Here is a 63,790-nt window from a genome sequence, read left to right as displayed (position 1 = left end):
TCCCTACAGTGAATTTGCATGTAAAAGACCTGGTAATAATTCAAATGGTTTCCTATTGCAAAGTCAAAATTTTCCTTTTATTTCAGTTGCAGGACCTTTACGTTCCCAGTTCCCTTATTATTTCCTTAGCCAATGCCACCTATCTACAAGTACGATGGCAAGCATTCGATACAGATTCTCATTCGCTAATCAAAAGTACGTACTCTTGACCCTTGCAGATGTGGTAACAACTTGGGTTTGAAGGCAAAGAAATTAGCAGCAGCAAGTAAGGAAAGCAAACAGAAGAACAAGTAATGTCCTCAATGAGTCTGTAAAACACTAAGACTCTTTGTTTTCTCCATTTAAGGAGAAAAGGTGTGTATATAAAAACCAAATGTAAAATTTGCAGCAGAATAACTATTATTCTAACTTCTAAGTAGTGAAAACTCCAAAATTATAGCAAGAACAGAGCACTGATCTCAGTGGTGAACATAAGATTAGGATAAAGCCAACAAAATGAGAGAATCCATGATGAGGACCCTAATTACTAGGAAAACTTGTTCATGTTGCTACAAGCTAACCCCGCTTATTCAGATAAAAGCTTAATCCAGCAAGCTGAGAGTAGTAGAAGAAGTGTGTTTGGCCATTGAAACGGAGTATTTTGCTGTAAACATTAACTCTAAAGTCTAAATCATTCAAAAAATTCTCAACGATTCACTCCCATTAATACAAAGTTTTTCACACGAAAGATTCTCTAAACCATCAAAAACACAACACCTACAACCTAAAGAACATTAAAGTAGCTAAACATATTCTCAAACCTTTCATAAACAAATTCAGCAACACTGTGCTGAATCCAGCACAATTAGTTTCCACATTCTCATGGCTCAACAATTATAGCAAAATACAAATTCTAAAAAGAATAGGTATGACATGAGTACAGCTCATAGAACCAGCAGTGAAGTCGTTTTTTCATGACCAACATAGTAAAATTAACTGTGAACCTTCAAAAATTTCTCAAAGATCTCATTCCATTCTAAGTGTTATAGAGTAAAGTTTCAAGAAGCATCAGAAAACAGCATCTAGACTCTAGAGACAAATAAAATAGTTGAAATATTCTAAAATAATCCAAAAAAACCGCCATATTGTGTCAAATTCATCGTTATGAATGGCATAGGTATCTTGTATTCATTTCCACACCTTCATGGTTTAGAAGAATAACAATTTTTCTATAAATCTTCCTCAAATAGTACATACTCCAAAAAATACATTAACTAAAAACTAACCATTGATTATACATTAAATACTAAAAGCTAGATAATATCAAAAGTCGAAACAAAACGTGCAATTAATCGCATCGGTACGATCAATTTAAGAATCCAAGTCCATTATTTCTGACTTTTCTACACTAAATATTCGCTAATTATAAGAAAACACCTAGACTCGTAGATAACACTGAAGTAACACAAAAATCCTTAAAATGTCCACACAAAAAAAATCATACCGCGTCGAATTCAACAAAATTTCATTCCAAACAAGTTTTATACTAAATACAAACCTAGTTCAAGCAAGTGAAAATTGAAAAACCTAGTTCTGAATCGAAAAGGCACGAAAATCGAAATTGAGAAGAGAAAACTTACCCATACCGTTCGCCGCTGAGGTGGGTTCTGCTGCTTCCATGGCGGAGGAGGAGGTGGTGGTTGTTTGCTTAACGGGAAGCTTAGGAGCGTTCATGGCGGCTTCAAGGGCGGCGAGCTTGGCGGCGTCTTTGTTCTCGTAGAAAGGCTCAACCATATCTCTCCTAATGGCCCTCAGCCGCTTCTCTCTCTTGCACCTCATGGATTTCGCCATTGTTGGAGCTCGAGAAGACCTTACGAGTGTCTTCTAGGGTTTTTGTGGCAAGTGAAAAAGAGGGTTTATTAAGAAGTCCAGCGTCGGTCATATTAGGTTAAGCTCCCACCATCTTTAGTCCTTTACGAGTGTGAAGCGTCTTGGGCTGTTTGGCTGCGGTTGAATTGGTATTCCTCTTCTGGATTGTAATTTTATTTATTTATTCATCTATTTATTTCAAATTTTGGTATTTTTTACTGGTGAAATTTACGTATTTTAAAGCTTAATAATTATCTCACACTTTTAATTGATTTTAGAACAAAATTTACTCTCTCCCTTATCCTATATGGCCGGCCGCCATAGGCAAATTCCTCCTTTTGGTAGGCGTAAATAGCAAGATGTGAATGAGGCAAAATTATGTTTTTATCCTACAGTCAAATTTTAACTTAAATTCAAATTCTAATTTAAGTCAAACTTAATTTAATTTAAATTTTAATTAGACAATTTATTAAATAAATTAATTAGATAACTTAGAGAGTAAGTAACTGAATCTCAGAGAGATTCACACTGTGTTGGGTGTGTACTCCATGTGGACACCTCCACATGTGTGTTCCAAAATTTAAATTTAAATAATTATATTATTTAATTTATAATTAATTCTCAATTAATTATTCTTGAGCATTTTATTTTAGAATTATATAATTTTAAAATTTCCATTTTGCCCTTAGTGTCTTGTAGGATTACAAGAATGACGCGGAGACTCATGAACTTATAATTCTGAGCTCCAATAAAATTAATAATTAATTAAAATTCTATAATTAATTAATTAATTCTATAATTCTAAAAAGTTACACCACTATAAACTTAGAATTTCACTATCGTTATTATATATATAAATTACTTTTAAATTGTGAAGTGTCCATTTAATATAGTCATTACATATAGATCAATCCTCCATAAATAATTTATAATTAGAGCTAGGTGAAATTTTTGTTAACCTCTCTAATTACATCTTTATTCTTGAGTGCCATTGATTTTTTAATGAACAATGATTCATAAAACAAATTCATGAATCAAAGTTGCTACTAGTCCAAGTACTGAATCAATCCTCAAGAAAATTATTTATCTACTTCTTTCTCAAAAAGGAATGGATTATATCTCGTATAATAATATTCTCGGCTACTTATTTCACCATATCTCTAAAATACAAGGAATAGGACTCAACATCTCAAAATCTGTACCGAGTAAATCAAAAGACACAAATCCATAAATATGAGTATGCTAATAACTCAGGAGTGAGATCGTTCTATATATGACTATCAGTAGACTCAAATAGAATTTTTATACTTAACGAAAATTATCAAAAATTCATATTGCATCTATGTCCCGACTCCACACAATCTCATTATGTGTAATACACTCATTTAATATCTCGTTATATAAATAGTGTTGATAATATCATTCCATTTTAAATGAGAATGACATGTATTACTAATGTTTCAATTAAAGTCACATAAATAATCATGAAACTTTCAGTGATATTCATAAAATATTCGATAATATATGCACATAAAATAATGAATAAACTCTTTTATTAAATAAATATTAAATATCCTATTACATCTCATGTTTCTAGGACATCATTCTCAACAATCTCCCACTTGTCCTAAAGCAGGTGTGACATGTCTCTTATCCCGGATCCTTCTAAGTGTCTATCAAATACATTCAGTGGCAATGTCTTCATGAACGGGTTAGCAATGTTGTTCTCTGATGCGATCTTCAGAATCACTACATCGCCTCTCTCTACTATGTCTCTGATCAGGTAATATTTTCTTTCTATATGCTTAGCACTCTTATGATTTCTAGGTTCTTTTGAATTAGCCCCCGCCGCACTGTTGTCAACAGTCTCATCGCTTTTAAGTTAAAAATGTTAGTTTTTGGAGAAATTGTAGGAAAGTTATTATCAATGAAGATTATAATCACATTTATTCAACCAAATTAGATTAGGTTAGGATAGGCGTCAAAGTGAGCCTACAATTGGAAACAGTATTGGAATCGAGTAGGGATCGCCTTTGGGGTTTGACAGGTCATTAGTCTGACCTCAACAAGAGTGATTGATATGTTTGTTAGGATAGAGTGCTTTGGGCTAATTTGGCATTGTTGGGTTGTTAAAATTTTTTACTGTTGTTGTGTTGTTAGTGAGAAGCTTCTATAACCAAAAACATGCAGATATTTGGTTTTTTTTTTTCAAAGCTGCTGTCAATACCAGAAACAGAAATTTAGGTGTTTGGTAAACTATGCACAAAATTACTATGAAGATGTATAATGACTAAAATAGACATACTTTAGAACACATATTTATAGTTAGTTTTATTTCTATTTTTATGGTCAATATTCATAATATTTTTACACCGAAATGCTAAAAATATAAGTTTAATTTTATTAATTAAAACATCTCTAAAAAAATAAATTTCTTTTATTGAAAGAGATAAATTATAAGAGGGTAAAATATTTTTCAAACTTGCAACAATTTATTGTTCAAACTATCCATTTCATGACAATCGTTAAAAATATTAAAATTTAACATAAGATATTACTAAAGATTTTTAATTTTCAAATAAACATTTAAAATAAAATATTTTAATTTTATATGGAAGTGAAAAATGGATAGATTGTTCCTGAAAAAAGAAAAAGGTAGATTGAGAATTAAGTTTTATTATTAAGGTTATTTTAATAAACTTGGACAATGAAAGCAAAAGTTGCTCATGCACAAAAATTTTGCCGAAATTTTAGATTTTTGAGGGTCTCGAAATTTTTTTTCACTATAATATCGATATCGGTAAAATATCGAGAAAATATTAGAAATATCAGTAAATATTGGTTGAAATATCAATATCAGTTTGCATATAAAGTAATTGGGGATGAACATCGGGAAATTTAGGGTAATTTCGGTGGTATCGAAAATGGAAATTTTAAAAGGTTATATTTTGTTTCTTTTTTAATTTGCTTTATAATATATGTTTTCTTGCATTATTTCTTTTGTTATCGTGCTATGAGAGCGAGGAATATCAAGAATGTAAACATTTTATGAAGATAATCTTTTCATGAGTTTACAATCGATGAATTTGACTTCTAATTATTGCAACTCTTCTAAGAGACTCTAACGTTCATTATCCATACAATCATAATTTTAGAAACTATGATAGGTATGGAATTTTGAATTATCCTCATCCGAACAACACCACTATCTAAGGCAAATGATTGGTGGAATTCACAGTTTTCAATTCATAAAAATACAATGTGAAGGGATCAACAAACCTTCACGTGACACGTTCATAATTATGTTCGATATTATTCAAATAACATGTCATAATACCAATATTATTTGAATCAAGATCTGATCCCGACCACGTTTGAGCTTCATGAAACTTTCTTTTGGTATTAAGAAATGTTATGTGTATGAAGTTTTTTTTTTATATGTAAATCTTGTTTATTTATGTATCTTTTTAATGTTGATGCTATAAGAAAGTATTAAAGATATTTTCTAACGTAAATTTTCGTTATTTTCGTAAATTTTTCTAATATTTCCACCGATATCGATATTCTCTGATATTTTCGTAAAATTAGAGTACTGATATTACTACCGATACTAATATTTTCATCCTTGAAGATGCTGTGCAAATACAACCCTAATCTACTTCTCAAAATCTACTGTGGCGCAACAATTTTTGAAAATTGTTGGACAAAAGGAAGCTTTGCCAGACACCATGACTTGCTCCAGCTTCTTAAAAAAAGTTAAAAGTAAGTCTAAAAGCAATGTCAAATGGGCCCTTTATGAAACAATTTTTATTTTGAAATAATAAAGTATTTATCGTGTATTCTTTTAATAAATGCATGTTATTTGTTATGATTAATTGTTTAAAGATACATTACGATCTAGTGCTTGTAGACACACATTTGGTTATGTATTTGTTTAAAACAATATATGAGAAGATAGACTCCTAAGGATCAAAGCACGAAACAAGTCGTTTATCAACCGGTGAACAAAGCATATTAATTTTATTAATTTGATATGTGATGCGAAGAAAACATTGCATCTGCTGGCTCTTATAAAGAAAAAACAATATCTCAAAATAAAAGAGATATAATGCTTATGCCTTTTTTTTTTTTTTTTTTTCTTTTTCTATCACCAACAGACAAATTGCTCAAAAAAGAGCAGTGGCAAAAATGAGTTGGATTTGAGGATGTATCTGCTGGCTCTGTGGCCACACTCATGCCTTGCCAATGAACTCTACATCAAACAGAAGAACTGAATTTGGAGGAATTATGCATGAACCTGTGTCACATGAAAAGAAATCAATAAGAAATTAGCCCAAAAAACTTGCCCTTTCATTTGGTTTTCATAAACTAATTAGAGGATCCTCAAGACTCATTTAGGTCTGCCAAAGGAGCTCCAGGTTTTGCAGCTTGCGGAGGCATCTTTAGGACACATTGATAGTGATGCAACTATGAGCTTGTGGACCGGCCTAGGCCCATCCTAATACAGCATCGGGCCACATGCCTCGGTCATGGGCAAGCCCGACCCATCCCGTCAAAAATCACAGAGCACGTCAACCCGTTGATTGGCTGGTGAACAGAATGAGCTTACTTTTTTTTTTTCCCCCGTGTATCTAGCGAAGCTAACAGTTGTGTTGATAAGTTGGCTGGTTATGTAGTTTTCTATAGGTATAAATATTAGGGTTCTTCTCCCTGCTTTCTTTTTCAGGTCTTCTTACTATAGGTTTAGTCGCATTTTGCAATGGTTGTTTTTTCTTCTACTAATATTCTAATCCTGTAAGTGAAGGTCTTAACAATATTCTAGTCCTACTGGGAAAGGTAGTTCATTCAAAAGAACTAATTAGAATACACGAAGGATATATGACAGACACATTGGTTAACTAATAAGGCTGATAGACAAGACTGCTTACCTCCTCTACACCCAGCCCCTCTCACTCCATACCCGAGTTCTGGAGGAAGCTTTAAGACTCGCTTTCCCCCTACATTTGAGTTCAAAAATTTCAATTTAGATGTATGAAATGTAAAGGAGAAGGAAAAGGCAAAATGATCTGCGGAAGTTCACGTTTACCGGCAAGCATAGGAGGAATTCCATCGCCGCCTAGAATGCCTTCGTCCCAGCCTTTGATGACCTACAATGCGAGGTCATCAAATTACAAACTCTCCCAGATAGTTCTTCCTTGTTCACTAAATTGGAAATCTCTGAAGTAACAACAGTCGAGTTGCCTAAAACTCATTTATCTAAGAATGGGGCATTATCCTTTTAGAACTCGACTAGCAATTAGCATGTTGAAAAGGGCAACATGTTTTTCAAAAGCTGCTTAATAAATTTGTCATCATTTTCGCTTTGTTTTTGTGTTCAAAGGCAAAGCATGAACAAGAACTATGTCTTGGCACAAATCATAATGTCAGTAACGCTGAACCAACAAGTGATTTCTGGATTTTAGCAGCCAAGCTAAGAACACTCTCAAGCTTTACTAAGAAATGCTCAGAAGCAAGTTAATTACCACTCAAGAGACTCGCAAAGTAATCTCCGAATTAAGGTTTTCAAAGATGGTAAACCGTCTAACATACAGAGACGTTCCATATCATAAAGAGCCGCAATTCCTTTTCTAATTGTTTTTTCCTAAGCAAGCACCGTAGAAACAATCTAGAACATCCTCAGTTACTATAAAATTTTAGACAGTGCATACCTCACCAACACCAATTCGGAACGTAAGAGGCTTCCCGCGGTTATAGCTGCTGTCAAAGACCTTCCCATTTTCCAATTTCCCAACGTAGTGTGCCTGTAGGAATGTTTGTTCACGAAAAAGATTTAATTCTCACAGGACGACTTAATTTAGCTAAAGTATTTATAAAGCAAAAGTAGCATACATGAATCCTACCCCTTAATTTATATCAGTTCCTGGTATTTTTACACCCACTCAATCACAAATACAGACTTGTATACAAGAAACTCTGCAGTTTCATTCCACAAATCCATTTAATTGCTCTTTATTATCAAAATTCACCTTGAAGAGTAAACACATTAAGAACTCTTAAGCAAACAAATAAAAGGTTGCGAGCAAACTGACTTAATAATTACAGGACCCAGATCCATTAGCTCTCAACTTATTTCAGTTTTCTGCTATTTCTCACGCAACACGCAGCGATTTCTCTAACAACAAACTGTAAAAAAATAATAATAATAATAAAAGAAGTTGTTTGCAATTATAATAACTTAATTAGACTAAGAAGTAAGAATTACAGTACCCAGATACACATTCCAATTTCTAATATTTTCGACACAACAAAATGTCCTTTTAATTATGCATTTCTTTTGTAATTGTAAACCCCCGAGAAAAATGTTGCCCACAAATTAAAATGACTTAATACGGCTAAGAAATAGCAGTATCCGGATACAATATAAGCCCTTAAGCCTTAAAACATATTCCAGCTTCTGTAATAACAAGCTATAGAACATCTCTTATATTGTTATTTCACTACTAAGCATTGAAAAAATAAATAAATAATTTTTTCGACAATCGGCTTTAAATGTCAAATTGACAGAGAAATCTTCAGCTCACCTTAATGAGCTGACCTTTGACAGGCTCAGCGCCGTATCCCACAACTTTGTCACAGAAAGCAAGGCCAGATGGGGCCACACTGAACTCACAGGGCCCACCACCTCCTTCAATTGGTGCTGCTTCACAGTGAGAGGGATGAAGAAGTAATTCCAAAATGCCAAATGAGAGCCCAAAACCACCACCACCGCCAATAATGGCCAAGGCTTCTCTCCTCCCAAACAAACCTCCTGGCTTTACCTTTTCTTTTAGTTGCAGTTGTTTCTGTTTGTAGCTGCTCAAGGCTTTGACATCATGAGTTGATGTTACGATCATAAGACTACTTGTTGTTGTTGTGTTTTGACTAATTTGAGTGTAGAAGTTGTTGGTGACGCTTCTGCTGGGTTTGCAATTGCATGTAGTGCCAACTGAAGATGCCAAATATGAAATTGATGAACTCATCTCCACCAAGGACTACTCACTATCTGTGTGTGTCACTAGAAACAACTAGGTTTCTTTCTTTCTTTTATGTGGATCACTGATAACTGATTATAGTTGGGATACACCATATCCAAATTCAAAGTGGGATTTTCTTATATGGGCTCAGTCTTAAGATAACTAGGCCCAGATAAATGATTTTATTTGAAATGAACCCACCATGTCCATGGCCAATATCAGGCTACCAATATTCCATAATTTTTTCATTTTCGTCCATTAGTTTTTGTGTTTTTTTCTTCATGATTCTGCCCATAAATTTGAAACTAAGCGTAACAATTAACTAATCCAATTGCAAACGGGAGTTTAGTCTTAAGCAATTTCAAGACTAAATTAGGATGAAAGTTATTCTCTGATATGTCCTGAAAAAATAAACTACCGAAAATTTCTTGTTTTTAAGTATTAAATTTGTATCAAAAACAGTTTATTTTGTATATTTTTTCAATCTGATATAATTTTAACTAGGTCAAACGGTTAGAAACTAATCTTACCGATACGAAGGTTCTCCCAGAAAACTTTCAAAAAGTTAAAATTGCTAAGAAAAGGATAAATTTTTTGCAGATTTAAGTGTCGAACTATAAAATAATTTTAAGAAAACAAATATTACAAACCTATACTTATTATGGTTACAAGCATAATCTAACGATAATATTACGCTAACACCACCACACTAATTCCACCGCAAGTTCAAATAAATAAATAAACAAATCTAACCGTCTAATATAGTTACCAATTACGGTGAATTGCCACTATTTTGTAAATCCAAAGACTAAATTGTATGCTTTTTTAAAATAATAATAATAATAATGACAGTGTCTTTTATTTCATAACATCCATTAGAAAATTATTAATTGATATAAATAAATAAATAAATAAATCTGTTGATTCAGATTTCCAAGAATCAAGTCAAAGCAACAAGTCCACTTGTACTAACAAAAATTTAGAGCACCTAAACTAGTTCTCATGTTGGGTGATCTCTCAAAATTAGTTTCCTCACCCTTTCTGCACCATCCAAATTCCCACCCAAAGCATACAACTCACAAATAAGACTACAAATCCCGTCACCATGCTCTAGCTTCACATCATTCAAGACTTTCTCAGTCACTTTCTCAGCCATCTCGAACTTTCTATTCTCCTTACAAGCAGACAAGAAGGAAGTCCAAACGACATTATTAGGTTTGAGTTTCATTTCCTTTATGACATCATAAGCTTCCTCTACCATCCCCACTTTCCCATACAAATCAACCATGCATCCATAATGCTGAATCCTAAGCTCCAACCCACATTCTTCAATCATCTTGAAGAACCTATGACCTTCTTCGACAAGTCCTGCATCCACGCAGGCATGAAGAATCCTGGTAAATGTCACCTCATTCGGTCTAATACCTTCTTTTCGCATCGTCTCAAACCTAGACAATGCTTCCGTACCATACCCAAGTCGTGCCATGCCGCAAATAAGCGCGGTCCATGTCATGATGTTCCTCTCTGGCATTGAATCAAACACTCGAGTGGCGCTTTCAATTGACCTGCACTTAGCATACATGTCAACTAAAATCGTCCCGAGTTGGACACTCAATTGCCATCCATTCTTGGCAACAAACCCGTGAACCGATTTCCCTTTCAACAATCCGTCAGAACTCCTCCTGCGGCGACCTCGTCGGCGTTTAGGCCCTTGTTGATCACCATGTCTCGAAACAAAGATAAACCTCGCTTGTAATTATGACGGCTGACATAAGCCGCTATCATTGTGGACCATGAAGTGAGATCTCCCTCGGGCATCTCCCTGAAAACAAAATTCGCCTTCTCAACATCCCTCAACCTCGAATACCTTGCGATCATCGTGTTCCACGTGACCGTGTTTCTCTCGGGCATTTCATCGAACAGTTTGCAGGCATCGCCAAACGAAGCACCGACGTATGCATTGAGAAGAGAAGTGGCCACGTAAACGTTAGAATTGAATCCAAGTTTGATGATGTGGGCATGGAGGTGTTTGTTCAGTACAACATTGTGTAACTTAAAACAGGATTTCAATGTGTAGATGATTGAGAAAGTGTCAAAGGAATCGGATTTTTTGTGCATTAGTGAATAAATAGAGAGAGCTTTTTGAGGGGAAGAGGCATTTTTTATGGCCAAAGCGAAGGTTGTAAGGCTTTTGGACAAGTAAGAGAGGTTTGTAAATTTAGTTAAGAGTCATTTTGTGGCAAATTAGTGTTTGATGTTGAACTTGTCCCGTGTCTGATTGGCGAGTTAGGACACTGGCATAGTGGCATTTGACCAGCGTTTGCGTCACTGTTCACGAGAATGGAGACCTCTCGCTCAATGGATTCCATTGGATCGTTTTAAAGTTTTTTTTTTTTTTTTTGGACAAAATTTATAAATTCCTCCTAAACTTTATCAAACTTATTAACATGTCCCTTAAATTTTAAAATGTATCATGTTATATTCTTTAAACTCTGTCACTTGTATCAATATATTTCTGAGTTTAACTCCGTCAAGTTTTTTAATAGAAATACTTATAAACACTCCATAAATTTTGTCACGTGTGTCAATATGTCCTCTAAACTTTAAAATATACCTATTGTGCCCTCGAACTATGATATGCCTCTAATTTTTCTCAATTTATCTTGAATTGTTAATTATCTATGATATTTGAAGTTTATTGAATGTCTTCTTCTCTAAAAATATTAGTTAGGCATCAATTCTCAAAACATTAGTTTATTAGAGGCGATAAAGATGGAAAAAAAGAAAAGTAAATTTATGTAATGTAATGAATTTTGTTATTTTTTTTCTTAACATTTAACTTAGATAGAAGTGTTCGACATAAAACATGTACATTTTAAAATTCAGAAGACGTGTTAATACATGTGATAAAGTTCATGAAAAATTTATAAAATTTGTCGTAATTCTTTTTTTTTTTGAAATTTTTCTCATTTTATTTAAGTGTCACACTCAATAATATAAAGTCTACTATTCCTAAAAAAATAATATACAGTCTACTATCACATTACCTTAAAGTTGTTTTATTGTTACCATAGTGTTATATCAAAAAGTTGCAAGTCGTGAAAAAGGTCACGAGTCTTGATTTAATGCTACAAGTTTCTTATCATATGGCCGTTGGACTAAACACTTCAGCTATTATTATTAGGGAGTTTTTGCTGTAGGATCAAAAAAATAAAATTAACAGTAATTATATTTTTTTAATTATTTTTAGCTGTTAAATTTATATTAAATATTATCTATTTTGTATATTTTTTTAATCTTATTTAACTTTATCTAAATTTAAGAGTCAGAAAATTACTCTTACCAATTAGACGGCCTACCGCAAACAGTCTCTTATTATTATGATGATCATCCACCATCGAATTTTGATATTAGACAACCACTCCAATCAAAATTTAGTTTAACGGAAGCAACCTGTCATTAATATATTGGCTTAAGACCAATTGTAAGTTGTTTTTTTAATCTTATCTTATATGTTATATTTTTAAAGTGCAAAATATTTTTTGTATTTCTCAAATCACATAGAGAAGCCAACTCTACGAGTCTACAACATGTTTTGGTAAAAAGAGTTGTGAAAAAAGACAATATTAACCTTGATTAAAATGGTTCCCTTTCCCTAATATTAACCCGTGGAGATCCATTTAGAATTAGCTCAAAATCACAATAGAGTAAAAACCAAACACAACCCTTGAATTGGATGATTTAGAAAAAAAATACAAAATCGGAAAAAGAAAAACGGCAACAACTCATAAAAAAGTTGTTTTTCTTTTTCGAATGTCCTAATTAGTTGATTATTAGAAAACATTTCTCCTACATCTTCTTTTCGTATCAATTTGTTTTCCTTTTCAGAAAAAAGAATCTCATATCCAATTAATTAAGGGCTTTTTGGATGCTAATTATCATATATATATATATATATATATATATATTAACTGTTCCTCAGTCCCTCTTTTTATACAATATATGTTGTCTTTCAATTAACCATTTAACAAAGAAGGGTTAAGTAGAAAAGCTTCCATATAATGTTTTATTAAATATGAAATTTCCTCCTATGATTTTAGATCTACTTAAAAAAAACTTGCACGTGTTTTGGAAATCATATTAATCCTTAGTGAATCAACATGCTAAGGCTAGTCATTTCTTGAACAGATCAAATTAACCAATATTAATCCATTTAATTTCTTCACGGTGAAGACTAATTGCAATGTCTATTTTAGACGTATACTTGTTTATTTACTTCAACACTTCATTATCTCTTAATCACTTATACATAATGCTGCAGCAAAGCGTTGCTTTGCTAGCTGGAAATTTATTACTTATTTATTTTTTGTCCTTTGGTAGTTGTATCTGCCGGGCCTAGATATATGATCAATTAATATTTATAATTTACGTAAATCTCATTGGTTCAAAGCATACGTTTATGACATGGTTATCTAACAACATAAAAAAATTTATGACAACTTAATTGCAATTACTAATTCCTATATACATTAACATATATCCCTTAAAAAAAATAAAATTCCAATATACTAATGGGGAAAAGTACCTCTAACCGGTGAAGATGGGAAATATATAGTCCCAATATGAGTGAGTTTGACAAGAAATTTGCTCCAAAAGTCTTCATCACGTGTAAACAGAAGAGGTGACGATGGGTCACTGTGACGGATACCTCCACTACAACCAAAGAAATCAGCTGGACTACCATTAAAGAGAATGGAAAAACCCAGAAATAATAGTAAAAAAATATTATTTATATTACTCCACTCAAAAATAAAAAATTGACATTCAACTAATAATAAAAATATAAAAAGTCATGATAACACTCAATTATTTAGAATAACATAAATAATTGATATGTACAAAACTACATCAAACAATGTATTTTTTTTAAATGAGAACTAAAATATGAGTCGAAGTTAGAATTCTCTGATTAAAGTAATACAAAAATATTGTTTAAAAGATGTTATTTTTATATTTACGCCATTTAATGACATAAATTAACATCCGTGTCCCTCAATATATTAGAAAATATTTAAAATCCTACAAACAAAAAAAAATTTCTCCTCTATAGAGATGAGCAGACATCTCCTATTCTGGTATTTGAAGAGCATTTTAATATAATATTAAAATCAACAAAGATAATGAGAGACAGGATGATATAATTGTAAATCCATTTATAAATTTTGATATCATACTACGTAATTCTCTCATTGTCTAATCCATCAAACTAATTACTTATGGGGCCAATGCTTGACAAAATAATATTACTCCCAAATGAAATTAAAAACATATAATATATGTATAAACGTTGATTAAGATGACATGATTCTTAACCACTTCTCATGATGACTTTTGCTCGGCAGGCATCAGAGCTAAAAGAAAACGAAAAATAAAAAGATTTAATTTGATAATTATGGACATTTCACAATTTTGGTACGATGTCCGTACAACCCTATAAAAGAGGTAATATTTAGGCATGAATATTAGATCAGCAAAAGTTTGGCACTACAATGAGTTATATATGTGAGCGGGGGATATATAAACAATTACTAGCATTTTTTTTATAGCGGATTATAATATATTTAATTCAAATGTGCATGAGTAACCAATTAAAGATGTTTGGTTCATGAATTAGACCTATGAGATTAGAATAATTTTTAATTTATGTGTGTTTTTTATGAGAAAAAATACTGTAACAAATCACGAATCATAATTCGAATTAGACTACGAATCCTCTAACCAAACATGCTCATAATGACGCCATAGAAGTAAACTTATAATTAATGGCGTGTCAACAAAAGCCTTATAGAATAAATGGATCATCATACATCGTTATAAAAAATAAACATACATATGTACCCTGTCATATGAATAATAAAATTACCTTATTATAAAAGGTAAAAACGAAAAAGCAAATTGATAAAAAAAAAAAAGAAAAAAAAAAGAAGAGGGTTGGGAGGTGGGAAACCAAAAAAAGAAGAGAGAGAGAGAGAGAGAGAGAATAAAAAGAGACCTATGTACAGCAACAGACAAGTGGAGATAATCAAGTTTGTCTGGCTTTTGAATAAATAAAAGTAAACATATGAGATATAATCATGATACTGTCGGTAAGATTACTATATACGGAAAAACGTATAATGGGGTGGTGGTCCATTATTATCTTTCGTTATCACATCTTTTGAATTCATTTAGTTTAAATTTTAACCGTACGCACAAAAATATGAATGGTTGCCCATTCCCTCAGACATGGGAAAATGCTCACATTGACTCGCCAACTCCTAAGAATCATGCTACTTCTTAACAAGCTATATATATAATATATTATATATATGCATATATATATATATATATAGTCTTTAGAGGAAAAGAAAATTCTTTTTACCTGTTTTTGACCGTCGATGGTTAAAATCACATAAAAAAAAGGTATAATAAACAATTCTTTATACACATTTGACGTTTAAAAATAAATAATTACTAATAATTTAATATATAATATACACATATATGTATACGATAAGATGTTTGAAAATAAAAAATTTAAGTGGGAGCTTATGCCCCAACTAGGGCTCCGTCCGTGGTTGGTTTCCAAATCAAATAAAAACTACAGAAGAGTGACTCTTATGTACGCGACACGTGGCATTCATATGTCCAACAGGGGAAGACAATTTATATATGCATATAATTACGCTTCATAGAAAACAGAGAGAAATTATGTAAAAGGGGGGACAAATTTGACGTTTGAAAAAGGTTTGAGGATAGGCTTATTCGAGACTGCTTTCTTTAAATCTCCTTTATGATTTGCTTTTGAACGTGATTTTCTCGACAAAAAATTATCCCTCAAAAGTCTTCTAAAAGAAAAGGCAACAAAGAGAGCAATTACACGCGTGTTAATAAGATACTCTCTAAATTTATCCTTTAGATGGCATGAACTGAATTCGAGTCGATTTATCTAAAGGTCAGATTTCAATAATCGAGACACTTGCGACTGTTTACAAACATAGAGCTAAAAGTTGTAGAGAATATTGAATTGAGAAATCATGAAAGCATATGAGTATCATCATTATCTTTGTTGACACCAAGAAATGTGATAGACACACAGGATATGCCGCCTATTCTCTAGTTTAATGCATCTTTAGAACAATATAAAATAACATATTATATGGAGAAAGAGGAAATGCAAAATTTGGGGATACAAGAAATGATGTGCTTATCTTTAAATCATTAGGTCTTCCCCAAGTTGGCCATATTATCAATCATCCTCACTTTAACACTCATAATCTTCTTTTTCCTTATATGGTTTAATGAAATTATTTATACGTTAATTAATTTTACATATGATTGCACGGCCGTATAATTTTATAATACATATAGAGATCAGAGAACGCATGAGGCACTAGTACTCAAGTAAGATTATTATTATTATTATTATTTTGGTTAATTTCCTTATAGAGTAACAATTAATTAAACAAACTCTCTCGATATTTTTTTCCCCTAAGAAAAAGAGATAGGAGTAACGTAGATACTTTTCTTTTAAAACAATAAATTGTGGAAAAAAAATTTTTTTTTTTTTTTTTTTTTTTTTTTTTTTGGCTAATGGTGAAAGAGAATAGCTGATGTCTGAGTTAACATCGACGTTATAGTGGTAGAGGTTTATCATACGTATATATCGATCACAATATATCCCTTGTTAATGGAAAGTACTTTTCACACTTTAACTAATTATAGATAATAGCTTCTTAAGGGATTAACGTTTTGTGAGTGTACACAATAGAACCTTATTAACAAGTAAAGTTAAGTAGTTTTTTTCAACGTATTAGTTGGTTAGAGAAAAGTATTAAACGATCCAATTAAGAGCGAGTAGAAAACAAAATCTTGGAAGCTATGACTAGCTTAGTGGTGTGTGTGTGTATTTACTAATATGAGTAAACCCCACGTTAGATTTTCTGCTCTCTCTCTCTCTCTCTCTCCCACTTTCTTCTTTACATTATCTGCTTCATACACACGTATAGTTTAACCAAATTAAGAGAATTAGCCGCATATTATATTTCATTATAAGATAATGCCTGCTTTTTTCCAAGTTCTGAAGCAAATATAAAGATGTGCTAGCTATGGCAGCTGAAGAGCAAGTGGGCTTGTGTAGTAATATTAGGGATAATATGGGACATCATTGTTGCAGCAAACAGAAAATCAAGAGAGGGCTTTGGTCTCCTGAGGAAGATGACAAGTTAATCAAATACATAACCACTCATGGTCATGGTTCTTGGAGTACTATCCCTAAACTAGCAGGTAATAATCCTTATATATATATATATATATATATCTACACACACACACACACACACATATATATGTTAGTTCTTATTTTCTTTTTTTCCTATAATGAGAAGATTTGAACTAGCTATATAGAGACTTCAATATATGGTCTATACTGATTATGATTTATATGTGTAATCAGAAATTTTTAATCCTTAATTAGTTACCATTATTAATTCAGTTATCATCTATAATGTTGGACTAATTGATTGTGATGCTTATCTTTTAATTATCTCTGAAATAAATGGGTTTTCTCCCTGCTTTATTAATGATATACATATATATGTAGGGCTTCAGAGGTGTGGGAAGAGTTGCAGATTAAGATGGATAAACTATTTGAGGCCTGATCTGAAGAAGGGTCATTTCTCTGAACAAGAGGAAAGAACCATAATTGATGTTCATAGGATTTTAGGCAACAGATGGGCTCAAATAGCAAAACATTTGCCAGGTAGAACAGACAATGAGGTCAAGAACTTTTGGAATTCATGCATCAAGAAGAAGCTCATTGCCCAAGGCTTAGATCCCAACACTCACAATCTTCTCACCCCTAATTCTTCCAAACCTAACAACATTAATACTGTTAATAATAATAATTTTTTTAGTATTCATAACAACAAAGCAAGTACAGTTTATAACTTCTCTCTTGATCATCCCAAACGCAAAACTACTTGTTCTACTAGTGCTAATCATACTTCTGTTTTTACGGTCAATTCGAACGCGAATGTTTCTCGTGGCGGTCATGGTACTGCTTCCATGAATTATGCGATCATGAAAGAGGATTTTTTCAAATTAGCTGATAATAGTTATTCAGTTTCCATTCCTCAACTTAATCCTGGAAACCCTAGTGATGATCATTTGTTGCAAGAAAGCTCGTCAATGATATCAAGCTCCGAATACCAAAACCCTAACACGGTTTGGACCGATCTCCGAGAGCAAAATCCAACTTCTTTAATGGAGTCAACGAGCCAACCTTCAAAGGTAATGTTTAATATTCAAACTTCTCCACAAAATCCATCAGGGCATGAGAGATTAATAGAAGAGAATTGCTTGTGGGATATTGGTACCTCTGAACTTGGAAAAGGAAGTACAAAGCAACATGAGGAAAATATTAATACACTGCATGACGAGACATCAATACAGCTTCTGGAGAAGGCTTCGAATGAAGAAGTAAATAATAATATTCATGAAAAGATGAATATTAACGACTACATAAGAAATGGTGGGAAGAACGAGGATGTTGCTCCTTTTGATGACACTAGTTCTAACTTTGACTTTGATTTTGTGGATTCTGCAATTTTGTCTTGTGGAATGTATTGCCATCTCAGTCCAATCGCGGATCATTCTGACTGGAATCTTATTTGAAAGTTCATTTATTCTGCATGGAATTCTTAGATTACTCGGGCTTTTTTTTTTTTTTTTTTGTATCCCTTTTTTATGTACATTTTATAATTAGTTTCTTCCTGAACTAGGATTATTGTTTAAAACTGTAGTACTACCCACAAAATTGCATGTATATATAGAGATTTCAGAGCGATTGTACCATTCCTTTGATAAGTTTATATAGGATTATTGTTTACATATATAATTGATAAGTTTATAGGTGTATTAATTTTTTCCTTTAATAACCTCCTCAAACGTTAATTATATACTTATAACTATTAGAATAGGTGATCTTAAGCAAATTACAGTTTATGTTTTAAACATTTATTGATTAAATAAAGAAGTATTTTTATTTTATACATTACATTCCTATTTTTATGGAGAAAAGTTTATTAATAAAGCGAAAGTAGCATGACTGTTAATATTTACAGCTTAAATAATCATGCATATTGGGAACATATGCTTGAAGATATAATTCAAGGTAATTGTCTAAATAAGTTTTAGTCGCAATCAATAAACTAGAGTACTTAAAGCACTCAGTTTTTAATAAGATTGTAGTGGCTGCCCACTTCTGATGATCAGTAATGGTTTATCACTTTATCTAGACCATTAGAGATAGTTCTGCGGTTGAAGTATTGATTATACATACAAGAATGGATATCTATAAGATTGGACCTAATGTAAAATTGATTTATTTAGTATTTCATATAAATAACAAACCGCATTTACTTTGATAGCCATTTACACGACAAGCTTAATGCTGAATGAATCAGTGAAAAACTAAAAAGTAAAAAATATATATGTAGTAATTTTTAAAAAAAAGCCTTTTAAGAATAGAAAAAGTACTTATTAGTTGTTATAATAAATTACACATAATTGTAAGAAACTTCCATAAAAAATAAAAATAAATATTTTTTATAAATGTAATATCAAATTTCTGTGTTAATGTTGAAATTTAACATTTGGGTAAAAAAATAAAAACTCATTTTTCAATGCAATATTTTACTTAACCTCAAATTTGATATGTTCCACATCTAATAATATATACCAATGCCAACTTTTGTCATATGGATATTAAAACCACTCTTTTAAACATGCCATTTAGTGTAATTTTTACTTTTCCTTTTTCTAATGTACTCTTTGATGTAATTGGACTTGGGTTTCTCAAGCACAAATAATGCACAGACATGATCTACAGGTCTTCGACTACTAACTAAACGGTACAATTGAGTTGTGTTAATTTTTTTTTTTTTTTTTTTTTAAATTTTGAAACAGAACTTTCATTGATGAAACAAAACTAAGCAGGGACAAAGTCCAAGGAAATTGCATGAGACAGCCAAAGAGGCATCGCCTCAGTCCAAGACACAGAAGAGGCCAAAATTGGCAAGAGTGAGCCACCTCATTAGCACTACAAAGGGCAAAAATACAAGAACACATAGAAATCAGCTAGATGAGAGCAAAATGTCAGGGACAATGGTGCCGTGGAGACCATAGAGTAGTTGTGTTAAATGTTATTACTAGATAGACCAAAATCAACCAAGCTAAATCAGATCAAAAATTTCAGCTAAGTCGTTGTAGGCATAGGCTAATGGTAATTCCACACCTGATTCCACCATAAGGTTAATTGGATTAACGGTTTTAGATATTTCAAATAACGGAAAACGACCAATGACCAAAATTCTTTAATCTTCTTTAAAAGATTATTTGTAATGTTCGTCATATTAATTTCTACTTCATAAATGTTTTCCTTCTTATACATTATTTTGATTATAAGTTTATACCAACTAAATCAACCCAACCAAGCCGATTATACACGATTCTGTTAATTTGATTTTTGTTAAAAAATTCAAACACTCCAAACCTATCAAAAACAAATATATATATATATATATATATATATATATTTAGCCGGAAACAAACAATGAAGACCTATCAAATAGTCAAATTTTACTCGCATCATAATTCTTTTGACCTTCTTTTTTATTCATTCGATTCTAGGTTTAGCATGTGATGATTAAAAACAAACATGTGCTAGCTTTGGCCCCCCGTTCCAACAACATGGCAGATTGGAGGCGAAAAATGGGCAAAAGAGTTGTAGACCTCTCAATTAAATATCTTTAGAAGGAAGCAAAATTCAAAATGTGATATGTTACCCTCAAAGCAGATTGTCAAAAGGCAAAGCAATGTTCTAAATAATATTTACCAAAATGACTAAAAGAGGAAAATTGCAACCTCAAACGACAATGACACAGTACATGAGTTCTAAATAAATAAATAAATAAAACACACAAACCCACAAACCCACATATGACATATAATACGTATTAAGCATGAAAGACATTAAGAACAACCTCAAACGACAATGACACAGCACCTAAAGATCTGAACATTGAAGAAAAATTGCAACCAAAAAAATTATCAAAATTTCAGATAAGTACGTTGCAGTTTTTTTTGTTTCCTTTGTCTTTGTTTTGACAAAATAGAAAGAGAGAGAAGCTCACCTTCATCTTAAAAGAGCCGTAAATAAAAAGGAAAAATTGAAACAAGAGTTGGTATAAAAACTGCGTTAAACGTTGTTGCTGCCTGCTGCGTCTTCGCCTTGCTTTTAGTTTTTAGGTTTTTTTTTTTTTCATTTTGTTTCCGGGGCGGTAGGTTGGAGTTGGGCATTATTCGTAGGTCGAGAATGTAGGCCCGGCCCAAAAGGTTGTGGTAATTCGACTGCCGCCATTGAAGTTGGCACCGAGGAAGACAGGCAGCTTATGACTCACTCGACCGTTTTTTTTTTCTTCGTCTCGAGTCCTGCTTCTTCCTGCTCCACCGAGAAAAGAAAACTCTCTTTAACTAAAATATGCCTCGAGGTTTCTCTTTTGCTTTCAACAATGTTTTCTTTTTAGTTTTGTCTTTCTCTTTCTTTCTATTAATTTGGATTCTAATAATATTTTTGTGTGTAATTCTGATCAGATCTTCCTGGGTTTTATTATGATGCGGAGAAGAACAGGTACTTCCCCATCAAGGGACCAATTCCCGGCTCCGCTCGCTCCTCTTCTTCTTCCACTGCCCTTAAACCTTCCAAGGTTAGTTACTGTACTTGTCGTTTCTGGGTATTCTCTGTCTCACATCCTCGTCGTTTCAAACTTTTTTTTTTCTTTCGTTCTTTTAATGTTGATTAATGCCCTTTTTATCCTCTGGCTGTGAATTTACAAGGATGGTCTTTTTTTATTATTTTATTATTTTTAAGTTTCTGTTATAAGAATTAGTTCCTGACCCTGTATGGTGATGATGGGGGGTTCTATGGAAACTAGTAGAGCAGAACGGGATTAGTAGCAAACCTCGTTTGAGTTGTAATCATTGTAAGAGTTTGTTTATGTGCTTTTGTTATATATATTAATTCAAATGGTTTTGTTGCTGACCGCTTTTTATTTAGTTAAAAAAAAAAATTTGTCTGCAGATGATACAAAAATATAAATAAAGTTAAGCAACAAGGCCTCATTTGAGAGGTTTATTGTTACTTAGAAAGTGATGTTGTCGTTTTTCCTCCTTTTTTTGGTGTGTAATCTGAAGCCATGTTCCTAGAGGCAGTGACAAAGCTGCTGATGGACAATGAGAGCTTGTTTGGTTGGAGGATGTGGTTCCACAAATACTTTCCATTGATACTTCAAGGATCATACTTATAACACATAGGTCTTAACCATGATCTTTTCTTTCCTGCGTAATCTGTGGGTCCATGCCTCCTATTTGTTCCGGATGGGCGGCTGCCGGTCCCCTTTGCATAACTTTGATTCCTTAGGTTTTTTGGGTTCCTGGTTTTCATTCCTTAGCTATGAAGTTTTTATCTCTGTCTGATTTTGGCAGTGTCCTCCTTGTTTAATTGCAGGTGATAAAGCCATGTAGGAAAACTGGAGTAAGAACCTTGAAGCTGCTTCAGGTTAGGGAGATATTTGGTAATGTAATTTCTTCAAATAAAGGAAAGCGCAACTTTAAGGAGGAGTTCAGAAAGACACAAGTGTCCCATCCAAAGGTATGTTATTTAAGTGGGCTTGTGCCATGGAATATTGCTTTTGTTAAGCCCTTTTTTTTTTTGGTTAAGCTTTGTTCAACTTGGAATTAGACTTGTAGATTGAGAGCATAAAAAATTTACTAGAGAATATTATTAAACCATCCCTGTAATTTGATTTGCCTAATCAAATTTACTGACAAAACATACTTTTCTATCAAGTGTTTGAAGCTTTGATCTTGTGCAATGATAGATACCAGGATACAATGCAAAATAAATATTAACAAATAATAATAATAATAATAAAGGGAAGAATCTTTAAGGTGTGATTCTAAAATATAGATGATCGGGCATGTGGGGGAGAAAAACTAGAATGGATGATCTATGATTTTATAAATGCCCCCTGAATTTTGTATCTTGTTTCAACATGCCGCCTCATACTCATCCGTGAATGCAGGTTTGGAAATATTCTGGAACAGAGAAGATAGGTGACTCTGCTTTGGAGCGAATACACGTTGACGTTCAAACACAGGAGGGTCAAACCAAAACAGATGTTTTATTAACAGGTGGCATAAATGGATCCTTAAGGTACATATATTGCAGTTAATTGTGTCTGCGTCGTGTAATGGATATATCTTAAGCTATCCAATATTTGTTTAGTGTTACTGTGTGATAAACTGAAACTGCCAATTAAGGCTGAGTACTTGGATGAGAGGGTGATGTAATGTGGATATAAGATAGAAGAGATAGAATTGAGATAAAGGAATGGAAGCAATAGAAACTAGAGAGACAAAGGGAGTGCAAAGAGAGAATTCTAGTGAGAAAATGAGACTTGAGGAAGAAAATATGAATATTCAACATGAAGAATCAAAAGTCTGTTATTCAATTATCCACCTTTTTTATAGGCAAACTAAATCCACAAACTAGGAAAATAAATCAAAAGAAACATATCTGTGTATCCGTTCCCCTTCCCTGTGAAGTTTGCGGGGGGTTTTAGTAGTTATTTCTTGTGAAGTTTGTTGCCTTTGCAGTATTTCTGAAATTGGAAAAGTTCAACCAGAGTTTGATTACGGAGTACAATGCGTTCCAGATTGTGTATGGCCTACAATTGAAGGAAATCAAACACATTATAGAAGAGATCCTGAACGTATATGGAGAGACACAAGAGCTTCATTGCAAATGTCATCTAAGATATCTTGTATGAAAGTCTTTAGAAAGAACTTGCCTTTACCAATAGAAGATGGTGGTGGTATCCAACATGCATTGTATCCTCACTGTTTTAGATTTGACTTATTCTCTTCTGTGCTGCTACTGATACTTGCTTCTTGGTTCATATACTTCTCTATGACTGCAGTTCACTCTTTTGGATAATTCTTGTTCTAGGATCCTTTATCTTTGCCTTGAATCATTGGGTTTAGACATTACTTCGGTGATCTTTAATCGTTTCAAAATGGCAGCAACATACCATTTTTTGTGATTTCTTTCTATCAAAGAATCATACGAATGGTTGATTCCTGTATAATACACTTTTGATTTGAGCGAAAGGGTTTTACCAATTCCAACGTGTTCTTTCCATGACTCCTCTTAACTGAGACAGGAGATCCAATGCTTGAAGTAGGAATCAATTTGATTCCACCATACATATTAGATATTAGGTTGGGTGGGTCAGGTCATATTTAAAGAGTATTCCTTTTTCCTTTCTTTTCAACTCATTTTTAGAACTATCGGCCGACCTGGCATGCTCAGATGGAAAAAAGTTATAGCTTTTGCAAAGCCTTAACATAGTTAAACAGGATATCTACATTGGGATCGATGAGATACGGTGGATCTCTGTGTCTTCTCAATCTTGTTGAACCCTTGGATTTCGATCCAACTGCTCTTTTCATAAGGCGAAGGATACAAGAAGTTGCAACTTTTGACTGCACCATTTGGGCTGCAGATTGTGGAACTAATGGCAATCGAGCAGTGATTGGTAAAGTCCTCTGAGCTCCAGGCTCCAGCCATCTTTTGCACCCATTTTGCTCTTGAATTTAGTTTTAATGTTTTTCTGATCTGTGAGATCCTCATTTAAGATTATAAATCCTGATATTCTTCATGGCATATTCATTGTGCTAACGTTACTTCTAGGCTTTTCTTTGTGTATTTATTTATTGATTTATTTTTTATTCCCCCAGCATAAAAATATTGATCAGGTCAACCTTTTACAATTTGACTCAGGCCTTTGTTTTTTATCAACTATTTCTTTAATTGTTCTAGTTATGACTTCTGTAAGAGGGATAAAGTGTATGCATGGAAGAATCCTGCTTCGCATATATCACATGTTTCTCTTCAGCCTAGTGCGGCTTTTGCCTTGAATGTAATATTTTTTATTAGCTCAAACTTAGATCGTTATTGATTGCAATTTTTTTTATAATTATTTTGCTATTTGTGTTTGCATATTATCTGTTCATATGCCAAACATTTATCTCTTGCAATTGTGGATCTGTTGTAGGAACCAATCTGGGTGCCGCTTTAGTAGATGTGGAAACTGGAATGACATCATGGGTGCTGCGCAGTAAAAGTGATGTTTTGGCACAACAACTTGTTCACTCAGTAAGTTGTGTTTTCAGGCTTCCTCAGCTGCTTCTAAGCTGCCAAATTATCTTATGTGGACCCCTTCACTTTCCAAAGTGTAATGTCGTTTTGTGGGCGACAACTTTTCAAGATATAGTGCTATCGATTATACACAAACCACAACTAGTTTTCTGTTGGAAATGAAAAGTTAAGGCTGCTAAAGAACCAGGAATTGAGATACTTATGCTGGGAAGCAAGGTCGATCATCTTAATCCAGGAACCAGAAAACATCCTCAATCCAGCCAGCTTTACAAAGCCCATGTATAAGAAAAGTCTAAGTAACCTCGTTCCTTCAACAAACCGTGTTGGGCATTATGTGTGAGGTGTTTGACATAAGGTTGTTGGAGGAGTGATGCTACTTATACTTTTCTTATAAATGGGCTTTGTGAGGCTGACTAGATTGAGGATATATTCAAATTCTCTGAGATGATGCAAGTTTTACGTTTAAACGTAGATCAGTTTAGCCCATCGACGAGCAATAAATCATGGGACCTTGTTTTGAGATCGGCAACTTCTCTCATAACATAAAAAAAAAAAAAAAAAATGCTTGATGGGCTTAATATGTGTAGACTGTTCAACTACATGCGCTATGTCACGTAGAACCGGGGTTGCAAATATTCTTGTGTGAGATGGAAATGCTGAAACTTTTTTTTTTCATTTTTATTATTTCAAAGCTAATCCTCTTCTTGTTGTAGGGAAATGTTGTCTTATGTGGGCTTAGAAATGGGGCAATCATTACCGTGGATGCTCGTGAGAAACAAGAAGGATCTTCTGCTAGGCTTGTCAGGCATCGTATATCAAATTCGCCTTCAGATAATACTGTTGGAAAATCAAGCAAACGATGGTTTAAGGTACCAAGTTCTTCATGGATACAAAGCATATAAGGTTTTATTGGAGGAAAAAATAATTTCTAGGACGTAGAGAATTTCTCATTTCACATGTAGTTTTTGCATAGCGTTTATCAATCAGTATAAGGCTTACAAAGGTGATGCTGGGATTGTACTCTGTTTAGTGTGGTTGTTTTCTTGGTTTTTTGTTGTAAAACTATGGGTAATGATCTGATTTTCTTTTGGCACAGCTTTCTGGAAATATAAATACTTCTGACACGATTAAATTGCCTTCATCTATCTCCTGGTTAGTAGTTAGCATTACAGTTTATATTAATGATCCCGCTCTCTTCGTCTTCAACTTTTGCTATTAGATTTTATGCTTTCACGTTTTCAAGTTTCTATAGCCTTTTCTTTGGGTTTTTAATCTCCAGTTTGGTATCACTTCAGTTTGATGACCAGTACTTCCTGGCAAGTTCCATGGATGGATCGGTTAGTATTTATCTTCATTCCAATTGAGATCACTAATTTTGTTGACTAAACATACTCATTATCTTATGTGAAGGCTTTTCTTGCCACTATTTTAAATTAAACATCAAACATTGCAAACATGAGAATTGTGAGTTTTTCTACTCTGATTTGAGTATCGTTTGAAGCCATTTTTTCCTTGTTCATTTCAGACTTTCAGGGAAAAGGGTTGAAAAGCATAAGCTGTTTTTTCTGTTCATATCTAATCTCTTTACTTTCGTTTTTGTTCTCAATATTAACTTTTCCTAGTTTGCTACTCCTGGTCTCCATCTCCAATAGAATTTCTGTGATGCTTATTTGGTCATACATGCACGAATGGTTTCTTTTTCCGTGCACCTTCACAGTGGTACAAATTTACTATATTTAGTTTGTAATAAATTCAAAGCATTCTTTCCCAATTTTCAATACCCCTCTTTCAATAATATACTCGCAATGTACATGTAAACAAGAATAGATTAATGAAGTTAATTGAGATAGTGGAAATCTATACCAATCTATGGAGAGCAGACTATGGAAATATATATATATATATATATATATATATATTTATGGTGAAAAGGATATTTACTGGTTGACCGTCGAATGTTGACTTGACATGAGCCGAAGTGTGAACTTCTCTTTTGGTCTGTGAATTGATTTAAGTGGGATTACATGCTCGTATTTTCCAGTATGATTTAGAAATCTTGCTATGATGCTCCATGAACATGGTAAAGTTGGTTTCCTATGTCTACAATTGTCTCTTTATAAGATTGACATGTTTTTCCCAGTGATAGACGCCTGTATTGTATTTAAGTATTCAATCGGAAGCTCGCTAATGCCATAACGTGTCTCCTTTTTTAAGAAACAATGAATTGCTATCGTCGTTTCTAGTGGCACTGTATTGGATGAGCTTGTTGCCTCTGCTTTTGCTTCCGTAATTCCATTGCAACAATGAGTTTGGTTGGTTCTGCGGTCATATATGTGGGAAAATACAGCTGTTAATTGTTATTAGTTTTTTGTAATTAGTTTCCTGATTACTATGACTAAATTAGTGTGTAGAATGTTTTTCTTGATATCCCTGGAATCATGGGATTAATAGGCATCGATTATTTCCTTTTTATTCTAGGCGTGTATTCTTATATAGTCTTCTAATACTCTGTAAATTAATTCATTCAATCAACGACAATTCATATTCATTCTCTCATATTTCACGATAATATAGATGCGTTTTTTTGTATATTTTAGGTAAAGCTTTATGACCATCGCCTAGTCCAAAGAGGGGCTATCCAATCTTATGAGGGACATGTTAATTCTCATTCCCGCATACAGCTTGGAGTCGACCCATTGGAGAGATTTGTCATGTCAGGTATTTTTATATCAACGCTTGTCATTTTCACTCGAGGTATTTGCTATATCAATACCTTCTAATGTTTTATCAGGAGGAGAGGACTGTTACTTGCGGCTTTGGAGTATCAAGTCAGGTGAGCTGCTCTTTCAAGATAAATTCTCCGACTCCATCCTTTCAACCGTGTGCTGGCGCAGGGAAGGGCCATCAGTAGCTTTGTTGAGCGGGAAGAATGAAACGAATAGCGTTAGTGGCTACTTTGATGAGGAGAGTTATGGTGCGGGGGCATGGCTTGGCTCACACGAAGGACTGTTTTACTTGCAGTGGTAATAACAAAAATGCCCAACAAAAAAAAGCTACCGAGTTCATTACGAGGCGACTTGTTTTGGAGAAGGGCTGTTTTCAAGAAGGGCTGATTTACGGTGTGTAGAGCTAAGAAGTTATGCTCTACTGACGTTTTATGTTTATGGCAGCGCCCAGCAGACTTGGGGTTTGTTATTGGGGCGGGCATTATCACCGCGCAAAGCGGATGATAGGAGATTAGCGAAGGATATGCACAGATAACAAGCTTTACCAGTGTAAAGAGTACATAGTGGCTTTTATTTTATTTTATTATTATTATTTTTTTTTTTGTGGTTCCTTTTCTTCTCCTGTTTATGGTAGGAACGGCCAAAAAAGGCCTACATGCTCATGTTTGGTAAGGGACGGTCGTTTTGAGGGAAATAGAAATAATTGAATGTTGTTTTCCGTTTTCATTTTCTAGACCATTTGACTTAATATATGTTTCTAGAGATATCTGAACACAATTTCGCCTTTTTTTTTAATACCTAAAACAATCTTTTTGTTGTTTAGTTGTAATAACGGAGGTTGTGTCCTCTATGTGGCTGTCTCCCACCCGCTTGACGGTGTAGCTTATGAGTTCAGGCTAGAGTGTACTCTCTATCCTGATGTGTTTTGCTTTGTAATAATGGAGGTAATTTCTCCACCTTCCGGCTTGGTTTGTCTCTTATCCGTTTGAGGTGTTTCGCGATGGCATAGGTGTTGATGTCTGGTTAGAGGTTTCTCTACGCGGTGTTGCATGTCTTTATGAATTTGGGTTCTGTCTCGACCGACTGAGGTAATCCATCGACTATTTGGTCTTTTTTAATGAGAAAATTACAGATTCTACTTCTTTAAGTACTTAACTTATTAAAAGTACTCATTTTGAAAAACTATGCCTCGTGACTAGTTCAAGTCTAAAAGGTAGAAATATATGGGCTAATGTTAAGGGATATAAATAAAAGAGGTTCCATTTCAAGGGTTATTTTCAAAAAATTCTCTTTTTTAACGAGCTTTAGTCATGTTTTATTTTTATGTGTCGATTGGGCTTTTCCTCTTTGTGTATCGACATTCGTATTCGTCTTTGCGTTATTATTGTTTTTCTTGGTGAATTCAATCGTTCGGATCGAATTCCATTGCACTTTATGTTGAGTTTATAATTCATTTCTTTCGGTATTGAAATTTTCCCTATATAAAAAAAAGACAAAAAAAAAAGAATCTTTTAAGAAAATCTAGAATTATTTCCAAAAAATTTTCATTTCCATTTTTATACTCTAAATAAAATCATTTTAAAAACATTACAAAAAGAGTCTAGTTTCCAAATTCATAATAATATCGGCATGTGTATCTTTAGCAATATCAGGATGATGATACCATTTGGTACATCAAAAGGCGTAAGTCAAGAATACATATTCATTGGTCCATTTTAAGATTAAGCTCAAATACAAATTTTCTAAAGTGAGTCGTTTTTCTTATACTTAATCATTGAAAAATCAATTTACAATTGTGGTTTGATCCAATATATTTTCCACCTATGGAAATATATTAATGTCTCTATTCATGTCCGAACAAGACAAAGCGTCTCCCATTAAAAAAATAAACAATATAATAATCTTATCATGAATAAAGTGACCAAAACATGTCAAATTGAGTTGGTAATATTTTGATAAAGGTCATTTTGAGGGAAATTTTGTATTTTCAAGGATTTTTTTCCAATCAAAGTTAAATTCCATTCTTTTCTTTTACATTCTAATTATTATTATTATTATTATTATTCGTCATCGTCGTTGTTGTCGTCGTCACTTTGCTCTGACATCCTTTTGCATCCCTTATCACTATGAAGAGTGGACTCAATTGAATACCTTCAGTGTTGGTGTGTTAGTTGGGCAGTACATGTAGGCATCAGAACAGCGAAACATTTGTTAGAACAGAGACAATGGAGTTCAAGAGGATATACTGTTTCACCTACAAAATAAAAGTTCCCAAATTCATAAGTGAAAATTTTGGTGTTTTGGTTCTGAAAAATTACATGGATAATCCTTTTGGCCAAGGTGAATGCAGGAGGGTAATATGTAGAGGAGGCTTTACCACTTGGTGGTCATACCAGTTTTGAATGAGAAGATTTTTGAATTGAGGCACTGATGACCATGCTTTGGTTCTGAATTCCTTGCAAGCTACAAGTAATCATTTTGGTGTATGGGCAATTTATATACAAAATTATGGAGTGTATGTTTTTGGATTTGACATATAGTGCAAACCTATTTTTTCTGTCGGTTAATAGCTAGCATAGAATTTGGATTTTTTTTTTTGCTGAAAAATTTTGAATATAAAAAGATCCAAGGTTTAAGGTAAGGTCATTTACTCAATGTCATTTCATGATTTAAAGCAAGAAGCAAATACAACTTATCTTCCTTGCATAAACCTTGCCCTTGTAATTAGTTGTAAATTGTAATTAGTATTTATATTTTTCTAAGTTTTCTTTTTGTAAATAGTACAACTTCAATTGATTACTAAGGAATTAACCGAGACATGTAACATGTTCACTATAGGTAACAAAGTAGTTGATACTTGATGAGGAACAAGAAAGTATAAACTTTGAAAGTACTTTTTAAGTTTCATTTTCTTATTTTTGTTTAGTCAAAGTTTAATAAAGTTTGCCAAAAACTATATGAACGAGTTTCCCTTTACTCATAGTTGTGTAGTTTATTTGTTAGTTTACACTCACATAGCCATAGGCGTAACCCGTGACAATCTCAGTTCCCTCAATAACATACATCAAATCATTAGTATTCAGTTTATCAAGAACTAGAAGTTAGCAAAATACTTGGAACTTCAGAAGGAACGTGGGTTTTCCAAACGGTCATATAGAATAAAACTACAAAAAATTGAAAGAGAAAGAGAAGAATGATTTCGGAGGAAAAGACCAGAGTTAACTAAATCCCATTCTCTCTTGTCCTGAATCTCTCTGCGAATGCGGACCGTCCCCAATGAGTACACCAAATTTGAAACCTCCCCTAACTCTCTATCAATCAAATTTCTTGGGAACATGAAATCCCAAGAACACACACGCTCGTACTCCAATTGTGTGAATGACACAAAAATGATATTGGCGATTGGTGTTGATTATGGAGAGAATTAAGACAATTTATAAAGAGCTGGAGATCTAATTGTGTCCTCTTTCCCTACCTTCCACTTCACGTACGTTCTGAAAGAAAATATCCAATGCTAAATGAATCACTTTCTTTGGGCATCTAAAAAAGGTTCTACTTGTTGGCTTTTAAATCATAGTTATTTGAATTTTATTTCTTTCCTGGCATGTTCAACAACTGTATATGTCGCAAGTGACTACAATATCTTGTGTCTAAAATGCTCTTTTGGCGATTCTGTGACTTATACCTTGTGCCTTATTTTTTTTTATTTTTTATTTTTTCAATCTGAGGCCGATCTTCTTTTCTTATTACAACAAAGCATTAGGTTTAAATCCCTCTTTACCCACCCCTTGGCAGTTAAAAGAACTATTATGGTGGCTCCTTTAGTTTAGTAAAGAATTCCCACATTGCTTAAGAAGAAAGAGCACGGGTCCTTGAAGCGTTATAAAAACCTATTGTAAATGACATAAGATATCCTATTCTAAATTAAAAAGGACCTTAATAAATCTTACTCTCCTGTATATTGAAGGAGACCTGATAGGTATTAGCTAAAAATCTGTTTAGTTCAAAATTCAAATATAACTCTAGATTAGCTAAAAATCTGTTTTGTTCAAAATTCAAATATAATCTTAGCTTAGGGGATTTTCTTGTTTTAGACCGTTGATTCTCGTCTCCTGTTTGGATTATCAATAAAATCTCATTTTATTCTGTCTAGATTAAGCCGATAAAATCTCATTCTATTCTATATGGATTAAGCTGATAAAATCTCATTCTATCCATTGCATCACCCAGTTTGCACTTTTTCAACCTTCACTTTCGCTTCAAAGGCGTTTTTTAAGGGGGTTTTTTTTTTTATTTTGCTTTTTAAGTTTGTAAATTTTTCGGTTTCACAAATATATGATTTAATTTTGTTTGTTTTCTGGGAAAGAAGAAACGAAAATATTTCTCACTGAGTTGAATTTTCACTTTCCCGAGAATGTTAACTACTCCACCTGGGGCTTTAGCTGCCTTATTTATATTGATTTTGGTCTCTTTTTTTTTTTTTGGATTTTCTTTCTCTCACATAAACAACTAAGATGATAAGTAAAGTGATAAGTGAAAAAATGAGAAGTTATTTTGATAGCGTAATGTGCCCGTTTGTTTTCATTTTTAAAAACGTTTTTTACGTTTTTCGAGGATAAAAAATGAAAACGGACAGACAACACGCATTTGGTGCAACAATTTTCTAAAAATTGAAAACAAAAATGTTTTTGTCATTTTCTGAAAATCTAAAAACGATTTAAGACCGTTTTCATTTTCTCCATTTTCCTTTTCTCTCTTCAATCTGAATTTTTTTTCTGCCCTTGACCAGTGTGAACTCTTCGAGGATAAAAAATGAAAACGGACTGATCTCTCTCTCTTTCTCTTCTTCCCATCTATCCCCCACGGTCCTCTCTCTCTCTTCCCTAATCTTTAGACATCTCTCTCTTTCGCTCTGGCTCTCTTCTCCGATCTCTCTCTCTCTCTCCTCTCCCCACGTTTCTCTCTCTTCCCTGAACTCAGTACGCCGTTCTCGGACTCGTGACTCCAATCTCGCGAGGGAAGACGAAGACACTGATTGGGAGTACTCATATCTGGTTCTCGTCAGAGTTTTCGATCTCGCCGATCTCCGATCTCGCGAGTGAAGACAAAGAAGTTGATCTCGTCGCTGTTGTTTTTGCTCCTCCTCCCTCCTCTAAATTGCGCCGGAGAACCGGCGAACTCAACTCAGTTATCATCCATGCTGTGAAGGCTCTCGTCGTGCTCTCTCTCTCCTCCCTCCGCTCTGTTCTCTCTCGAATATCTGCATCAAATCCGATGTGGATGACGACAGCTAGTGGTTCGTGCTCCACTGAAGATTGTCGCGAGTCGGAGATGTGCAAGCTTTCACAAAATCACGGCCGCGGAGGTGGTAGCGCGATTCCCTGGGCTCGCCGGAGCTTGGCTGTGAAGTTGGCAGCGGGATTTGCCTGGGCTCGCCAGAGCTGGGATGTGGAGGTGGCGGCAGCGGATCTGATTTGCAGAGATGGAGGGAGCAAGTTTTTGACGGTTTTTTTTATTATCAGATCTTATTTGTAGGTTTTTTGTTCGTTTGGTCCTGAGTTTGTGATATTATCTTGATCTAAGTTTGTGATTTTTGTTGATCTAATAATATTAAATATTAGTGTTATTTAATATATTATTATTTTAAATAGTATTACATGTTTTTAAAAATTAAACCACCAAACACAATTTCAATTTTTTTAAACTGAAAACAATCTCAAAATAAAACTACCAAACGTATTTTTAGAAATGATTTCAAAATAAAAATGAAAACGTTTTCATTTTTATTTTTATAAAAAAAATAAAATAATTTTGGAACAAATTCACACCCAATATTTCGCATTCTACATGTCTTTATCAATTATTGGTGGTCAATGCCGTCATATTTCTCATTTGGGGAATAGAGTAGCCCACTTGCTAGCAAATTCTGTGTTCTGTAGAATTGTGATGGACTGGGGTGCTACCGCTATCCCGTTGTTTGTACCCTCAGCTATTTTGGTTAATTTAACTGATTAATAATATGTCAATGGTTCTCCAAAAAAAAAGCTGAGTTTTCCCGTAATTATTATTATTATTATTTTTTAAAGATTTAACTGTTATGCAGATTATGAGGAGCACAGATGATAGTCAAACCATTTCTATATTATGTGTCCAATGGGGTTAAAATCTTATATGAATGCTCTTCATTCTTTTTTTATTTTATTTATTTTTTTCCTCTAGTGGTAGAAATTGCAAACATCAAATTATGTTTCTTAGTACAAGAAGTATAGGTTACAATACAAACTTACACTTTTTTATGCATAAGTTATCATGTTTAGGGTTCTATTTTAGTTAATAGACACGTTTTTATAAATTTTGGACAGTTTTGTACAAACTTAATCACAACAACAACAAGAAGCCTTATTCTCATCTTAATCATAGTAGTAAAATGAAGAATAAACTCTTAAATAATTTATTGGTCGAGTAAATATTCAGTCACTGCTCGCGTACTAAATATTGAATCACTTTAATGAATCACTTTCAAGTTATCAGATCATCCCGTTCAAATGTGTGTGTGTGTGTGTATTTATATATCAGATCATTACCATTTCGCCCATGCTCTTTAGAACGGTATTCCGTCCATGCCCTATGGAACGGTTTGTCCGTCAACACATTTGAAACCATATAATTTGTCTCTCTTTATTTCAAACGTACAAGAGTATATCTTTACATGAAGGAAATAAGGGGTAAGCGATAAGAACAAATAAAATAGAAAATAGAAAAAACAACAGTTAGTGGAAATCAACCCCACACAATTTAGACAAGAATGTAGTTACCTTAATAATAATAATAATAATAATAATAATAATAATAATAATAAAAAGAAGCTAGTAATATTGAATTGTCCACCTTGAATGTAACTGATATATCTGGCTCCCCAACATTAGTGGGGTTTTTATTCTAATATAAATAAAATTCCAGTTAACTATTATGTACAAGATCTTACAGGTGATTCATTGCTTTCTTTTTTCTTTTTTTTTCCTTTCTTTTTGTCTTTTTTTTTTCAGCACATGACTCTGTTGCCTCCTCTATTTCAACAGCTATCTGGAAAAAAATAAAATATAAAAAAAACTTATCGTAGAGCGTCTCCAAGCAAATGCAAACGAACCTCGTTACGCCTCAGCTAGTTTTAATCGAGGAACAATGTTCATCGACTGGAGTTCCTGTAAGAATGAATTTAAGCAGTAGAAATGGAACAATTAGAACCAGCAAAACTGAAGAAAATCCAGGCAGTGGCGAATTATGCAAAACATTTTAAAAGACAACCCAAATTGCACAAACAAGACGTTAACTCAAGGAATATTCAAACACATGACAAGGACATACATACGAAAGAATTTTTTTTTTTTTTTTTTCCAGAATAAGAGTGGCATTTTTTTCCCCTCAAATGTAGACTGATCTAGCTTATTTAGGACGAAATTTAAACAGTCGAACAACCGAAAAAGAAAACAAAATCCGGAAGTAGTATCTCATGGCTGTAGCGTAATGCAATTAATTTACATCCAGAAGTTCCCTTAACCAACAAAATTTACTTGTCATCTTATATTCATACTCTGACTATGGTACGTGATAATAAAATTTAACATAACCATTTGTGGGCCCAACAAACCCTTTAAACTGCTTGGGAAATAATGTACAGTGTAAGGAGACAAATATACTAACCCTAATAACTAATAAGCAAAATCAACAAATTAAATTATACCTGAATCAGGAGCTTGCATGCATATGGTAGCTTCATGGTAGATATATTTTCGCCGTTCTTGCATGATGAACAAATTCCGGTTTTAAGCTTATGATTGTAGTACCCCAACAAACCACAAACTCTGCAAACCTGTGTACGTGTGCAAAAATATCAGCTGAAATGGAGCACTTGAAGTAAGCATTTATCCAAATCATTTCGGCTATGACAAATATGATAAGGTAAGCATCATATGCACTAGAATTAAATTATGAGAACGAGTGTTTTTCACAGGAGAGAATTAGCCCCCGTTTGGTTTGCTGGATTGAATTTTATTGATTCAAACTTTTTGATTTGAACAGAAAAATTCATACTGTGGTTTAAACTGTAGTTTGAATTGACATTTGGATGTGCAGTTAAAATTCTAAAATTAACAGGGAATAAAATTGGAATTTGTGTTTGGTAGGTGTAAAAAGCAGAGAGAGTGGGCACTTTTTTACTGTTCAAAAATGATTTGAACGGTTGAACTAGAGGAGGGAGCTAAACTCTAAGTTGGACTGTTTAACTCAATTTGAACAGGAAATATAATTCAAACTACATGTTTACTAAACATCAGTTGAAACTATGCTCACTGTTCAAACTAAGTTAAACTGAACTAAACCAGTGAAACAAACGGGAGCTTAGATATTGGGTTTCCAGAGCTTTTGTTATACATATATTATATATATATTGGGTGTGGTTTTAATGGTTACTCCATTATTTATTTTTGGATGGGTATAGTCATTTTAATCGTAAGATATTGATCCGACGGTTGTAATAAATTGGATAGTTGATTAAAAAAAATTATAAAAATTAATGAAATTTGATTCTTATCATGCCACGTGATCAAATTTCTATATTTGATGGTAACTATATATATTGAGGGTTTTATGATAAGAAGTTCATGCCCACTAGATAGCAACTTATAAAATGAAAAAAAGAAAAAAAAAAAAAAAAAAAGGGAAAAAAAACGTTACTTAACAGTTCACTACACTACACTAACACACTTATTATTCTTCAAACAGTACAAACGCCCAACTGCACAATTTAAAGTATAGTGCTGAAATACTGCACAGATTTGGTCGCCAGAAATGTGCCGAGTGTTAAGTAAACGCGAGCAATGCAGATAACTCGACCCCCCAAGAAACTGCCTATCTTGCAAGATGCTATCAACACTATCGAATAGATTGAAGGACGCTCTTGAGGAAAACATCTCGGAGGTTCAAGAAGCCTTCATTGCTGGGAGGCAAATCCTAGACTTAGCTTTGGTGGCGAATAAGGTGGTCGAGCATTATAGAGTTTCAGGAAGGGAGGGTACTATTATAAAAATTGATGTTTTGAAAAGTCATGATCGTGCGGAGTGGAAGTTCCTGGATTTCATTCTAGAAAGAAGAGGATTTGGGGAGAGATGGAAAAGGTGGATTTCTGGATGTCTCACATTGGTGTCTTACTCGGTGATGGTTAATGGAAGGCCACAGGGCAATTTACAGCTTCTCGGGGATTCAGGCACGGGGACCGATTATCCCAGTATTTGTTTACGCTTGTTGTAGACGCCTTACGTAGACTTGTTGAGAGAGTGGTCAAATTTTCTTTGACAAAACCACATGAAGTGGAGAGATCAAGCGTCCAAATCAGCCACTTGCAGTTCGCTGGCGATACCCTCCTTTTCAGTTTACCAGATGAGGAAATCTTGGCAAACTTATCCCTTATTCTGGATATTTTCTGCATAATGTCTGGTTCGAAGGTTAATTTGGATAAAAGTTCAATTTTAGAATCAATTTGGAAGAAGAAAGGTTGTCTAATTTGGTGGGAATTGTTGGCTGCACAGTAGCTTCCTGGCCAGTAAAATATTTGGGATTACCTCTCAGTTGAAACCCATTGCAACATAATTTCTGGGAGCCGGTTTTGTCCAGAGTTTCGGAAAGATTGGATGGGTGGAAAAAAGCTTACTTGTCAAAATGGGCCGGCTCACATTAATGCAATCTGTTCTGTCTTTGCTGCCATTTATTAGTTGTCTTTATTTCGGATTCCCATTGGTATCGCAGAGGAGATGAAAAACTTATGAGAGATTTTTTGTGGAAGGGATACTCTGAGAATAATGCAATTCATCTAGTGGCTTGGGAGCAGGTGTGCAGACCAAAGAAATGTGGGGGGGTTGGGGATTGGTAACATTAGGGAAAAAAATGAAGCTTTGTTGGCAAAGTGGTTATAGAGATTCCCCTTAGAAAGAGACTCTTTATGGCATAGTCATTGAAGGGAATTATGGATTGAATCAAAACAATTGGGACTCCAGGGCAGCCTCCAGATCCACATTCAGATGCCCGAGGAAATCTGTTTAGTCTGCTGCAGAAGGCCGCTTCCAGCAAGTCAAATGGTTCAGGGGAGTTGATCAAGTTTTGGGAGGATGTTTGGTGTGGTGAAATGCCTTTGTTCTTGAGATTCCTGGCTCCGTATTGGTTTCCTCGCCTCCAGAATCAGCCAATTGCGGGTTGCTCACGGTGTCTGGGCCCCAGGGTACTAACATTCATTCTTGGGACATCAAGTTCTCAAGGAATTTGACTAATAGAGAGTTGAGGGAGGTTTCGGAGAAGGTTTCTGATTTTGGGGGGGTATTCACCTAAATGATGGTTTGCAGGATAGAAGAGTGTGGGACCCGGACCCAAACAGGCCATTTTTGGTTTGATCTCATTTTTTAATGCTGATAGCCGAACAATAGTTTCTGGAAAATCCAAGTTCCTTCTAAAATTCAAGTGTTTTTTGGTGTATTTAATGCAAGGAGGAGGGAGAATCAGCAAGTCAACTGTTCCTACGTTGTTCCTTCTCTCCTGGGTGATCTTTTTTCTTAAAAAATATTTGGCCTCCCTTGGGCAATCCCCTCCTCCTAACATTAGTCCTAGGGGCAGAATTTTGTGGCGAGTTGATATTCTAGCAGTCTTCTAGGGCATTTGGTTTAGAAAGAAATAGCAGAATTTTTGAAGAGCGTGTGGAGGAGAGTGGTGTCGTATGGGCAATATAAAGTTTTGGGTCTCCACTTGGGTGTATAGAGAGAGAGAGGGAGAGAGAGAGTTTTGGTAGGCCAATTTTTTCAGATTTGATTAGAAGCTGGGCTCCTTTTGTAATTCATCTCCATTTTTGTTTTTTCCTTGGGTCTGGTCATTTGTATTTTAGTTCTGATTTGTGCTAGTTTTTGTTTTGGGGAGGAAATGCCTTCCTCTGCTTGTATTTTTTTCTTCCATTAATAAAATTTATGTTTCTTCTCAAAAAAAAAAAAAAGGTATTTTTACACGTCAGTGGATTATGCAGAGTAATGTTAATCTTATTTCAATATACCTGAACTTCAAAAGGATCACTGGAAACCATGAGGCGTTCAAAAATCAGCATACTCGCTCCGTACGCAATCAAACAATCACGTTCCATTTCTCCTACACGTAAACCTGAGAAACGAATATGATCAAATATACATTAGTTAAAAAAGAAAATTTGTCCTTCCACATGTATATAAGTAAATGCGCACATATACAAAGATGTAGTTTTTTTTTAAAAATAAATAAACTAAAAAAAAAAAGAACCTCCATTCCGAGCTCTCCCCTCAGTTGGTTGTCTTGTTAGCATGACTCGAGGACCACTACCACGAGCATGCATTTTGTCCAAAACCTAAGCGTTACAAAGTTGGAGGTTAGTAAAATATAGAGTTAAGAAAAAGCATAGGATCAAAATTCTTTAAGTCATTTGAATCTGACCATATGCTTTAGCTTCTGGTAGTATATCGGTCCCATGAAAATATACGCTTGTAGTGGGCACCCTGTAATACCTGAGGAGAAAAAAGAACCAAGATTTATGACGGTTCAGTAACAACCAAGAAGTTGTCATTCTGTTAGTATAAACTAAAGAAGCAACTAAAAAGTTTAGGACAAAGTACCAACAGCTTAAGTTATTGAGATTTTAAGCATCATATCTAAAGATGGTAGTCGTAACAATCACTTACTTTATCAGTAAAATGTCATTGCACAAGATATCAGTAAATTTGCAATATTTTTTTAATGTTCACTCTAAAAAATGGGCACCTTTAAACTCTCAAAAAATAAGAAAACCAAGTACGTGGCAGATACATGTGCTTGATATAATAAACACATGTTTCAAATTGCAATTTCTTGGCCAAAACATTACACCGAACTGAATGATTGTTGTTTAATTTCTCAATATTGCATTTCTTTAATTGGGTAGTAGACTTTTGGTCCTCCTGTCTTTCTTTTATTCTCTTTTGTAACCCTCTGAACAAAATTTGCTCTCATCAAAAAGAAAAAAAGAGCGGCCTGAATTCCTATGTATGCCATCTCCTTCACATGGAATGACTTTTAATTGAAAAATAGACAAACCTGAATATATGAAGTCCTTGCCACTGTAGCTAAACCCCTTTTCCACAAGTGTTTTACTGATGAAAACGGAAAGGCAGGAAGAAAAGGCAATAAATTACAAAAAAGATAAGGAGGTCAAATGAAAGAGGCAAAAAAGATTTGAAGCACCTTATATCCTCCACTTTATCTGCATGACCACTTGGCTCCCCAAAGGCACTACCATAATGGAATCGGCCACATGAAACTCCAGCTTTGCCCCCAAGAAGCTCTATCATCTTGCCGACAGTCATTCGGCTGATCATAACAACAGAACACCAATACTAAAATGACTTGGAAATCACAGAAATCCTTTTTAAATTAAAATTTCACTGATTTCTGTAGGATTCTTAAGACATAATAGCTTGAACAAACACATAAAAGAAATTTCTCCAGCCCCAAACATGCAAAACTCTCCTACTTTTGTCTAAGCTTCGAATTAACTGTTTTGATATCTGTAATATTAAAAATAGAATGCTTGCTTTTGCATATTGAAGAGCATTCTGAAACACCCAAATATGAAAGGAATTTCTCTTTAATAATAATAATAATAATAATAATAATAATAATAATAATAATAATAATAACAATAACAATAATAATAACGGTAATAAAAGAAGATTTCTAGACGGTCAATCAGCAGCATTATAAATCCAATCACCTACATTCCAAATGCACGTTCAAACATTATATTTCCATCTTTAGTTTCAGCAACACAACTTCCATTAAATTGCAAACCAGATTCTAATAAATACAAACAGAAACAGCCACAAAGTCCATCTTGTTATCAAAATTTGTTAATTACTAAGCAAAGTATAGTGGAAAAAAAGGAAAAATGGATATTAAACTGATAATCTCATTTCGCATCGTAAGAACTATGTATAAATTCAACTGTCGTCTAGTTCTAGAAGCAGAAACAGTTTACCTTGGAAATCCGTGAGGATTCATGATTAGATCAGGGCAAATGCCACGCTCAGTAAATGGGAAGTCTTCCTGTTGGACAATGGTGCCACAAACACCTTTCTGTCCATGTCTGCTACTGAATTTATCACCAACCTATGTTCATGAAATTGAAATTAAGAGCAGCATACCGAAAAATGAGGCAAGATTTCAAAACGACACTAAAACCAAACTCTCTTACCTCTGGTCTACGAGTATGCCGAATCAAGAATTTTATACACAAGTTATTATTCTTGTCAGAATAAAGTGCTACTTTATCCACAACGCAGGACTCTCCTTCGGGACCTTTGAATGTTTGACAAGCAGGCTTATAGTCACTGCATATGCAAATAAGGGTACGTAGATTATATAAATTGTCAATATCAATAGATATGTATATGTATAGCTATGTGAAAAAGCAAATAACTGACCTATCTGTTAATCCAGTCCTCATTGGCCCCTTTGTAACTTTAGGTGATTGCTTGTTGATATAGATGTCATTTGGTCTAATAATTTCACCAGGCGCAGCAAGACCATCGTCATCTAATACCTATGGAAGAGAAAAAATATTCAGGGCCTAACATTAATTTGGAATCATATCGAAGAAACGGGGAAAATGCAAACTATCAAGTGCAAATTGTGGTGAACAATCTAAAAAGACATACAAAAAGGTTGCAACAAGTTCCTCCTGTTCAAAGAACACATTTACTTTATAGAAAAGAAAATACTTAAAGGTGGTAATCATTTTCTGTATATTCAACTTTACGTAAATTTATACAAATAGTGATTACGATTAGGTGGTAAAGTCTAGATTCTTCCAACAATAATAATCTTTTACAATTGTTTATTGTTCTAAAAATCATCTGCAACTTAAACAACATAAACCAGAGTAGAAGCTTTAGAGAGTCTTGGGCAATACACGATAGTTCACTCCATAGAATATTTTAACAAATAATTATGAATAATTATGAACATGTAGAGTACTTGCGGCAGTAGAAACTAGAAAGTACTCATGAACAGAATAGTAATTCAACAAAGTGGACAACTTATACTTTACCTATCATCGAAAGCAATGAAATCTACAAGTGATCACTTCAGTAGAGTGTATAATGTTAGCTCTTGTTATTGAGCCAAAATTCATGACAATGATACATCAGGCAAGGTTTTATATACACAACAACAGATGAAAACTAAGCTGCTATAAACACAAAAGGAACTACACAACTCATATTGCAACTATTACCTGCATCCTCGCAGCATCACTTCCTTCTCTATCAGGCCTAATTATCCGGTCTTGTGTGTTATTGTCATACTTTTGATTGATGGCAGAGAGCCTGTTCATTAAGAGCACCCAAGATAAGCAGCCAGTAATGTAAAAAGTACCTATAAATATTAGTTGTTCAAATGTTGCAATGATTGCTTAAAGTCCTTCCAATCAGAAAATTAAAAGAATGAATACGATAACCTTTTCATGACAATACAACGGCCAAAACCACGATCTAGAGAAGCCTTGTTCATGACTATTGCATCCTCTATGTCATATCCACTGTAACTCATTACCGCAACAGTTGCATTCTGCCCTGCTCCGAGTTTATCATAGCCAACCTGAAAGTAGTTAAACAATTAAACCACAGTAGAGGCTTGCAAACATTGTTAATATCTACCCCCCATGCTCACATGGCTGATATCTTATCCATGACCAATGACACTGATACGAATTGGAACTATGGCTTTTGAAGAGGTCTTAATGATAGAGATGGAGGATTTGCATTCTCTACTTCAAGTTTTTAACTGTTTCCCATTTGGTTCGTCCATCCCAATTCGCTGGGTACGATTGTATGACGATTAGGAACCCATCAAGTAGAACTCACCCTTGCAAAACCAGCTTGCAAGAGGAGGGGACTGTTAGGATCCTGGTTGAGTCCCACATTGCTAAAATATGGGCTTAGCATGTGGGTTTATAACCCCACTTGGGCACCCTCTCCCTACAAGCTAGCTTTTGGGGATGAGTTCTACCCAAGGGTTATAACAATTGGTATCAGAGCATAGCCCTCCTCAGGCCCACATTGCAGAAGGGGCGACCTAGAAAGGCCAGAGTGGGCCATCCAGAGTGGGCCGCTGTGGACGTCGGTGTCGGAAGCGTGGTGGTATGTTAGGATCCTAGTTGAGTCCCACATTGCTAAAGTATGTGCTTAGCATGTGGGTTTATAACCACTTGGGCACCCTCTCCCTACAAGCTAGCTTTTGGGGATGAGTTCTACCCAAGGGTTAAAACAGGGACTTGAGGGCTAATAAACCTACTAATAACCTTATACTTTCGCGAAACTTTTGGTATAAAACATTCTGTCACACCCCGCAGCTGTCGTCCACGATGGCCCATCTTCCCAGCTAGATGACTTCGAGGGTCCCGCCTTCTATTGGATAGTAGCCCTCCCCAAGCCGCCCCGTCCGTACCGTAACAGCCCATACTACGTCTGCTGCCAAACTCGACGTGGTAGTTTGTAACAATCCACCATGCTTGGGCCCAAATCAACAGCAGCCTATATTATCGACACTGACCCGGTGATAGCTCTTTTGTCTTCGGCAGCTTCACTTGAAATTTAGTATTCGGCACTTTGACGGCTACAGGGAAGCAACTTAATCCAACCTATAACGCAAGTGCTTTGACTTGAACCGACAACGTGGTGGACTAGCTCTGACACCAATTGTTAGGAACCTATTAGGTAGATTTCACCCTTGCGAAACTGGATTGCAAGGGACGGGAACCAAGGGCTTATAAAACCACAAATCATCTTATAAATAGTCAATATGTTAGCAAAATTAAAAAGTTAAAAAATGAGTTTTTTGATTTTTTAAACAAAGAAGTTGGAGGATTTTTGGTATCAAACAGTGATCCTTCTAAATTCTCTTGCAAACCATTCTTTGGTTCTCTTAGAAAACACAAAAACTAGCTAATGGGATCCGTATATTGTTTACTTTAATATTTAGTTTCCACTTATTAAGGACTTCTTTTATTAGGTAGTTTCCAATTGTAAACATTCCTTATTTTATTTTGGTCTAGTTTCCTATTTTGCTTAATTAGGAATTTAAACTATTTTAGAGATAGGGTTAGTTTCTCATTAGGTGTTGATTTAGTTTCCTCTTATGTTATTTGGTTTTGCTATAATTATAGTAGCATCGTAATTTCAATTCAAAGTTCAAACAATAGACAATGGTTATGTATATCATTGATACGATGTTGGTTGTTTCTTTTATTTTTCTTTGATTAGCTATAGCATACAAATAATAGACAATGGTAATAAATATTGAAATCAATGGTTTATCTCTCTTGAGTTCTTGTTCCTCTCTTTGAGTTCTTGTTCCTCTCTCTCGATTCCCACTATTTCTCTCTCTAGTGGCTTTTCTTCTCTATCTTGAGTCTATTCTTCTACCTCTATTCTCATTCTTATATTGATCCTACATCACCAACTCCATTTTTGAACCTTTCAGCTTCATTTGGAAATCTAGTGTACCACTCAGAATTAATATTTTTGATTGGCTGGTCTTTCAGGAAAACTAGACTTTTGACAGAGTACAAAGGAGGAATCCTCATTTGGCTTTATTTCCTTCCTAGAGTACTCTATGTAGAACTAAGGGAGTGTTATATGTAGAACTAAGGGAGAAACAACCGATCACATGTTACATTGCAAAGTGGGTAGACTTCTATGGACGGAATTGTTAAATTAGGCAGGTTATGGGAATTGGTTCGCACAAAATGACAAAATTTTATAGAGATGTATGGTGATTTCTCTCCTTTGACCTTTGTGGATGGAAAGAAACGCCAAAATTTTTGTAGAAAAGGAAATGGAGGTGATGGATATTTTAAGAAGAATTCTCAGCGTTCCTACGAGCATTGACATATGATGGAAACCTCAACTAATTGACAGAGAACGAGACAAAGAAATGAGAATTTTATTCAAACGCAAGAAATCAACTCACTAACAATGGTGATATTCGAGAGATCACCGACTCTCCTCAATAAACTCTATACAACCCAAAAGCTCCCTCACCTCTCGAGGCCCTCCTCTTATTTATAGGCCCCTCTACTAACAAACTAACTAAATTCAGTTATCACCAAAAATGCTTCCTCAACAAGATTCCTCGACCATCCACGTCAACAACTAATCACTAAACTATAGACCAGTTCCTGGTTCTTATCAACATATAGTGTTTAAAGAGATTCCTTTTTCTTTGATCATTTTAAATTGGAAGGATGATACAGGAAGATGATGGCTGTGTTATTTCTTTAGTTTTCTTAGTTCTGCTACTATGTTATTTACTTCTGCCTATCTTTTCTTTTTCATTATGTACTTTTTTGTTTTAGAGGATACCTTATCCTCTATACCTGTAATTCATAATTGCATCAATGAAAGAAGTTTTTCTTTTTAAAAAAAAAAAAGAAAAAGAAAAAGATGGTTGCAAACAGAATTTCAGGTAAAGCATATACTACTAACTAACCAGCTCAATTGTTCTTGTCGTCAATAGTGGTCTTTGAGGGTAGACTAATAGGTAAAGTAAAGTATCCATCCGACACAGCTACAAAATCAAGATAATACGCTTGTATTAGTCGCACGTAAGCTGTAAAAAACGCAATGCAAACACACTCACAATTTAATAAATAACAAATAACAAAACATAAAAAAGCCAAAACAATACAACTTTTTTTTTCACTTTCAAAAGAAGAAGGAAGAAGAAAGAAGAACAGGGACACAACAGAATGAGTACAAATTGAGACATAAATATACAATGCAAACACACTTGCAATCTTGGTAGGATAAAAAGGGAAACTCGATTTTATCCAGAAAATTACAAATTCTTTAGCTTCAAGGATGTGATCATAGAAGAAGAAAACAATATATGATGTTTCAAAAAAATAATAATAGGGGAGTCAGTGACATCAAAAGCAATGGACTAAGGCATGACGAAGTCAAGAACTTAAAGCTTCACAGACACCCAATTTTCTAAAGAGGGATATAGTAGCTAGCTAAGTTGGAATACTTACAAACACTTATATAATCAATGCGAGTTTCCTATCTCAGAAAACATAAGCCCTCGGCCATCTAAACTGTAAGATTTCTAAAGCTCTATCTAAACAGGATTGCCACTAACAAGGATTCTGAGACATGTCAAGGGCTAAATACCCAGAAACATCCCTGAGATTAAATTCTTAGTTTTATTGCAATCAACATGTTTTTTCCTTTATTAAGTCTAAGCCCTAAAATTAGACCAACTCTAAAATCATATAAATCTTCACCATAGCATGCTTGATATGCATTGTTAAGGCCACATTCTATTAACTTGAATTTCTTGAACTGGCAACGAGAGAAGAGCAACTTATGGAATGAATCAAGTTGCTCGAACAAGAATGAGAAAATGCGACATGAATTCTTCATAAATCAACAAAGGTAATCAAAATTTTCTTGCCAACAAGAAGAAACCATGTAGGTAATGCAAAACAACATGAACACCCCCATGAGAGGAAATACTTATTAGCAAGAATAACCTCAAGAGCCACACACACACACACACACACACACAAAATAAAGGAAGAAAAGGAAAGAAAAGAAGCGACAACAATGACAAAAGAGAAAATATATATATATATATATTAATACTTGCCTGGTTGTATGCGATATTTCCCATAGCTTGTTTTCCCATAGCACACTAAATTTGTGGTAAAAATCAATAATTTGAAATGATGAAATATCAAAATATTTTGATAAAATGTAAAAGGGGTAAAAGAAGCAAACCTGATAGGTATTTCTAGGAGACTGGTTATGATGAGGGTACGGAATCAGTCCGGCACAGACACCCAAGATTGTGAAGGGTTCTATTTCAAGATGGGTTGTTTCTGGTTTAATATCTTTTTCGTATAATGCAATCTACAATAAAATAAGTAATCACATTATTAATGCTCTAAAAGCTAGCATCTAAAACAAAATCCAATGAACATAAAAGACATGAACACACCAAAGCATTGTTTTCCTCATTAACATCGAGGTACTCAATCAATCCCTCCCGCAAGAAATCATCAAACGTACGGACTCCATCCTAAGAAGGAAACCAAGCATGTGAAACATTAAACTAAAAAATTTTTTCAAGAAGAGGCACAAATAAATGACTTACTGCCAACTCCTTCATATGATGTTCTTTGACCTTTGACATGCCTTTCTCAACAATGACCAATGGACGGCAAACTCGACCTCCATCAGAAGCAATGTATACACACCGCTGGAGTATTATTTTTGTCAAGTTTGGCATTTACTAGCAGGCTATAATAAGTGCCAAAACTAGCAAACCAGACTTAAATGCATTGGATTGGGGTCCTGGGGATAAATGGCAAGATAGAAGGATTACCTGCTTTTCATTGACAAAGACACTTACAAACTCTCCAACTTTTCCTGCTCTACGCAACGTTCTAATTGCCGTAGAAAAAGCCTACAAAGGAAGAAAAAGGTTATTACAGCAACAGGAAAAAATAGATAAATCGTTCAAAGTAGAAAATAAAATCAAATAGTTAGTTACATATATATTTGCCCATGAATATGGAACATTGCACGTACCTGTGGCCTCCGATGCTTACCAAGTATATGCCCATTGAATATAACAAGAAAGGAATTTGGTGCATGAAGCTCTTCTCCAGAGAGAAATGCCAAGTCCTCAACACCCAAAGTATAGCACTAATCCAACAATAGTTCAGGTAAATAGAAAATCATCAAATACTAGGCATAAAGGGACTTACGAACTGATACATTCAATAAAACATATTTCTGCTAAGTTTGACTTTGCAATTTTGAGAGGCCGGTTGTAACATACCAAAATCTTAGCATAGCTTGTAATTTTACGCACATATCTTTTAATCATGCATATGGAAAGGTCTACATGCATAATTTTCGGAGTACCAATTTTCTTGCAATTTGTAAAGATCATACTTGCAAGGTATAGTGTCATTTTTTTCTTGTTTTTAAATAAGAAATAAAACTTTTGCTACATAAAACAAAAGGAGAACAAAAGACTTAAGGAACCCCACAACCCCTTGAAACGAAGACGACATTGCAAAAAGAACCTAGGGAACCACACAACCCCTCGACCTAATAACAAGACAATCGAGGTCAAAAGAATAAGCTACAAAGGGTTGTTCTACCAAAAAAAAAAAAAAGGGTTTTCCCAAAAAAAAAAAAAAAAAAAAAAAAAAAGAAACAACAACAATCCATCTGCGGCTTAATTGTTAGGGGCATTTGCTTCTGCTTTCCTATTTGACTCACTCATTAATTAACACAGCAGTCAAAACTCCACGGACATTTAAAAATTTCAATACTAATACAAAAAATACCAGAGTAATTAACGGGCCTTCCTCTTCATCAGTTGTCACATGAGTCATAAGAGCCAAATTTTTCACAAGTCCACAGGCTTCACCTTCAGGAGTATCGCAAGGGCAAAGCATACCCCACTTATAGCAGAAAGAAAAACATATAAAAAGAAAAAAGAAAGAAAAATAAATATTCAGATTCCAACTGCTAACAATGTGAAATACAAGATACATGTTTTAAGATAATGTTTGCACATCACTCTTTACCTGACTAGGTTGCAATGCTCTTGGACCACTTACTTTCCTTGACTTCTCAAATTGAGGTAGGATTCTGGTCATATGACCTAGACTACCTATAAAGGATAACCTAGCTAACACCTAATAGAAGGATTAGCTATAAGCACAGGCTTTATAAATGAAATTTTAATCAAAGAATTGACAAAGAAAATGATACAAACCAAAATGTATGTAAAATTAAGAAGTTATATGGAAGGCAGAAAGTAAAGAAATGTAAGTTTTTTAACAAATATAAAAAATAAAAAAAAATAAAAAAATAAACCTTCAGATATTAAGCAACTTCTTTTCATCTCATTGAAAATTTGTTATAGTATATTGGGGGATTTTTGAATTGCTTAGGTGATCCCAATCAGAAACGTAGATTTGATGGATAGTAATTCAATGGTCGGTAGAACAATAAAAATAAGAGGAGGAATGTGGTTTTATAGGAAGCTACGAGGGAGTTAGGTTGGAGAGGAACAAACACATCTTTGAAGAAGTCAAGGAAGAGATTGCAGAGGTTTCGAAAAGAATCAACTATTGGGTAGCTTAATACCAAGGACTTTGCTGATGTCTCATTTTCTGATATGTTAAGGGGATGGGATATAATTTTGTAATGGACTTGGGAGTTCTCTTGTGGTTTGGATTTGTGTTAGTTGTCTTGTGTTATCTGCATTAGATGTTTTTTGTTTAAAATATAAAAAAAAAACATAATTTCCATCTCATTCTAGAAACCAAATTCTTTCCCCTTTTTCTTATCATAACTTAAATGGTAAGAAACCACTAGATCTTGCTTCTTTGTTAAATTTCCTTTAAAACACTTGTAGGGATTTGGTTAAGGCCAAGGTCCAACAATAAAATGTGTCATTTGTTTCGCGGGGTTGAATCATTATTCAAACCTTTTTGCTGGAGTGTTTTCTCTCATAAAAATTTGAATGTCTCTTCAAACTTTCGGGTTAAAATTTATGAACCGAACAACATCAAAATATGTGGTCCATTAAGATACTATTATAATTCTTTCTATTCTAATTAAACATCACCCTTTGACTGGTTTTGAGTCTTTTCATTTCATTTGGAAGTTGGTTTTCCACAAAAAAATTGAAGTTTTTTTTCCAGGTTTCTAGGCAATACGAATCATATGACAATAATGATGTGATGCACAGTAAAAAGACTATTCATTCAGCACTTCTCACTAGTCTGTTCTTTATCAAAGAACTTGAGAGAAAATTGACCCTTGGTTTTTTTTTTTTTAATTATTATTATTTTGAACGAATTATGTTAATGGTATCAAATTGACTATTAGTTTTAAATTGAAAGTCCTTGAATTGAACCTATAGTTTCACCTGGTGAAAGGCTGGTTTCTCTTTGGGTGTTTCGGTTAGTCTCTTCCACAGCTTTAGGTTTTATCATAACTGATAAAGTAAAGATCAAAATACAATGAAACTAGTCATAGCTTGAAATCTCTTCGGTGGTCAGTGTTTTTACAGAAAAAACAATAAAACTTATCAGCGGAATGATAACACATGGGCCAAGAATCATTCACTCAAGTAGGAAAATGTCTGGTGAATATGTTACAACTAATGCAAGATATAGATAGGCTCCGAGCAGATGAAGAAATAAGGGAAGGAAATTATTGGAATTAAACAACCTGTGTCATGCCTTTCCGGTTCATCTTAAACCGTTTAACATCCCAATTTCCAGTAGAAAGGCTCCTTTCAAGGCCAACTGTTATTTTATCGGTGACTATATACTGCATTAAGATAGGGATGAAAAACTTATATCATGTTATAAAATAAGAAAAAAAGATAGCGAACAAAATGAAGTTTGAAATCACATTTCCTGTACAAAATATTTGTCAACAGGTACAAAAAATTCTATGTAGTCTCTTCATGTGATGAAACAAAAGCACAAGTCAAGAAGTTGAAACAAAAATACATGTAATAGGGTTGTGAGGTTGTCAATATACTCTGAGAGATATAAATATCTAAAAACAAGGTGATATGAATTATGAAGATTGCTGGTCAAGTTTTCACTTGAAATTCTTTTGAGGTAACAATTAACGGTACTAACCTGAGAAAAATCAAACCGACTTGACCTGCTCGGCTTTGATAAAATATTGTCCACAGCCCTCCTAACCTCAGTAATCATTGACTTGAACAAATCCTGAAATATTAAAAAGATTGTTGAAAATAAATAATAAAATAAAAAAAATATAAAAAGCCAACCATTATACAACAGAATAGAGCACAACCAAGCATACCTCAAAAAGTAGAGAAATAAGCTGACCAGATAATTCCAAACGCTTGTTCCCCACATAATCCTTAAAACATGGAATAAAAAAACTTTAGTGTCCACACAACACACGCGCACCAACTCGAAAGTCAATACTGACAAAATTATTAAGATGAATCCCCTTCTCAATCGACACAACTACTAAGTTATTGCCATATGAGTGCTAGAGGCGAAAAGACTGATCTAGAGATTAAAGGAAATTCTCTGCAAGTTCACATAGGACTCTAGCGACAAACAAATAATTTTCCTACCTAGGGATGAATTATTTGGAGTTTGGACTAATAGTTGTTGGAATAAAAGGAATCCACTTAAGAGGATAGTGGTTTTCTCATTCTTACGGTAACTAAAAGAAACTGGAAGAACATTTCCGTGGCCCTTGCAATTCTTTGTTCGAATGGTTGTTAATATGTAAAGACACTTCTATACGTAGGGCCAGTTTGGTAGTACTATAGATTATGAAAAAATTGCTTTTAACTGTGCTAAAGGAAAAAACAGCTCTTACAAAAAACAACTGAGTGTTTAGAAAATTGTAATTATACAAGTGTTGTTGGTTCCAAAAGCAGTGTAGCAGCGTTTGGTAAATTGTGAGGTTAAATTGCTGTGGGTAGTTAAGATGATTGTAATTAATAATTTTAACTTAATATATAAAGTAATTAATAATTGATAATTATTTAGCAAATAAAAATTTATATATTAATAATATAATAATAATGGATAGATTATTATTAATAAGTACATTAGTAATTAAACTATATATATAATAAATTAATACGCTAAACAATTAAAAATAGTAATTAGTAATTAATTATAAGTATTAACTATGTTAGTAATGTACTCATATTTATTAGATTATACGTAATTATTAACTATTAGTTACATAATTAAATAATTAGTTAATTAATTACTTATGTTTATTTAATAATCTATTATTTGATATATCACATGATCAATTTTTGATAATTATTCTTTTTATAATGATTAATTACTAATTATCAATTATTAATTATTATTGATTAATATATTACATATTGATAATTATAATTTAATATTAATTATTAATTGCGTAATTACTATTTATTTTTTATTTACCAACTATTAAATAATTAATAGATTATAATTAACATAATAATGATTGTTATATTAATTATTAATTATTTATTTAATAACCTATTATTGCTTGTTTTATTGTTAATATGTTATATAATTAATTTTTAGTAATTAATCTTTAACTAAATAAATAATTGCTATATTATTTATTATTTTATTCACAAAATTAAAAACTTAATAGTAATAAATTAATATTTAATTAATAATTAAGTAATTACTATCTATTTATTAGTTATTACGTATATCTATTTATTAATTATTAATTAATATATAATATAATTAGTAATTAATTATTAATTATTTAATATAACTTTATTGATAATCATTAATTGCACAATGTTGATTCCTGCAAAATTTAAAAGTCAAATTTGTCTTTGGGCTACTTCTGATTTTGGCTATAGATTCTTCAAAAATTCTTTAAAAATCACTTTTTATGGTTTTTACCAAACACCATTATCAGCTTCTGATGTTAGATAAGCGATTTTGGGCTCCAAAAAGCACTACCAAACGCACCCATAAGGGTGTTAGAAGCTTTGGGTGCGTTTGAAATTCATTTTTGCTTGTTTTTTAAAACGTTTTTCACGTCTTTTGAGTCACGAAAATGAAAACGGTCTGCAAACCATATTTGTTTAACAAATGTTTTGATAACAAAATCAAAAACAAAAAACAGTGAGAATGGTTTTTGTGAAGGAATTAGAAAACGATTGAAAGTTGTTTTCTATTTTCTGATTTCATTTTCTAGTACTTATCAACAGTATTATAATATATTAATTAATAATTATAACCAAACACGATTTCATTTTTTTATTATACTCAAAACAATCTCTTCAAAACCAACCAAACACAATTTCAAAATTGATCCCAGAATGATTCTCAAAACAATCTCATTTTTACTTTTGTATTGAAAGCAAAATCATTTTAAAAACGTTACCAAACAGGCCCTTTAATTTTGTTGCACCCTTTTTCTTTTCCAACGTAAAACCAGTACCAATTTGAAAGATTTCTGACATATAAGTTCTGAAAACATAATGTAACGCAAAGTTCAGAAATAAATTTGAACTTAACGCCTAGCTCGTCACTGACACTCATGACTCAGGTATGAACCATGTCTTGCCATCCTAATTTGCAATCTTGGTTCAAAAAAAAATTAAGGTATATACTATTATAACAGCAAAGATCCATGTTTTCATGAGTCACCTACCTTGTCATCCATTGCATCCTTGTTTAAGATCGCATCCATTATGCGTCTTATCATTACAGCAACATATATGCATTTCGGGCGGAAGTTATTACCATGCACCTAAGTGGAAGAGAAATAAAAGAAATAGAGGCGTTGTGTGAATTGAGTAAGCATATGAACACTGCTAAAAACATTAAAAATAAAAGGAAAACAGAAAAAGTACCCGAACATTTGCGAGGAACACATCTTTAAGTATTGCCATCACTCTATCATCCTATTGCGCAAGTGAAAAAAAGCGGATTTCGCATGTTTTATCAAATTAGTGTCTGAACAACGAGAAATAATAACATACAAGCACATTCGTAAAGTGAAAGAAATAAGCTCAGGGAAAAATTAGCTAAATAGCCTTTTTTTTACCACCTTTTTTCATAAATAACCGACTTTTTATTTTACAAAAATGGCCAAACTTTTTTACAAAAATGACCATTTTTATAAGGAGTCAATGACCCACAGCCAATCAGTGAGTGATTGGCCCATAATTTATTAATGGTTTATAACTAATAAAACTTATAATTTGTTAATTGAAATTGATTAATTACTAATTGATTTTAGTTAATTATTAACTAAAATTGATAAATAATGAAGAAGCATCAAGTTAAAAAGTGATAAACTAAAATCAATCATGATGGACCGCTAAGTCAATCAGTGATAGACTGCTGAGTTAATCAGTGATTGACCAATAAGTTAATAACAACGGCCATTTGTGTAATTTTACAAAACTTCGGCCATTTATTAAAAAAAATCCTTCAAAAAGGGCCATTTGTGCTGAAATCCCTAAGTTTAAGAGTCTAGAGAAAGGAGTACCTTTTCAGATGAGGCACTAGGGAACATGGGTTTTTTCACCTACAAAAAGCACTCAATTATAACTAAAACATGAACAAGGAGATGCATTTATTAAACAACAAATAAGATGGATAGCGTATGCTATTATCAGTTTATTTCATTCCAATGATTAACAACGTTAAAACTTGAAAGTAGAAAGTACATTTTTTTTTATAAGAAACGACAAAATTTCATTAAAATAGTAAAAATTTACAAATTCAGTGTTTTTTTTTTCCACGGATGAGATATCCATCCAGGAAAAGACAAAAAGAAAAAGACTACAAGAATAAAGGGAAACAACAACCGATCAGAACAATTCTTGACAAACTACCCAAGCATTGAATGAAATCAAAATAACATGAAAGTAGAAAGCACAGTTTTGTTTTACAATCATTGAATGAAATCAAAAGGCCAACCAAGGACAAGGGGTTTCAAAAAGAAAGAAAAAATAAGTACAAGGTGGGAAGAGAGAGTAGTTACTTCTTAGCAAGGAAGAGAGAGAGAGAGTAAACAAATACAGCAAAAACTAAACAGCTCTCATATCATCCGATGACCCACAACATGCTTCCAATTTAATATGATCAAAGACAGATTATAAGCCTTAAAATGTGTCCGCCATAGCACAAGGAAAAGTTAAATATTTAATTCTCAAGTCCATTTATTAAGGTCTTGTACAAATGCCACGTATATTTGTATAAAGACAATGTGTTAATGAAGATGAGAACCTCGCATTTTAATCTAATTTTATAACACAGGGAACATTGACAATAAAAAAGAAATTCAATCTAATCAGTAGATAATAAACTCTAATAGAAACCAAACAAAAAGAAAATCATAAATGTTATGATACCTTTTCTGTTTTCTTTTTTCTTTTTTTTTTTCCTTTTATGATAAAAAGGTCAATTTTTACATAAGCCCAACTGCAAAACTTTCAAAAAAAGAAAATAACTAATGAACTCTAATTAAAATTAAGAACGTGAAATCCCTATTCAAACTAGTGGATGTACAGGTTCAACTTTATATGTTGGGCCAATATATTTAATGCTTAAAGATCTATGATCACTTTAAGACATGTTAAGCATTACAGTAAACAACCTTAGTTTACCTTTGATTCTAGATAGCCCAAGGCCTGCTCTTGTGTGTATATGCCTTCCTTACCACATTCCTGAAATTAAGCAATACAATATAAATCTAAAGATAAGAACAATAAAGAAATTGGAAAAAGATAATAGAAAATGTCACAGACTCAAATAGGTTTTAAAAAATGATTCTTATAGTATCAACTATTAGAATATAAATTATCCAAGCTTTTCCAAGAAAACAATAGAAAAAGGAGAATACAAAGAAAAAAAAAAAAGGAAAACGGTCCTCGAAAGAGCATAGGAAAACAAAGAAGACGCCACAAAACAACTCCTAGAAGCTAATGAACATTTCTAAGGTGTTTAGATGAAGTGGACAGCGAAGCCCAGTCCCGAATCCTATCCCACAAAAAGATTCCATCCTGAAGCTTATCTTCAACAATCTGGGAATCACCTTGAGTTAAAAATAAATAAATAAATAATAAAAAAAAAAGAAGCTTTACAAGAGAGTAGCAAGAGCTGTAAGCCTTTGAACAAACTGTATTATGATTCAGTACCAAACTGAACACTGTGAAAATTAAACTTCCAAACATCCAACGAGGAGGAATCATGGGAAACAAGCATGGTAGAAACAGAAACATTATGAACAAGGAAAAGACACAGATAAGGAGGATTTTCCCTTCCAACAGTCTTCTCTTTCAATTCTAGCTCCATGACCCACCACCAGCTTAGTGCAAGAAAGAAAAGATAGCAAACTTGAGAAACAAACATCCAAGGACTTCAAAACCAGCCTTGTAGTGAAAAATGCCATGATATTCCACAGAATACGAAGTCCATATGTAATATCAGCAAGCAACTAGAGCAGAAGAGATACATGTCGTAAACAGACAAAAGATACAAAGATCAAAAGAGAGAAAAACAGCCAACCAATGTGTAGCAGAGGACATAAAATACCATCTAGCCTCTGTTTTTGGTTTTGGGCCTTTGAGACTGAGAGTGGTTTTTGGGTCTATGTTTTTGGTTTCAGTCCTGGCATTGCTTTGTTTGGTTTGTTTTGTAATAATTTTTTGCGACACATTGTCCTCTGTTTATTTGTACTTTTCTTGTGACATTAATGTCTGAAAATCTAAAAATCATTATAGGGGTATATGTTCCTAGTTAAGGCAAAAGGAAATGTCTAAAAATCTTATAAAAATCTGAAAATCCATCAAAAACAAACAAAACAAACAATCAAGGATCTATAAAAGGCTTATCCATTAACACTCTTGCCGTGCCCTATTTATCAACTTCAATGAGTTATTCCAATTAAGCCTACCCTCTAATCTATAATATATTGCATTCACACCTATGCTTGTACTTGAAAAACAGTATGTCATGTAAAACAGTAACTATTAACAGGTTCCAATTTGGACTTGTTTGGAAGATTTTTCAACATGATTTATCGTTGACGAGCCTAAATGTTCAAAATCATTACATTGGTATACGTTCCTACTTAAGACCAAGAACAATCTCATCGTAAATCATACTTTCTGGAAGTATTTAAACTTCCCATCAAAGCAAGACACATCTTTGAGTGGCCTACCCTCTAATCTATAATATATTGCATTCACATCTATGCTGGTACTTGAAAAACAGTATGTCATGTAAAACAGTTACAAAACTATTAACAGGTTCCAATTCGGACTTGTTTGGAAGATTTTTCAACATGATTTATCATTGACGAGCCTAAATGTTCAAAATCATTACATTGGTATACGTTCCTACTTAAGACCAAGAACAATCCCATCCTAAATCATACTTTCTGGAAGTATTTAAACTTCCCATCAAAGCAAGACACATCTTTGAGTGGATTCTCACCTCGAGAGATGGCATAAGAAGAGCACTATACCGAGGATCTCTTCCAAGCATTTGTACTACTTCTTGATCACTCTCCATTCCCATGGCCTTTATGACCACCATAATAGGAATCTAGAGAAAATATTAGCAAAGTAAATATCACTGACATCAAACAGCTAGGATAATAAGTAAAGCAGAAACAAAAACAAAGATTTGAAGTTTTTTTTTTTTTTGTGTTTAATAAGAAAAGAGTGAAATGATTACCTTTTTGGTAGAAAATTGGTTAAGCATCAAATACAATTTCTCCTTTTCCATCTGAATGACAGTTTTGCTCTTTATTGCTTCGGAGCTGCTCGTAACAGATGCGTTTATGCTGAAAAGAGAAAAAGGAAAGAAGCCACAATTAAAAGTAACCATCAAGTGCCAACATCCAAAGGCTTAAACAATGTAGAAAATACAATATTTCATAATATATATGAAATAAGAAAAGACAGAAGGATAGTGTTTTTAGAGAGTGAGAGAGAGAGGTGTTATACCCGTCGACATTTAAAAAAAAATAAAGAATCTTTTTTTAGTAGAACTTTCTTTTATTGATGATAAAAGATTAAAGGAAAAAAAGAGTGACAATACATGACAAACCACGAAGAGATACTCACTTTCCCTTCTTGTCAGTGTCAATGATGATCCTATTTTTAGAAAGTTGTTCTTGTATGAGAAGAACCTGGAAGATCAGATTAGTCATATCACATTAAGGGCACATAAACCATAAATAGGTGTCACCACTTTTAGAACTCTAACATAAAAAGTAACCATATTGAAAATAAGCAGATCCAAAATACAATAGAGTAAAGACGGTACTTTACCTTTTCAGTTCCTTTGACAATAAAATATCCCCCAGGATCAAGTGGACATTCACCTATAGGCAAGTTAAAAGAAACATATGAATAAACAAGAACGTGTAAGGGATGAATAAATACCACTGTGTTTGTTACAAGAGAACACAGAAAACGCACACCAACCTAGTTTTGCAAGTTCAGCTTCATCTTTTCCATATAAGACACAACAGCAACTCCTTAACATGATAGGCATTCTTCCAATAACAACATCAGTCTGTAAAAATAGGCGAGATATAGCAAAGAAATACATGTGCTCAAGCAAATATATGTGCCAACAACAACAGCTTGTGCATACCTTCCCTGATTGAATTTTTTGGTTATGACTTCCATGAATATATTCGACATCCGCCTTAATGGGAGCAGCGTACCTACATTATTTAAATACCGGACAAATCAAGAAACGAACAAAACCATTTTATACATCAATACCACCAACAGGAATGGGAATGTCAAATCCAGCAAAAAGAAAAACAGAAAAGATTGCAAGCCATGGACAATGAATCTTACGTCAGATCAGACAATCGACACGTTTGGGGATCAAGCTTTTCACTGACACCATCCATTGTGACGGAAGGCTCACCAATTCGAACATCAGTAAACCTACATAGAAAATATAAATAAACTTTAACATAAAGGATGATCGATACCCTGTTCCTATGAAGAAAGAGAATTCATCTTAGATATCTAACTTTGCAATCAGTACAACAACATTCCCTCTTTACTTCAAACAATCATCAATTAGGCAAAGCATAAAAATACCTTGGCATTCTTATTAGAACTGAAAGAAAATAACTATTGACAAATTAGAGTAAAGTCATCCAGTTTTCCATCAAACACTTAAACATGAATTAATTAACAAAAAAAATTAACCTGAGATATATACTCGGGTCGACACTGGACACAATGCGACTGTTGGAGCGCACAATTTTCTTGATTTCCGTGTTGACAAAATAATTAAATGAGTCCAAATGTTGCTTTACCAAACCTCTCACCTACAATTCCATTAAAACAACAAACAAAATGACAATAACCACACAAGTAAAACCATTCAAAATACATTCATAAATGAGTAAATTTCTAATAAGCATACCTTTAAGAATTCAGGGAGAAGCTGGTACTTGTCGACCGCTCTTTTGATTGGAGCAGCCAGGAATTGCTTATCAATAGCGGGGCTCAGGATTGTGCCGTCACTATTCAAACACCAAAACATCATTCAATGTAATCTTGAAACCTAAAAAACGCTTGCTCCAAAACCTCAACAATAACCCAAAAGACTAAACAAAAAAAAAGTACCTTGTAATGGACGAGTCTCCATGGACAGTCATTGTGCAAAAGTTACAATAACAATAAGGTATTCTGTTCTGGCACCCAAAAATAAAAATAAAATTATGGAGCAAAAACAAAATTACACTCTAATCAGAGACTAAAATATCATTAAGAAAAACTCTAGACACATAAACGCATAAGCAGAGGGGAATTAAAACCAGTGGATTTCTTTCAGAATCATTATAATTCTTAAAACTATTTGCATATGAAATGAAAGCTTTGAGGAGGTATTTATTTCACAACCTACTGAGCGACCACCAGAAGAAAGAGAAACGTAGAGAGAAAGAGAGAGAGCGAGACGGAGAGAGGGAGTGAGAGCGAACTAGAGAGAGAAAGAGATGTGAAAACTAACTCTGACGGCGGAGAAGAGGACGGAGCGCGGGCGGAGCTGGGTTGGGCGTTGCTGCGCGCGGGCAGTTTTGGGTTCGCTGGGCTTTTCTGAAAGGTGGTGCTTAGGGTATATTTGATACAATATAATTCAAAGATTTAAATTATAGATGTTGAAAAAAATATTATAATAAAAAAAATTAAATTTTAATTTTTATAAAAAAAATATTGTATTAATAAAATTTAAGTTGTGATTTAAATTATAAAATGATTAAGAAAATAAATTATTTATTAAATTTAAATTTGTAACAGTAAATTATTCGTGAAAATTGGATTTAAAATTTAGCAGTGCAAATAAATATTTCATGAAAAATATTTATTTTCAACCTAAGAATTAAGATAAATATTTTTTTACAACATTAAAATAAGTGTACACACATATTTTCCTTGGCATGTTCATTTTGGTCTTTTTATATTCAACATAAATTTAGGTAACGTTTAGTTTATAGATTTGATATCATGATTTATGATTTTGATTTTTGAAATTTAAATTTTTATGAAAGAAAAACACTGTAGAAAATTATGAACTATGATTTATAAACAAAGACGGATACATGAAACAAACATCCCTTTAGTCCTCATAGGTTGTCACAAGAAGAGGAAAAAGAAAAAAGGAGTAATTTAAGGCCTCATTCAATTTGTCGATTCAAGTTTTCAATTCTAATTGAAATGTGATTTTATGTGAGAACTTTTAATTGTAGCATAAAAGTTAAATGTAACTGAGAGCTTTTAACAGTAGTAAAATTAGAATTAAAAACTCAAATCGATAAAATGAGTTCCTCCAACCAAACAATGAATTGACTCTCTCCCTCTGCCCCTCCTCATCATTCTAAACCCTAAACCCTAAACCAAACACAACTCTTTTTGCCCTTTTTCAAATTTTTTCTTTTTTTATTGAACGAATTTTTCAATTCTATTTTTTTCGTGACTTTATTGTCATTTAAGGTTGAACAAAAATAACCAATAATCGATCAAATCAATCACACACTACCAAAAGCAGACCAAAAAAAGCCATTGGAAGCGATGAGCAATGTCGGTGTTAGTGAAACTAAACCGTCCAATGTTGGTAGCTCGATCATAGGCTTCGGTGCTTTCTGTTTGGTTAGTGAACCGAAAACCGACCTTTACCCTAATTCCCGTGAAAATTTCGACATTTCCTCACCTTGCCCATGTTCCTCAACCTCTCGTTTCTTTTCCTTCTTTTATTATTCACAAGAATCCTAATATAAACATTTGATTTGTGGTCAAGTTCTCTACTAAAGTTAGGCCTAAGCCCAAAACTAATGGTTTTTTTTTTGTCTTCAAACCTTTCAAATACCCTAGCCGCACAACTGCTTCCCTTCTATTCTGCTTCGTCTTTTTTGCTTCTATAATGCTTAGCCAGCCGTCCAAGTCTCCTTCTCAATCGTCATTCACTGTACCGCCCTCTTTCGTCGTTCAAGAAGGCAGTTACAATGGTGACCCGATCGATTATCAATCTATCAGTTTCTTCCATTTTCAGGCGGTACTCGATTTTCATAAATGGCAAAACCAAAGACGTCGATCTGGGATCAAATCGATCAAAACTATTGGTCACCAACCAATGTACAACCATACTATTTCCCTCCTTTTGCTAGTTGTAGTATGACATTTTAGGAATTTTATACAATACACATATATCATATATGAGTCGTTTTAAAAATCACATTAAAGGACATTACACACTTATTCTATCAATACCACACGCAGTTTCACACCGCATTACGCTTGCAATTACAATTGTTATCGTGTCATTTCTCTGCCAATTAACTGATTTTTTAGGGAAAATATCGTATTGATACATTGTGTTTTCTTCAAATATGTTTTTAGTACTCTACATGTTTTATAATTTTGAATGGAATTGAAAATATTATATATTCTACATGCTTAAGTACTTAATTTATTAGAAGTATTTCTTTTAAAAAACTTTACTCGTTGACTAATTTTAGTCTAAAATGTAAAAATATATGGGTTAATGTTAAGCAATAGAAATAAAAAGGGCTTCATTTTAAAGGGTATTTTAAAAAAATAAATAAACTGCCCATTTGAATTAGTAGTTCGACGTTTTAAAAAATCGGTTTTGGTATCTTGAGACCTCTTTTAAAATATAAAATGTCGAATTTACGTGACTTACTAAAATTTGTAAAACATACTTTAAACAATGCTTTAAATATATTGAAATATTAAAAAATGAAAAAAAAATCCAAAACCCAAATCACAATAAGAAATCAAACCTAAATCAGCAGAAAAGACATGTTTACAGAGAACAGAGTAAACTCTAGATCACAATAAGAAATCAAACTTAATGTCTCGTTTAGTTCACTGATTTGAGTTTTTAATTTGAGTTAAAATGTGACTTTATGTGATAACTTTTAACTGTAGCAGAAAAAGTTGAAGTGACTTACACACCAAAACCAGAATATGTTAATTTGTGTGTTGCTAATTTGATGGAGGCGCCAAGAAATGAGTGGAATGAGAGGAGTATTGAAGATTTATTTCTTATTGTGGATGGAGCTATCGTTTTTTAGCATTCGGGTGGAGACTCAAAGAGGAAGTGATAAACCTTAAGGCACCTGAATCTTGAAACTTTACCATAATATGCACCAGCCTACAATGGAGAATCTTCATAATGGAGGTCTGTGATCCATGCTCTTTGTTGTTCTGGTATGTCTTAAAGCGTGTGGATGTGCACTTCTCTACGATTTGCCCTTTACAGGTTTAAGGTCTCTTCCAACAAAGGTTTCTTGCTCAATATAAGAGACGAATCCAGGAAGAAATTAGCGTGGAGTTTTTTCGTATTCTATTGCAGATGCAGGGCTTTCGATGAAGTTGATCGTCGACGCAGCAGTTCAGGTGGGCTAATGGAAGTTTTATTGGTTTTGGGGGCGATCGTTAAACTACTACTACTACAAAAAGAACGTCAGCCATACGGCCTTATCTTGACATTCAAATAAATTTGAACTGGAATACGAAACTGATATGCAAAATCAAACTAATAAACCTCATTTATCATACTAAACCAGCAATATTAAATGATAATATTTTTGATAAATAAAATGGCAATAAAAATAGGATTAAAGATGCTAACAGTAAGCACTGTATTAGATAATATATGTTTTTCAACTCAAATGCCAACTTGGCACATAAATTAATATATAAATAGCGTCTCGCACCATAGATAATTTCCTAATTAGTGGGGCTCACTTTTGTCTTCCTCCTGGGGGACTATATGGGGTCTGCTTCCCTCACCGTCATCAAGTCAAACAACTCTTTCTGTCTATAATATTAATTTTATCCTTTTATTTATTCACATGCAACTCAGACTGGCTATTCATTTAATGCTTTTTTGTTTTTGTTCAATTGTAATTTTCTCACCGCCTTCAGCACAGGATATATATATATATATATATATATACAGAGCGATATATATAACTGATAAAAGCAAAGAAACCATATATCATCTTTCATCACATCACCTAAAAGCCATTCTTAAAGCAGTCCACGACATTTCTTTCTCAGTACTTTCCCCCCCCCCTTTTTTTTTTTTGGTATTTCAGCTCTTCTCTCTCTGCCTCGTTTAAATCATTTATAACTATAAAGTAAAACCCCGGCCTAAGAATTACAAATTAGCCACAGCTTTCAAGTTAGCCATACATATCTAAAAAACCCCATTAAAACGTATCCTCTTATTTTCCATATCCAAACCATCTCTTACAGCGCCTTTAAGAAAGCCAGCTATATATTCATGTAGATCACATATATACTAGTTGTTTTCTCTATATCTAGCTAGTTGTCATATTTAATGGTTGACTTAATTTATAGGTATATTATATATCCTAGTTTTCATGTATGGCTATTAAACCCTCTAAGGTTATTGTCTTTTTTCTTTTAATTCTCAATATGTTTCATCTTACAATGGCTGAGAAAGAGCACGGTTTAGTCCGACATGCTATTAAGGCCTCTTCTAGATCGGTGAATGAAGGAACGATGAAGAGAAATGTGAAGGTGTTTACAACGAGAAGGCCGAATAATGAGGTTGGAAATTCAAGAACCCTTTCAATACGCCGAAGTGCTTCAATGGCGAGTACTGGTGCTGCGCTTCATGTTCATCCACTGGATCAAAGAAGAAGATCGGGACGGTCTCGACCAGCTCGTCGGACGCCGTCGGC

At 33.6% G+C, this 63,790-nt stretch overlaps 6 protein-coding genes across 9 annotated transcripts in view; 2 read left to right on the top strand and 4 right to left on the bottom strand.

Annotated features, from left to right (window-relative positions):
* LOC21394798 overlaps positions 1 to 1,932 on the bottom strand; it is a 2,945-nt gene extending 1,013 nt beyond the window's left edge. Inside the window, exon 1 of one of the 2 annotated variants that reach the window (XM_024168319.1) lies at positions 1,626 to 1,932. In XM_024168319.1, the coding sequence (XP_024024087.1) occupies positions 1,626 to 1,830 (205 nt within the window). In that variant the 5' untranslated portion in view covers positions 1,831 to 1,932. Of the gene's footprint in view, positions 1 to 1,619 lie in introns of both variants that reach the window. The other variant, XM_010102313.2, reaches the window with a different exon arrangement.
* Positions 1,933 to 5,851: 3,919 nt separating this feature from the next.
* Positions 5,852 to 8,959, bottom strand: LOC21394797 (peptidyl-prolyl cis-trans isomerase FKBP13, chloroplastic). The gene is made up of 5 exons (XM_010102312.2): positions 8,430 to 8,959; positions 7,557 to 7,649; positions 6,935 to 6,995; positions 6,777 to 6,845; positions 5,852 to 6,145 (listed from the first exon to the last, which is right to left on the bottom strand). The coding sequence occupies exons 1-5, from the start codon at positions 8,865 to 8,867 to the stop codon at positions 6,081 to 6,083; spliced, it is 726 nt and encodes a 241-aa protein (XP_010100614.1). The 5' UTR covers positions 8,868 to 8,959; the 3' UTR covers positions 5,852 to 6,080.
* An 898-nt stretch (positions 8,960 to 9,857) lies between these two features.
* LOC21394796 (pentatricopeptide repeat-containing protein At5g66520) lies at positions 9,858 to 11,087 on the bottom strand (the record flags this gene model as incomplete). The annotated part of the gene is given in 2 exon segments (XM_010102311.2): positions 9,858 to 10,532; positions 10,535 to 11,087. Coding segments are annotated over 2 exon segments (1,224 nt in total), but the record flags the coding sequence as incomplete, so codon positions are not given.
* A 5,966-nt stretch (positions 11,088 to 17,053) lies between these two features.
* Positions 17,054 to 18,575, top strand: LOC21394794 (protein ODORANT1). The gene is made up of 2 exons (XM_010102309.2): positions 17,054 to 17,186; positions 17,503 to 18,575. The coding sequence occupies exons 1-2, from the start codon at positions 17,057 to 17,059 to the stop codon at positions 18,573 to 18,575; spliced, it is 1,203 nt and encodes a 400-aa protein (XP_010100611.2). The 5' UTR covers positions 17,054 to 17,056.
* A 2,532-nt stretch (positions 18,576 to 21,107) lies between these two features.
* LOC21394793 (DDB1- and CUL4-associated factor 4) lies at positions 21,108 to 28,580 on the top strand. 2 transcript variants are annotated; one of them, XM_024168311.1, is made up of 12 exons: positions 21,108 to 21,451; positions 21,587 to 21,667; positions 22,468 to 22,611; positions 23,045 to 23,175; positions 23,619 to 23,852; positions 24,381 to 24,559; positions 25,079 to 25,179; positions 25,896 to 26,051; positions 26,279 to 26,334; positions 26,462 to 26,519; positions 27,780 to 27,900; positions 27,974 to 28,580. In XM_024168311.1, exons 1-12 carry the CDS (start codon positions 21,353 to 21,355, stop codon positions 28,207 to 28,209), a joined length of 1,596 nt encoding a protein of 531 aa, XP_024024079.1. In that variant the 5' UTR covers positions 21,108 to 21,352; the 3' UTR covers positions 28,210 to 28,580. The 2 variants fall into 2 exon arrangements, with proteins under 2 accessions (XP_024024079.1, XP_024024080.1); XM_024168312.1 differs by having other exon boundaries at positions 21,396 to 21,451; positions 21,555 to 21,667.
* A 6,178-nt stretch (positions 28,581 to 34,758) lies between these two features.
* LOC21394791 (DNA-directed RNA polymerase III subunit 2) lies at positions 34,759 to 59,662 on the bottom strand. Of its 2 annotated transcripts, none has more exons than XM_024168307.1 (39): positions 59,569 to 59,662; positions 59,184 to 59,251; positions 58,981 to 59,080; positions 58,761 to 58,882; positions 58,398 to 58,490; positions 58,186 to 58,258; positions 58,014 to 58,104; positions 57,858 to 57,910; positions 57,651 to 57,715; positions 57,259 to 57,367; positions 57,016 to 57,126; positions 55,185 to 55,244; positions 54,062 to 54,100; positions 53,421 to 53,471; positions 53,219 to 53,317; positions 50,879 to 50,938; positions 50,689 to 50,781; positions 50,267 to 50,368; positions 48,610 to 48,720; positions 48,367 to 48,483; positions 47,597 to 47,713; positions 47,391 to 47,471; positions 47,160 to 47,264; positions 47,004 to 47,084; positions 46,784 to 46,915; positions 46,653 to 46,697; positions 45,492 to 45,569; positions 42,460 to 42,599; positions 42,238 to 42,328; positions 41,426 to 41,544; positions 41,197 to 41,332; positions 40,981 to 41,111; positions 40,188 to 40,313; positions 40,041 to 40,096; positions 39,405 to 39,475; positions 39,234 to 39,318; positions 38,995 to 39,098; positions 35,650 to 35,778; positions 34,759 to 35,110 (listed from the first exon to the last, which is right to left on the bottom strand). In XM_024168307.1, the coding sequence occupies exons 2-39, from the start codon at positions 59,213 to 59,215 to the stop codon at positions 35,060 to 35,062; spliced, it is 3,459 nt and encodes a 1,152-aa protein (XP_024024075.1). In that variant the 5' UTR covers positions 59,216 to 59,251; positions 59,569 to 59,662; the 3' UTR covers positions 34,759 to 35,059. The 2 variants fall into 2 exon arrangements, with proteins under 2 accessions (XP_024024075.1, XP_024024074.1); XM_024168306.1 differs by having other exon boundaries at positions 59,184 to 59,246.
* Between the last annotated feature and the right edge of the window lie 4,128 nt (positions 59,663 to 63,790).

This window comes from Morus notabilis, unplaced genomic scaffold, assembly GCF_000414095.1.
Source record: "Morus notabilis unplaced genomic scaffold, ASM41409v2 Scaffold1245, whole genome shotgun sequence".
Taxonomy (NCBI): Eukaryota; Viridiplantae; Streptophyta; class Magnoliopsida; order Rosales; family Moraceae; genus Morus; species Morus notabilis.
This window is presented reverse-complemented; position numbering and strand designations above follow the sequence as displayed.

Bases quoted from the DNA above. Each gene is read 5' to 3' on its own strand.
- LOC21394791 (XM_024168307.1), bottom strand. From the start codon at position 59,215: ATGACTGTCCATGGAGACTCGTCCATTACAAG. The intron at 57,911-58,013 runs GTTGGTGTGCGT...ACTTGCCTATAG, and splicing joins AGCTGAACTTGCAAAACTAG to GTGAATGTCCACTTGATCCT. The intron at 39,099-39,233 runs GTTCTTTTTTTT...TTCGTTTCTCAG, and splicing joins GGGGAGAGCTCGGAATGGAG to GTTTACGTGTAGGAGAAATG.
- LOC21394794 (XM_010102309.2), top strand. From the start codon at position 17,057: ATGGGACATCATTGTTGCAGCAAACAGAAAATCAAGAGAGGGCTTTGG. The intron at 17,187-17,502 runs GTAATAATCCTT...ATATATATGTAG, and splicing joins TACTATCCCTAAACTAGCAG to GGCTTCAGAGGTGTGGGAAG.
- LOC21394793 (XM_024168311.1), top strand. From the start codon at position 21,353: ATGACTCACTCGACCGTTTTTTTTTTCTTCGTCTCGAGTCCTGCTTCT. The intron at 26,335-26,461 runs GTTAGTAGTTAG...TTTAATCTCCAG, and splicing joins TTGCCTTCATCTATCTCCTG to TTTGGTATCACTTCAGTTTG. The intron at 27,901-27,973 runs GTATTTTTATAT...ATGTTTTATCAG, and splicing joins GGAGAGATTTGTCATGTCAG to GAGGAGAGGACTGTTACTTG.
- LOC21394797 (XM_010102312.2), bottom strand. From the start codon at position 8,867: ATGAGTTCATCAATTTCATATTTGGCATCTTCAGTTGGCACTACATGC. The intron at 6,996-7,556 runs GTATGCACTGTC...CTCGCATTGTAG, and splicing joins TCCGAATTGGTGTTGGTGAG to GTCATCAAAGGCTGGGACGA. The intron at 6,846-6,934 runs GTAAACGTGAAC...ACTCAAATGTAG, and splicing joins AATTCCTCCTATGCTTGCCG to GGGGAAAGCGAGTCTTAAAG.